Source organism: Glycine soja, chromosome 8 (assembly GCF_004193775.1).
Source record: "Glycine soja cultivar W05 chromosome 8, ASM419377v2, whole genome shotgun sequence".
Classification (NCBI taxonomy): domain Eukaryota; kingdom Viridiplantae; phylum Streptophyta; class Magnoliopsida; order Fabales; family Fabaceae; genus Glycine; species Glycine soja.
This window is the reverse complement of record NC_041009.1, coordinates 43,470,550-43,531,497: the sequence shown is the minus strand read 5'-3', so window position 1 is coordinate 43,531,497 and position 60,948 is coordinate 43,470,550. Positions and strand designations below refer to the sequence as shown.

General features: G+C 30.5%; 3 protein-coding genes, 2 long non-coding RNA genes and 2 other non-coding genes across 7 annotated transcripts; 3 read left to right on the top strand and 4 right to left on the bottom strand.

Moving 5' to 3' along the window:
• The first annotated feature begins 258 nt into the window (after window positions 1–258).
• Window positions 259–418, top strand: LOC114424782. Its single transcript, XR_003669083.1, has one exon. It is a non-coding gene; the product is annotated as a U1 spliceosomal RNA (small nuclear RNA).
• A 705-nt stretch (window positions 419–1,123) lies between these two features.
• On the top strand, window positions 1,124–1,319 carry LOC114424836. The gene has a single exon (XR_003669131.1). It is a non-coding gene; the product is annotated as a U2 spliceosomal RNA (small nuclear RNA).
• Window positions 1,320–19,694: 18,375 nt separating this feature from the next.
• LOC114423385 (glucose-6-phosphate/phosphate translocator 1, chloroplastic-like) lies at window positions 19,695–24,315 on the top strand. The gene is made up of 6 exons (XM_028390132.1): window positions 19,695–19,885; window positions 20,006–20,720; window positions 21,208–21,433; window positions 21,767–21,989; window positions 22,961–23,174; window positions 23,953–24,315. The coding sequence occupies exons 2-6, from the start codon at window positions 20,208–20,210 to the stop codon at window positions 23,962–23,964; spliced, it is 1,188 nt and encodes a 395-aa protein (XP_028245933.1). The 5' UTR covers window positions 19,695–19,885; window positions 20,006–20,207; the 3' UTR covers window positions 23,965–24,315.
• LOC114423386 lies at window positions 23,087–26,291 on the bottom strand. The gene is made up of 2 exons (XR_003668834.1): window positions 26,029–26,291; window positions 23,087–23,790 (listed from the first exon to the last, which is right to left on the bottom strand). It is a non-coding gene; the product is annotated as an uncharacterized LOC114423386 (long non-coding RNA).
• Window positions 26,292–27,255: 964 nt separating this feature from the next.
• LOC114423384 (tryptophan synthase beta chain 1) lies at window positions 27,256–31,775 on the bottom strand. Its single transcript, XM_028390131.1, has 5 exons — window positions 31,221–31,775; window positions 29,964–30,320; window positions 28,609–29,051; window positions 28,404–28,498; window positions 27,256–27,774 (listed from the first exon to the last, which is right to left on the bottom strand). The coding sequence occupies exons 1-5, from the start codon at window positions 31,587–31,589 to the stop codon at window positions 27,599–27,601; spliced, it is 1,440 nt and encodes a 479-aa protein (XP_028245932.1). The 5' UTR covers window positions 31,590–31,775; the 3' UTR covers window positions 27,256–27,598.
• A 4,422-nt stretch (window positions 31,776–36,197) lies between these two features.
• Window positions 36,198–40,443, bottom strand: LOC114424482. The gene is made up of 2 exons (XR_003668994.1): window positions 40,280–40,443; window positions 36,198–36,495 (listed from the first exon to the last, which is right to left on the bottom strand). It is a non-coding gene; the product is annotated as an uncharacterized LOC114424482 (long non-coding RNA).
• Window positions 40,444–46,210: 5,767 nt separating this feature from the next.
• LOC114422858 lies at window positions 46,211–50,707 on the bottom strand. The gene is made up of 5 exons (XM_028389405.1): window positions 50,632–50,707; window positions 49,484–49,625; window positions 49,081–49,212; window positions 47,151–47,297; window positions 46,211–46,322 (listed from the first exon to the last, which is right to left on the bottom strand). The coding sequence occupies exons 2-5, from the start codon at window positions 49,595–49,597 to the stop codon at window positions 46,215–46,217; spliced, it is 501 nt and encodes a 166-aa protein (XP_028245206.1). The 5' UTR covers window positions 49,598–49,625; window positions 50,632–50,707; the 3' UTR covers window positions 46,211–46,214.
• Window positions 50,708–60,948: the final 10,241 nt, after the last annotated feature.

Sequence of the window (60,948 nt, the reverse complement as noted above, 5' to 3'; positions counted from 1 at the left end):
AAAATCATAAAAAGAATTCACAAATAAAATGTCGGCAATGTATCACAATTGTTATTTATAAAACAATACTGATAGAGCACCTATCCTTGGAAGCAAAACCCCTCCAAGTTCTAGATTTAGTACTACTGGTTGCTTTTCCTTCATACAAAGCATGCTACAACTTGAGACAACTGACATAAATGAATCCCGCATCAAAAATCTCTAGCAAAGTAGTTTGGAGGACGAGCTATAATACTGAAGCCTATGCTGCTTATCAACATACTTACCTGGATGGGGTCAATGGATGATCAGGAGTGTCTATGGCCTGGGGAAGTGACCTCCATTGCACTTCGGCGGGGTGTTTTCCTAAGGTCTGTCCAAGTGGTAGAGCCTATGTCATAATTTGTGGTAGTTGGGGCTTGTGTTCGTGCAACTCCACTCAATTTTCAGTTATGAAAATTTTGTAGAAAGCATGGATTTTTGGGACCAAATACTTCCTCTACTTATTCTCTGATGAAACAGAAAACAAGTTGAGAGCATTTTTTCTGCTATTATGAGACCATTTCATTTTAGTTTAATCCTCAAAATAATCTGCTCAAATTGTATTGTCAGAGTAGCAGGGAGAGCTCAAGGCACAGCTTCTAACTGAAGATCTTATGCTGCTTAGACATGATATAGGAAGTTCCCTGCTGCGTTTATAAGCTTGATAGTGGCCTTTGATGAAGCAATGCATTATGTCATGTGAATGGGGAATTGAACATGCTATTAAATGAAAGGAATAGAAATACAATTTACAAACCTTTTTTATATTATTATTGTAACTGAGCTTTCACTGATACATTAATGAATCACCAAAGTCCATGCTGAGACATGATTGAAAATATTTTAGTAAAAAACAGGAAGGTATACGTGGTCAGCATGTTTCTCTCTTCAACACAGAACAAGAACATGCCGTCTCACAACCACTCAACATGATTTCTTTTTAATTCAATGCATTCATCAAAATCACCCTTGTTTGCACCAACAAGCATGAAATATATCAATGTCCAATGTTAAACTGTGATTGAAATCCTACATCGCTTAGAAAAGATAACAATGACTTGATGTTTCGGTATAAAGAGAGCCTCTCAAGACATTGCAACTCATGCCTTTCTCGGCCTTTTGGCTAAGATCAAGTGTAGTATCTGTTCTTATCAGATTAATATCTGATATGTGGGTCAATGATTCACATGATATTAAATTACTTTTTTGAAGGGAAGAGTCCAACACAATAGCTTGCTATTGGGATTCTCAAGTGTTGCCCAAGTGTTGCACTATAGCATGGGCCTGGCATGCCCTAAAATTTAGTTTAAGCTTCTCTTCTTTTTCTTTTCCATTTGCGATTTTGTCTTACAATTGTGAACTGAATCAAATGACCATTGGCTAGAATTTTCACTTATTCTAAATGTCATGCACTTAAGACTCTTAAAACCTAAGAGCAAGTTGAAACTTGAGACCATTTTACAGGTTTACACTATTTTCAACTGAATCCCACATGGGAAAGATTTGTCAGAGTAGCAGAAGTCTTAAATCCCTCCTAACCTACAAATACCAATACAACACAACCAAAACCCAAAGAGACATAAATACACATTACATACATGAAAACTCAAATGTAAATGCACATGTTTTCAGTTTTTGCACACACTTGGAAGAGTTGCAGCGTGTTAAAAGACAAGCTAATAATAAGCCAATGATTGGGCAAAGCAAAAAGCACTTTCGACTAAGGTACAAAAGTAAGCTTCATTAGCCTACAAATAACTTTTTTTCTTTCTTTCTGAATACAAGCAAAATCAACTTTACAGGCAACTGAACAGTAGAAAACATTTATATAACAATTGTGTCATACCAACTTAATTTGATGTCTATATTCTTTTAAAAAACATATAGGTTATTTTAATGATTGTGTATTAATAATAAAATCTTTTAAGTTGATAGATAATATTTTATAAAACGTAATATTATATTTATATTAACATTATTTGTTTTGAAATATATATCAAAGTATACCTTAATTTGATTAATTTTATATTTCTTTTATTTCAATAATAACCATATAATATTAAGATTAATAAATCAAGTTGACTAAATCTTATCCAATCAGATTTGAATTTAAATAAAAGTTAATTAAATTTTTAGTTCCTATTTTTTTTTAAAATTTAATTTTTAGTTTCTAAACAAAAAATTTAACCTATGAAAGTTTCTTATTTTTTTTAGAAATTATAGTTTTAAGTTCCTGAATAAAAGTTTGAATCAATTATTTTATTTATTTAATTGTATTTCAAGGATTAAAATTGAATTTTTCAAAAATTTAAAGACTAATAAAAACTTTAATGAAAAAAAGTTAAAAAAACTTTTTAAGTGATCAAACTTCTATTGAAAGACTAAAAATCAAATTTTGAAAAAATTGTAGGCACCATAAAAACTTAGTAAACTCTTTTCTTTTTTACTTGGTAAACCCTTTAAATAAATGACCTTGATAAAATTTCAGGTGAAGATCAAAGATAAATTTCTGCTTAGTCAAATACAACTGGACTTGCAAGACACCTGGGCAGAACATTCGACTAGGGGTGTTCACTACCTACACTGCTCTGTTTGCAAAATTACATGATTAATCGTTTTTTTTTTTTCCTCTTTTTCAAAACCGCACTCTCCAGTCTCCCCTCCCTCAATTTTCTTTGAATTCAAATACCATATTTTTTTCCCCTCAAATCATCAATTAACAACCAATCCAAGATTTTGTTGAAGAATCCCAGCATGCTTCCTCGTCATCCCAGGTTTTGATTCACATTCTCACTGAAACCATTCACTTTGTTATTCTATTTCGTGTAACTAGTGACTGATTTTCGTGTTTTTCCTTTCAGTTTTATTTAATTCTCAATATTCTTACACCGTTTGTAGTTCTATTCTAAAGTATTCTTCGCTTAAACAACAATAATACATGGACTTTGCATTGACATTTCTAGTTGAAAATAAAGGGCACCAACAAGTTATCGCGTGAAAAAAGGTTAAAAGTATTATTGTTATTCTATCTTGTAAAGTATTGAAAAAGGAAAGTTTTGAAAAACAAAAAAATAAATAAAAACAAGAGAGAAGCAAAGTAAAGCAAAAATAAAAATTAAGGACAAAGCAAAGTTTGCATAAAATTAAAAATATGAGGTACTAAGGATTGTTAGAAAGTGAATGAAATGAAATGAATACGCTAATGCTTTTCTTCCTCTAAGGTACTTTGAAATATCTAGAAACATAAATAAAGTCCTTAGTCATCTCTGCATTCCTTTGATGTATTGATTAACTTGAGAAGAAATTCAAAGTTGAATTGGGGGGTCTTAAGTTGTGAAATGAGTAAAACACTTACCCAAAGCTAAGTCAAAAGCTTAAGAGTGAAATACTTATTGTGAGGACAAGTTGTTATGCCATTAAATTTGATTGTCATTCTTGTTACATATTTCTAACCTTGCATTTGATTTGGTTGAGCTAAAAAGTTGAATGTGGGCATCATACTTAGTTGATTGAAGCACATGAAAAAAAATTGTTGAATAAAGTGGAATGCAAGAAAAGTGTGTATGCAACATGTCATTGTGTATCCTTAGTCTATAGTTTTAATTTGTCTTTTGTTTTTTAGTCTTAGTTTAATTTTGTTTTTGAGTCCTTACTTTTTTTAAAAGTAGTTTTTGTTGTTTTAGTAGTTTTAGTTAGTCTTGCTTTAGGACAAACAATATTCTAAGTTTGGAATGTTGATAAATGATAACTGCTAAATAATTGTACTTTTAAGAGGAAATTCAGCAAATTTGGCCTTAGAAATAATTATTTAGCAGTTATCTGCGCTTAATTGTTAAAGAATTGATATTTCATGAATTTTGACTGTAAATATAAAAACCGGAGGTGTTAAAAGCAAATAGAAGAAAATAATGAAGAAAAAAATCAGAAAGGCCCAGTCCATTCTCTCGCTTAGCGTGCAGCTCGCGCTAAGCAAGCTAGAGGAGACAGGCGCTAAGCACGAAGAGTCAAAATCCGTTACTCGTGTTCAGCGCGTAGCACAAGCTAAGCGGGCACAATTGAAACAGGAGGCGCTAAGCGTGCAGCACGCGTTAAGCGCACGATCCAATAGAAGCGGCACGCGCTAAGTGAGAAGAGCTCGCTAAGCGCACGATCTAAATGCATTAAGCGAGGGGCGCCGCGCTGAGCGAGCCTACAAAGGCCCAAAACCCACTCCAACGGCTATAAATAGAGAGCTCAACCAAGGGGAACGACACATCAAGTCTCAGAGCACTCCTATCACTACCTTAAGCCTGAGAATTCCTCCTCTCTTCTCTCTCTATCATTTGTATCCATTCTTTCTTCCATCCCCCTCATTGTAAAGCTCTTATTGGCCATGAGTGGCTAATCCCCTAGTTAAGGTCTGACAGGCCTAAAAAGCCAAATGATGTATGGTGTACTTTAGATTTATCAATGCAAGAGGATCTCTTTTCAGGTTTTTCTGTTCTACTTTCTTCTCTATTTTATCTTGCATTTTCATCTTTACTTTCTTTTGGGGGTTAGTTTCTTGGGAGAGGGTAACTTCTAATAAGAATCTAAAGAAAAGATGCATGCATTAGTTTTAGGGGTTAGTTGCTCGGGAGAGGGTAATCTCTAGTAGAACAATAAAGAGAAGAAATCATAAGGTAATCATTGCTAGGCATAGAATGATAACTTTATGCTCATGCATTTAGCAAACATCGAGAATCTATTCTTCATGCATTTTATTTATCGAGTCTTTTGAAAGACATTTGGAAGATAGGTAAATAAAATAGGTTTGTCATCGTGAGACATCAGGGGCAAGTAAATGGATAGATGTGGGTAGAACATATCCGATTAATTTGATAAAGAATAACCATAAATTCATACATCCAAGGCAGGCTAGACATGCTAAGTCTTAATATCTGCATCTCATTGAATTCTTTACATATTTTGCTTTTGATTCTTTTGTTCCTATTATTTCTTCTACTTCTCCTTTCAAATATTTCCCTTATAAATTAAAAGTTATCCAACACAAGCGAAACACAAAATCTCTATGGATTCGACACTCGGACTTTCGAGGTTTTACTACTTAGACATTTGATACACTTGCCAAACGCCTAACAATAAACGTCAAATTTATCGGATTTCCATATTCATTTTGATGTTTATTTGACATTTTAGTTAACTTTAGGCTTTGTTTTAAATCAAATTAGCTTTAAATTCAGTTTTTACTTTACCTTAGGTAGAATTTTATGTTTTAGTTATTTTTAATGAATTTTTGATAGTTTTTCAATAAAAACAGGTAATCCTGACAAAACCTCCAGAGGTCCAAAATCAATAGAAAATACTAGAAGGAGAAATTGAAAAAATTAAAGATAAAAACTAAGAAAATCAATAACAAGATATTTTTAAGGATAAATTAGCTGAAGAAGAAGATAATTACTTGAATTAATTTGAGATATTACTTGTTTATAATTTCTTGTGATTATCTCCTTAATTAAACCCAACTACAATTTTATAAATAGGAGGCTAGACATTCATTGTAATGTGTAGAAATCCTGAACAATTCTTAAAATTATATTTTAGACTTTCACCTACTAGACGCCTCCATTATTCCATTACACACTCTAGGTTTCATGATATTATTTTTATGAGTGCAATTTCTTCTACCTAGGAGAGGAAAGGATGGACCTTGTTGATCCCTTTAACTCCATCAATTCAATACTTCATCTTGATTTCTTGTGTCGGTATCTCCAAGGGATTGAATATCAGGCAAGTAGTTTAGAATATGCAACCATGTGGGAGCTGGGGTAGAATACATTAGTGAATTGAAGATAAGCAAGAGAGATGAGTAGAGAAGTATGAAATTACAGTGGATCGAGTAAATTTCAAGTTCAAACCTAGACACTCATTCACCAATATCGATGTCACCATCCAAGTCTAATATTTTTGTCTTTACATAATTATTTTATTGTCATTCAATTTTTATTGTAATTTATTTTATGTTATTTATTTTGTGACAATCACAAAACAAAAATACAAAAAAAATATAGTCATTAATTAAATAATTACATGAAATTCTTCTTTTATTCCTTCGAGAGACGACATAGACGATAATTTAGTTACTACATCATGATTGAGTTATACTTAACCTATAAGTTGAATCTAATGTAAAATAAAATCCTAGCAATTACTTAGTTATTTATATCACATTGTGATTTTGGTATAACCAGTGGAACCCTTCATTTGTATATATTTTATATTTTATATAATGTTCCGGTAGGATCTTAAATAAAAAAGGAATAAATTAATTAGCGTTGACTAAGTCGACTCAAAAAGAACGAATGTTACAACACTTTGATACCATTTAAAGTTGACTTGTATTTGGTAGAGTTGACTTTTGATTCATGCTAAAGACTTGAAGAGAAGGTAATCAAAGTGACATCTCCTCCAAAACAACAAATGGAGGAAAGGAGTTGTCACACAGGGTGACGCCTCTTGTAGCCTACCTGGAAAAAAAAACAATGCATGCAATGTAAATAGTTCCCATACCACTCTTTTTGATAAATATTTTTTTTAAAAAAAAATACTATTCTTGGGAGAAAATTGTATAATGTAGGCAACCACAAGCACATAATTAAATTGAAAATTTTAGGAACTTACTTAAAATTTCTTAATTTTCAAGGACAAATGTGATAGAACATTACTGTTTCAAGAACAAAATAGTGGTTCACTCTATCAATAAATGATTATAGAGACCATTTTTAACATTCACCAAATAAATAGAAACCATTTTTAAATGTTTTAAAATTTATAAGAATTAAAATTAAAATAGATTCTATAGGGATTAACAAATATATTAAACCAATTAAAAAACATATAAAAAATAATATATATATATATATATATATATATATATATATATATATATATATATCATATGTGAATGATCATAATCTTATGTGAGAATGAGAATGGTTAATCTCAATCGTTGGATTAAAATGAAAGACCAAAATGAAAATATTTTAAATTCAAATTAAAAATTATTTAACCATAAAATTTCTAAAAGATTTATATAAAAAAAATCAAATATCTTAAAGATTTAATTTATGTCATCCGAAAATATTTCAAACATATCACCAACATAATCATCCCCATCATCATGATTGTTTATAATGTTCCAACTCCTTGATCTCCCATTTTGAACTAAAAATAATCATTGATCCCAAACTTGCGTCAGGTTCTAATAGAACCCATTAATTCAATTTGAAAACAGTTTTACCTTGGATCAAAATCCCGAAAAACATGATTAGGAGAGGAGAATGTCACTAAAAATGATTAGTTAGATTTTTCGACGGAGATCAGTTAGAAAACTTTTTGACATGGTGGTTATGGTAACCACCATGTCAAAAAGTTTTCTAACTGATCTCCGTCGAAAAATCTAACTAATCATTTTTAATAAAATTCTCCTCTCCTAATTATGTTTTTCGGGATTTTGATCCAAGGTAAAGCTGTTTCCAATTTGAACTAACAAGTTTTATTAGAACCCGATACAAGTTTGGGATCAAGGATTATTTTTAGTTCAAAATGGAATCAAGGAGTTGGAGAATTATAATTTTATTAGAACTTACATGATTAAAGTCGGTGAATACTCAAACCAATAACATGATAACATAAAAAAAAACACTCCAAAAAATGGCTAATCAAAGAAAATACTAATCGAGACATGATAAGAAATAAACAAACAATACATAAATATTTAGATAATAATATTAATTAGTTTGATCGATAATATTATATATCACCATAATAATTTCTTAAAAGATAGAATACTTTAAAGAGAGTCCTTCAAATTCCATTGACCAATCAATTATTACTAGATCCTTGTGCAAGACACATACACACGCAGGGTAAATAAGTAAACACATAAATGTAATCAAACTTGAAATTAAATTAGGAAAGAGAACAAAGTTAAGTTGCGTGTGGAGGAAGCTACAGAAGAAAAGGAGCCACCCCTATAAAGGAATTGAGACACTGACACCACCATGGAGACCACACCACCATTTCCCTTGCTTAGCCACTGACATGAAAAAGAAATATTCCTTTAAATATAGATTTGGTCCATTAAATATCAAGAGAAAAAATTGAATTCCAATACTTACTATATAATTCTACTTTAATCTACAAATCGACACAATAATTTAAATATTCGGGTTAACAAAATCATTCACAGCCTGGAATTAAGTTTAATGAATAAATCTCACGCTTGATTCGTAATGTTTAAAATTCCTGTAACTATAATCATTGACTAGATGAATTAAAATTTGTCAACATAACAGAAATCACAGATACTGGCATCGGCCAATTAAATTGATGAATGCCATTTGAAACCAACACCAACACCAGAGAAAAAAAATGTTGTAGAGTAATAATTGCGACCTGTGTGGTGAGGCACACTAAGTGAACCACTAATACTTGGGGCAATCTTCTATGATCAAGTGACAATTTTGGGGTTCATACCAAGGAAAGGTCTCAGTGAGAGTCAACAACTTCTTTAGCCATAGCACACCTAGATTTGGAAACCATAAATGCTTATCATGATTATCATCCACTGCCATCCCTACACCTTCTTCACTTGTAGCTTTATGTTCAAATTTAAGAATCTGCTCTAGTTAACGGCAAGATTCTATGTCTAGTAAATTCAGTGAAGAACAATGACAAGCCACATAATAAGGGAAGATGCATTTCAATTTGTTGCATGTTTTGATGCTAATGCTGTGGATTTTTGGGAGACAAACTTGTTGAGAGGGAGCAGATAGCTCTTCAACTTCTCCTACTTCCTTTGAATCAAAGGAAAATATTTCTTCCAATTCATTGCAATCATATACACTCAGACTTCCCAACTCTGGCAATCTTCTAACAATGGTCAAGGAAAATATTGTTTTCAATTTGTTGCATCTTTGGATTAGGATTTCCTGTAGTTCGAGGAAATAGACTTGTTGAGAGGAAGCAGATATCTGTTCGACTTCTCCTGCTTCTGCTGAATCAAAAGAAAACATTAGTTCCAATGCATTGCAATCCTTTACACTCAGATTGCCCAACTCTGGAAAGCTTCTAACAATGGACAAGGAGATTATTTTCAATTTGTTGCATCTTTCGATATCAATTCTCCGTAGTGCGGGGAAATAGACTTGTAGGGAAGAAGTTGATAAGTTTCTAAGTGGTTTTGTTTCTGAAGAAATTATATCTTCCAGTTCATTGATGTTCAACACATACAGCCAGTTTAACTGTGGCAAGCATGCCAAAATGACTGAAAAAAAGGTTTTTCAATTTGCTGCATCTCACAATTCCAATACTTTTATAAGTTTGGGAAAAGTAACTTGATGAGGAGGAGCTGATAGGTTTCTATGTTGTTCTGCTTCCATTGAATTTGGAGAAATTATAGCCTCCAAATTGTTGCAGTCGGCAACAAACAAGGATTGCAAGTTTGGAAAGCTGAATACAATGGTCAAAAAGAAGATTGTTTTCAATTTGTTGCATCCCGTGACCGAAATACTTTCTAACTCAGGGTAACAAATGTTTTGGAAAGGAGCAAGAAAGCTTTTATGTTGTCCTTCTTCCCATTCATTGCAGTCCGTTAGATGTGGTCGTCCTAACTTGGGTAGATTTGTAACATTTGTCGCCTAAAAGACTATTTTCAGATTGTTGCAATTTTCAATAGAAATAGTTTCCAGTTTGGGGAAACAAACTTGTTGGAAAGGTTCATACAGGTTTCTTTGTTGTATTGCTTCCTGTGAATCTGAAGAAATTATTTCTTCCAATTCATTGCAATCCTTTAATACTACTTATACCAACTGTGGTAGGCTAGGAACAATGGTTGCTGGGAAGATTTTTTGCAATTTGTTGCATCTTTCAATCTGAATAATGGACAACATAGGGAAACAAATTTGTTTGGAAGTAGAAAATAGGTTTCTAAGTTGTCTTAGTTCCACTGAATCTAAAGAAATTATTTCCTCCTATTTATTGCAATCCTTCACAATCAAACGCACCAGATTTGGTAGTCTTGTAACAACAGTTGCAGAAAACAGTGCTTTCATTTTGTTGCTACTTTTTATGTCAATCGTCCTCAGGACAAGGAAACAAATTTGTTGGAAAGGTGCAGATAGGTTTCTTTGTTGTCTTTATTCCTTTGAATTTGAAGAAATTATTTCTTTGAATTCATTGCAATCCTTTAAAACTACATATTCCAATGCTGGTAGGCTAGTAATAGTGGTTGCAGGGAAGATTTTTTTCAATTTGTTGCATCTTTAAATCTCAATACTCCAAACCATAGGGAAACAAATTTGTTGGGAAGGAGCATATATCTCTCAGTTGTCTTGCTTCCTCTGAATCCAAGGAAATTATTTCCTCCAATTTATGGCAATCCTTTACGGCCAATTCCTCCAACTTTGGTGGGCTTGTGACAATGGTTTTCGAGAAGATTGCTTTCAATTTGTTACATTTTTTTATCTCAATCTTCTTCAATTTGGGGAAACAAACTTCTTGGGAAGCAACAGTAAGGTTTCTATGTTTTCTTGCTTCCTCTGAATCTAAATAAACTATGCCCTCCCAATCATTGCGGTTCTTTACAACTATTTTTTCCAACTCTGGAAGGCTTGTAGCAATGGTTGCAAACAAGATTGTTTTCAACTTTTTGCAACTTTCAATTTGAATCCTCTGCAGTTTGGGGAAACAAATTTGTTTGGAAGATGCAGACTGGTTTCCAACTTGTCTTGCTTCCACTAAATCTAAAGAAATTATTTCCATCCATTTGTCGCAGTCCTTTACAAGCAACTCTGGTAGGCTTGTAACAATTGTCGTGATAAAGATTGTTTTCAATGAGTTGCATCTTTCAATTTGAACGCTTCTCGGTTTGGCAAAACAGTCTGGATTGCTAAGAGGATATAGGTTTCTAAATTGTCCTGCTTGATCTGAATCTAGAAAAATTATTTCCTCCCATTTGTTGCAGTCCTTTACAACTAGTTGTTGCAACTTTGGTAGACTTGTAACAGTAGTCGCAGAGAAGAATGTTTTCAATTTGCTGCAATTCTCGATGTTAATGCTTCCTAGGTTGAGGGAAAATTGTGGAAAATGAGCTCTTACATTACTATGCTGTTGTGCTTCATCTACATCTGAAGATATTATATCCTCGAAGTTGTTATAGTCACATGCAGACAACTCATTCAACTCTGGTAGGCTTGAAACAATGGTTGCACAAAAGAATGTCTTAACTTGTTGTATCTTTTAATCTCAATCACCCCCAATTTTGGGAAAGAAACTTGTCGAAATGGAAAAGATAGGTTTGCGTATTGTCTAACTTCGTCTGAAGAAATAATTTTCACCAATTCATTGCAATCATGTACAGAAAGCTCTCTCAACTCTGGGAGGCTTGAAATCATGCTTGGGAAGAATATTTTTCTCAATTTGTTGCATCTTTCGATTAAGATCTTCCTTAGTTTGGGGAACATTGGCTGGGAAGGAGCATACATGTATCTGAGTTGCCTTGCTTGCTTTGAATCCAAGCAAACTATTTCCTCTTATTCGTTGCAATTATAGGTACTTGTCAAGCCCTCTTGAACATCAATTGATTCAGAAGTTTCTAGTCTTAAAAATGTCAATTCCCAACTGGTACAAGTCTTCTCCTTTAAAGTTCTTGCCACTGTCACAATGGCAACAAGCAGTCCTTTACATTTGTCAAAGACTCTCTTTGCCACCTCTCTCAAGTCTTCTAGAGAATCATCATCTATTTGTGCACGTTGCTTGAACAAAGTCCACCCTTCATCTTCATTTAGCATAGACAGTTCAATCATGCTTTGGCAGTTCATTGAAGTGCAAATTGCTTGGTTGCACGTAGTGAGGAGGATACAATATCTCTTGTCGTTCTCATTTAATGGAATCCCTATAGCTTCCAAGTCCAACTTCTCCCATACACCATCCAAGATGATGAGAATCTTCTCGATCTTTAACCTGTGAGATAACCATAGTGCCTTGCCAAGTTCAGTCTCTTCCGTCAACGAGAAAGTGAAGTGATCAGTAATTTGACCTTGAAGATCTCTCACTTTAACATCTTGAGACACAATTGTCAAAAACTTGACTCCTCTACTTGCATCCCCACTACTCTTGCTAAAGCGGCTTTACCTGATCTTGGATTGCCTTCAACTCTTCATAAACTGGTTTCTTAGAATCCAATGCCAAAAAGTCTTTGAGAAAGAAGTAATTCATGCTTGAGAGTTGAATGGGGTGTGAAAATGGCTTGAATTTGTTGTTGTTGTTGAGCACATTCATTTGTTGGGCTATGCATATCACATCTTTAGCTAGAGAATAGTTAAATGTCAAGTTCGAACAACACTGGCTTTCTTCAACCCTCTCTTCCTGTGACATCCTCTACCCCGTATATATATATATATATACTAATACTAAAAGGAATAAGAAATCAGAATTAATTAAAAGTTTTTAAAACACATTTAAATAAAATCATTTCAAAATGATAAAAGGCTCACATTCACTTCACTATTACCAAATAAAACTTGTCAAAAACATTTTTGGTTCAAAAAATCATGTAATTAAACAAAACTCATGTCCCAATGTCACATCTTATCAGACCATCGTGTCATGACGTCCTTTAACACAAAGTTCCTTAAAGCAATTCACCTAGTCATTTGTTTCCGCGAACACAAAGTTTGAGATCATCATAGGATCCAAACACAAACAACACACAGAGAGTGAGTTATCACATTCTTAACTAATAGAGAGAAATAAGATAACATGTAGATATACATATCATATAAACGAAATACAACTTACTTAAACATAGCTCACGTCATTCCACCACTTTGTCGTGTAACATCACATCACAACACAACACGTCTCATTCATTTTTACATTATTCACGTACTCAATGATCAAACACAATATCACTCAACCAATCAATATCAATCAATACACAAATGTTATGTAATAGATATACTAAGACTCAATCTTATATACAATGTGGTACCATGTCAGTGAAAAATCTTGTCGGGAGCCCATGAGTACATGACAAAACAAACTACACACTAGTAAGTCAGATCATTCTCACTAGGTAAAATCTTAGGAAGACCAGTCAGGGTCATTCTATTTTGCGAGAACACTCCAACCATATTGGATCAACATAAGCTTCAAGGAACATTCAAACTGAGTGTATTACCCCCAAGGCCTACACTCCGAAGAGTCCGTCAGGGCTCCTCCCTCTTGATTCACGTCCAACCCAGAAAACATTTTAGCACGCAGACTCTATCTATGAATTGTACAAAACACACGACTCCTTAATTGTTTTCAAAATAATTTTATCTCATTGCGCCTGTGATTAAATTCATTGGGTCCCCACAGTGATTCCCATCACAATACTTGTCGTGCATTAACTCGTCGCCCTTAAAGGATCTTATAATTGTGTGATTGCACAATTCATAACTCATAACTCAATACATACAACATCTCAATACACATGTATCTCACCATTCATCACAGGTTCAATTTGTCACTTACTCACAATTTGAATCATCATTTCATAATCTCAATATAACAATTTATACAAAATATTTCTCACAACATGGGAAGTAAAACTCCTCAAACAATTCCACACAATCATATTAAAATCAATGAATCAAAATCATAGGTCAAAAACACCAAAACACCAAGAGCACTTAAGTTTATCAACCAATTCGCATCAGATCGTAGTTTTATCGGGAAAAGTTTGAGTGTATGTGAGAAAAGAGAAAGCTCAGTGCGAGGGACATTTCTTCCACCATAGACATTATCTCAAACATCCCAACGGTGGGTGTGTGCGAAAATAAGTTCTGAGCCTCATGTTCACAATGATCCAACAGTTAACGAGTCCAGGTCATTGTTTTATTGAGACAGGCTTGAGTATATACGGGAAAAAGATAGGGTTTTTAAATGAAAAGAAGTAAAAACAAATTTGAGAGAAAGAGAAAGCGTACAAATTTATCGTCTATCTAAAAACTGACCTAATATGTCTCTATTTATAGTTAGGGTCTCTCAACCTATTATTTACTCTATTTATTTGTTTTATAAAAAAATTCTTATCAAATGAATAAATAAAATATTTTTATTTTCTTTCAAACCATTATTTTTATTAATAAAATTATTATTTTTTATTTATTTAACTCTAAAATGGGCAATGAGACACGTAGTTTTATTTTTTTATTTATTTAACTCTAAAAATCTCATTTTTTTAAATCCTATTTATTTTTAAATAAAAAATATTTTAAATTTATTGTACGAGAAAATAGGATGTTACATGACATTTTTTTGAACCCTTTCCACATCATTCGGCCACTCTTCAACTGGTTGCACAATCTTCTCTGCATTTGTAGAGGCTTCTTTAGCTAGTTCACGTTCTTTTATATGCTGCAATGTCTTCTCCAACTCTCTCTTTGATTTTCGAAAATCAATAACAGATTTGTGGAAACAGAATAAATATCGAGCATGACCTACATTTGAGTCGACCACGCGCTCTATAATTGTTGACGCCACAGCCGTACCTATTTCAGCCATTTTCCTGCAATCAAAAGGTTTCAAGATTTATTTATTTCAACATTCTGAAGGTTTCTAACATAAAAGTCTGAGTGAAAGCCAGAAATATCTACTTTTTCTTTATACTACAGGAATGAAGTTACAATAAAATAATAATTAAAATCAACTTATTGAGAACACATAAACTATTAAATGTGCATATTTTCTCACACTCAGCAACAGTTGTTCTTGACATATTAAAATATGGTCAACAAAGACAAAGATAGCACATCTCTTCAGCCAAATAGCAATCTTTCTTTTCTTAAGCTTAGTTAAATTTATGCTTGCAATTTTTTACTTCTAGATAATCTCTACCAAACCAAACAATGCCCAACAGATTGAAAAATAAAGAACAAATATCAGTTGGTTTACCAAAAAGAACTCAGCTAATGCAGGGCGCATTATTTAATGAATGTGTAGTGTAGTTGTTCTCACGTAATAGAATGATGAACAATAATTATATATACTAAAACTAATGACTGTATGACATACTGAAAATTATGCCAGAAAGGGAAAATTCAGAGCATTTATCTTAAACAACAGCATCAAACATATCAATTTGCCTGAATGTTCAAGAGGTCATCAAATTATAAATTTCAAGGAAAAAAATATTTATTAGCGTATATAAATTTCTGAATTCAAATTTTGTAGGACGAAAAACTTTCCAAGAAAAAAAAAAGCAACAGAGCCAACAGCCAAGTGATTTTGAGAAGACAATGCACGTCCCTTTCCTTTGATTTCCCACCACTAAATACATATTATTTAGCAAAACCAGAATCCAAGAGAGTAAAACAAAAACATTAAAAACATGTTTCTTTGATTCCAAAATGATGTTTTTGGTTCTATCTCATCAAAGTAAATCCAATCATACAGAAGTTAACTACTAAGTATTACAGATATGAAGCAGTGCAATGTGCAATGAATGAGGATGAAACAAACCTTGGATTAAGATTACCGATGAACCAAAGTTCCTTGGATTAAGATTGCATAATGAACAAGAGATTTTAAGAGAGGCTACTATTGACAAAGATTTATTCATCAATTTGGCAAAGACTTAGTATTAGTTGATAAAGACTTAGTGATGGCAATTATTGACGAAGAATTGACCTCTCTTAAAGTTAACTGAGTAATGGTAGGGGCAATCATGTCTAATGGTGGGTCCAAAAATATCCTTACCTTCTCCAATCAAAAGAATAAAAAATGTAATATACTAAAAACCATACTTTTACATTCTAAGTGTTTTAGTTTAGTTTAAAAAATAAAAATTAAAGCTTTCATTTTTTTAAAAAGAGTAAATAATTTATGTACCAATAAGTGTCAAGAAATTTTATACCGTTTCTCAATCACACAATGCTAACTTTACACCTTAAAAGTCATATTAAAAGTGATTTTTGATTGATTAACAGCTTAAAATTGTTTACATTTAGTGATATGGTGATTAAACACTTAAAAGAATATATTAAATTATTTCTTAAAATTTAACAACTACAAATAGTCTCATGTTTAGTTTCATTTGGCTCCTTTCCTAAACAAAAGTAACAAAGACTAAATTATGTTTTTTTATCTCTAATATATATTTGTTTTTTATTTTTGATTCCTAATAAAAAAAATCACTTTTGTTCCCTGATATTTAAAATCTTTTGTTTGTAATTCCAGCATATTTTAGCCATAAATTAACATAGCCATCAAACAGAGAAGGCATGAATCATCAACATCCTAATTTTTAGCCATCACTGCAATGTCGTTGCTGTTGCTGTAGATTCGGAGCTGCCGGAGATCGTCGTGGACGGTCACTTGTATTGAACACATCTTCCACGTACATATACTTTTTGTTGTTGTTGTTATAATTATTAATTGTTATCTTTATTAATTCACCGAATAATTAAAAAATATTAAAAGTATAATGTTAAGGGCATATTATTACGTTCCTAAAAATAGATGGCTCCATTTTGGGTGATGGTGGAAGAAGGTTGATGAAGATGAAGAGGACGAGGGATTAGGGTGGTGCAACAGCTGAGTGAAAAAGGTGAGGGAAGGTTATAATATTAGGTCTGAGCATTTACAGATAGTGAAGATTTTTAGCTTTTCACTGTGTCAAATTAATTAATTAATTAATTTAAAATACTAATGGTGTTAAAGTTAAATTGGCCTAATCATTCAAAAAATCACAATGACTTTTAAAATTTAAAGAAGCCAAATGAAAAATAATTAAAACATAAAGGATAAAAAATAATATTTACTTCATTTTTTTATTTATTCATCATAAACAGTTTATTGTTGTAATCATCAACATTGTTAATTCATTAAATAGTAAATTGGCATGAAATTATTTCAATTTAACTAATAATCTTAAGTTTGAATTCTGAGTATGTAGTTATTCAACTTGAATAAGATTATCTTCGATAAATAATACATGTGTGAGTTAGACCAAAAATAAAATATAAATCATCAAATAATAAAAACTTGAGCATATAGTGTTAAGAAGATAATGTGTTCTTGTGAAATTTGATTTTTTTATGTAAAAATAATAATAATATTGTGTGAATTAATTTTTTTATTATTTTTGTATTAATTTTAAAAACTAATTTGATCTTTTTAAATTTAAAACAAACAAACTCTCTCTTTCATAATCTTTTCTGCCCAATTATGAAACAAAAAAACTTTCTTTCATAATCATTTCTACCCGATATCTTTCTATTATTTTTTTTTCTTTCAAAAACCCATCCTTTAATTATCATCATTTTTGTCATCATCATCATTACTTAGAGTTGACCCAAGAGTAAAGTAACTAAAGCTTGCGCTCAAGCTTTAGGCCTACCATCAAAATAATATTTTCTATTAGCATTTATAAAGTAAAAAAGATATATCATATGTTGATAAAAAAAATGTCACATATATTAGTAAAAATGACCAAAATATTTAAAATAAAAAATGTCTTTTTGGTCTTGCTTATTGTTGGATTAGCCTTGTTATTATGATTGTCACCATCATCTCATCACTACATCCATTGTCACTCGTTATCTCCATCACCATCATTATCATTGTCATTAATACTATTGGTTGTCACCAGTGCTATTGTCGTCGTCACATAGTGACTTTTATCATCACTATTGACATTACTTTCATCACCATCATTATCAATAGCTCCATAATCACTACCATTACAGCGCTACAAATATTGTCCCTACAGCTACAATTACCTTTGTTGCCACTTTCACATGGCAAGGGACTAAAGTGTTGACAACAACATTAAAGTGTTACGCCACCATTAATTTGCAATGTCCCTAAACTTCTCGGCGGTTCTCACACTACGACACTTCACTCAACTTCCTTGTCGATCAAAACCCTCCATCGGTCATAACCCTTCGTAGGTAGCATTTTCTGAGACATCGACAATTTGTTTTGGCTGTTTTAGAATCAATGATTGTCCTCACAAATCAACACAAAACTTTTCAACAAGTTTTGTCCTCACTCACGCTTTCTAGAAAACTTTCTAGAAGGTCACCCATCTCATAACTATTTCAAGCTAAACATTCTTAATTGTGGAGTTCTTAAGTGGTGAACTATCAAAAAGTAGTTGTATTTTATTAGTATATGTAATACCAATTGATTTATTTAAGTCATCTTTAACTGTACAGTCTCATACCTGCACAACTTGGATCCATCTCTTTTTGGTGCTATCTATCTAGGTGTTACATGTCCACTAGCTTCTGCCTGATTCATCCTTGAACCACACCATACTGAAAGAGATGTTTGCTCTTATATCATTTCTCTTACGTTCTTGCATTAGAATGTAGAAAATGTCCATTCCACATCATTTCAATGATTTTGATCAAACACATGTTTGTATACAAAGTTATAAGAACTTTTGAGAGTGTTTTTACTAGAAAAGGTTCCATACTTTTCGTAAAAAAAAAAAAACTCTCAAAAGCTCTTTTAGCCTACTTAACAAGTCTTTAAGTTAATTTATTTTTCATGGAAATAGCTTTCTTTCAAGACAAAATCAAACAACGAATTTCTACACTTTTTTTAACGAAAATTGGAAGTGTGAGAAACAAGAAAATATGTAAGTTTTTATTTATATTCTTAAAAAAAATACAAAGTGATAATTCAAAGCCTAAATACCTATTAATATTTATATTCTTTAAAAAATATGTATATTGGGCCAACGGACCAACCTGACTCGTTGTTGATCTACCAGGTTGGCAGGTTAGGCACAGCAAGTTGAGTCACTTAGCCTATCCCGCCATTTTTGACGAACTGGCGGACCCTGTCGAACCAAGGCTCACAATGTCGCCCCTATAGCTCACACCATGGAGTTTGCATGTCAGAAATAAATGAAGTCACATGCCGAAACAATAATTTCAAAAATAATGTAAAATTTGGTTTATTTGATCCACTTGAGACCGATTTACACGGGTTAAACTCCGATTTAAGATTAGTTTAGTGATGTCAAATCGAGTTATTGACATACCCGATTGAATAATGAACTCGAATCAATTGGAATTTCTGATCGAATCAACAAGTATGAGTCCTTGTTAGTGTCTATACTTTTTAAAGGCAAAAATAGGAGTTTACTCATTTTATTTTTTTTTTAAAAAAAGACAAGAGAGATATATAACATTTGTTATTGTTTTGTGTTTTTCCATTGAAAAAATATACTTGATTGTGAGAAAGAAAACATAAGTAGAATACAAAATATGATGTAATAAAAAGAGTAACGGTAATAAAATAGAGAGAGAAAAAAGAGAGGTTTTAACAAGATGTTTAACACCATATTTGATTTTTAATTACAAAATTTTGTTTGAATCAAAGATAATTCTACCAACTAATCAAATTTTTTTCTTGTGTTTATTTTATTTTTATGGATTAAATTTTACATTTAAATGCTGTCATATCATTTTCAATTACAAATTCAACATGTAATAAATTTATAGGAACAAATATGATTATTCTCTTCCATTTTGGACTGAGTTTTCGAAGAAACTCACTTTGTATATAATGATAAAAAAAAAAAAAAAAAACTCACTTTGTATATTACGTATTTTGATTCAAAGCCATCATCAAACCCGAGAGAGAGAGAGTACCAACACTGACCCTCACCATCACGTATCTGCCACCAAACCCCACAAACACAGTATTCCCAACTTGTTTTTATTATTTATACGGTAAACAAAACACAACACACCAACATCATTTGATCATACTCATTGCTGTTCACCATTTTCAATTCATTCCTGTGTTAGATTCCAAGGCATCATTCCCTTCCCTTTATCTTTTTTTTTTTCTCCTTTGCTTTTAAGTTTTTTTCTTGAATTTTCTGTTGAAAAATCTCCTTTTTAATTATTTTTTAATTATTATTATTGTTTTGCAGTGGTTTGGTTTAGTTTGACATAAATAAACCTTTCAAGATCTCAGAGGGGCAGAAGATCAAAGCCAAGACAACACACTCTCATATATAAAAGAGTGTCTCTGATAATTTGATCTTTGTTTCTTCTCTTTCTCTCCTTTGAGATTTTTCAGCACCCCACCAAGGTTTTGTCCGAAAAGCTTGAATTTTTCGCCTACCCTTTACAATGATCTCTTCATTGAGACAACCTGTTGTAGGGATCAGTGGTTCTGATCTTCTTTTGAGGCAAAGACATGCAACCCTAATTAAGGCAAGGTCCTTTTTACCCTCTTTGTCAAGAGAAAAGGGTCAAAGATCTCTTGTTTCAGTTCAAAAGCCACTTCACATTGCTGCTTCTCTTGGTGTTGGAAATTTTGTGTCAGTGAAGAGTGATGATGACAAAAGGGGTGATTTGGTGAAGTGTGAGGCCTATGAAGCAGACAGATCAGAGGTTGAGGGTGCAAGCACACCATCAGAAGCTGCAAAGAAGGTGAAAATTGGGATATATTTTGCAACCTGGTGGGCTTTGAATGTGGTGTTCAATATTTATAACAAGAAGGTTTTGAATGCTTACCCTTACCCTTGGCTTACTTCAACTCTCTCACTTGCATGTGGGTCTCTTATGATGTTGATCTCTTGGGCCACTGGGATTGCTGAAGCCCCAAAGACTGATCCTGAGTTTTGGAAGTCTTTGTTCCCTGTAAGTTTTGAATTGATTTTTTGTTTGTTTGTTTGTTGAGGGAAAGAAAAATTGATGGGAGGAAGTGAAAGCCTTGTTTTTGTTTGATCTTGATTTATTTTTTGTTCTGGGAAAATAAGGTTTTTTCTTTTTAGCAATTTTTGGACACATATATGGATGTCTATGTTGGTTGATTCCAGATAAAAACAAAGTAGAGAAAATTGAGTATGTTCCATTCACACCTTTTGGCTGAATTAGACAGAATTAGTTTTAAGATTTTTGGTTTATCAATTTTGACAATTTCCATCCAAGTTTTCAAAGAGTGATTTCACTTTAGCTTGACAACTAACAAAGTTTCCTCCATCCTCCTTTCCAAAAAACAAACCCTTTAAACTGTTGGTATGAATAGTTGTTTCAAAAAAGTTATTGATCAATTTAGCCATTCTCCTTTTATTATCATATTTTTGAATGGATGATGACTTTAGTTTTCGTTTTATTTCTCCTTCAGGTTGCTGTTGCACATACAATTGGACATGTAGCGGCAACAGTTAGCATGTCAAAAGTTGCGGTATCATTCACACACATTATCAAGAGTGGTGAACCTGCTTTTAGTGTTCTGGTTTCAAGATTTCTTTTGGGTGAGAGCTTTCCTGTGCCAGTCTATCTGTCTTTAATTCCAATCATTGGTGGATGTGCACTTGCTGCTGTGACTGAGCTCAATTTCAATATGATCGGTAGGGAACTTGTCCTTTGAAGAATTTATTTATTTATTTATTTTTTAATCTTGTTAAGCACAGTAATAAGTTGGAGATAGGACGATAAACTGACGTGAATTTTGAATTTGATTAGAAAAAAGAATACTGAGTTTAATCAATTGGGTTATGTTATGGTAATATGACCTTTTCTTTGTGTTAGTGAACTAGACCTTACTGTATTTTGTTGTCTATTCTTGCGTTAAGTTTATCCCACCAAGCGCAAGTGTGATTTACTTGCATAATGGTATCATTTCTCATAATTATAGTCCTCTGCACTCTCCTGACTTTAATGTCATCGACTTTTTTTTCCAGGTTTTATGGGGGCCATGATATCGAATTTGGCATTTGTATTCCGTAATATCTTTTCGAAAAAGGGCATGAAGGGAAAGTCTGTTAGTGGAATGAATTACTACGCATGTTTATCTATTTTATCTCTTGCTATTCTCACACCCTTCGCAATTGCTGTGGAAGGACCGCAAATGTGGGCTGCTGGATGGCAAACAGCCATGTCTCAAATTGGACCCCAATTCATATGGTAATTTCAAGAAGATTACTTACTGTAATTTTATCATGGTTACACTCATCTCTATCTGTATGCATCTCTATTTTCCATGCTTTAAGGTGATATCAGGAAAATTTTGTAGTATTTGGTTAGGGTTTAAAGTTCAAACACAACAATTATCTAAATCTTTTGCTTATCTTTATGCAGGAATGTGAAAGTATTTTATATTTCCTAAATTGTGTGTTCATTTGTTTTTTAAAGATATATGTAACATCAGTGTGGGGAAAGATGGAATAGACCTGTAGAGCAAACTTAGTGTCCTGTTCTGTTTGAGACATTTCAGTGTTCCTGGTCACAAGTCCTGACCATCAATCTGAAGATGACTTAAATTGGTGGTATTTAGTGAGGATATCTGGCTTTTTTGGCCTCTTTATGTCTAAAGTCAAATGTTTTGTAGAGATGTTGGGGGTCAACTTGATAGATTTTTATTTTGAAGTGACTGGGATGTACACATCTCTCTGAGTGTTGGAGATCCTATATTAAAAGATTTATTCAGTTGGCTTGCATATTTATACCTTAGCCTATCCCTTATTTATTTATTTATTTATAAATTGGAGAAAATATGAACTAACTTCAGAGATTTGATGTATATAGAATGCATGCGAACATTTAATTCTGGCTAGAATATGCCAGTTGTCAACTTCTTCAGTCTTTTATGCCACAAAAAAGATTACCATGTCGCTATGCTAATTTGAGACTTGCAGGCTGATAGATTGTCTGAGCAGGGCAATGGCCTGATTCTCAAATACCTGATTTCTTCATGTTATAATTTGAATGAAAGGCTACACCTTTCGTGCAGTTTAGTTTGAATATTGTAACAGAACATATAACTTTCATTTCTTCATTCTGATTGTCTGTTGTTCTCATCCTCTATATTTTGATTCTGAGCTTCTGCTTTTCTCAATATTATGACTAAATGTATGGTTGGTAATTTTACACAACAGGTGGCTAGCTGCTCAAAGTGTATTCTATCATCTATACAATCAAGTGTCATACATGTCTCTGGATCAGATCTCTCCTTTGACGTTTAGCATTGGAAACACCATGAAACGTATATCTGTCATTGTGTCTTCCATTATTATCTTCCACACACCAGTTCAACCCATCAATGCTCTTGGTGCCGCCATTGCTATCCTTGGAACCTTCTTGTATTCACAGGTATTTTCTATTATTCATTATTTTTAATACACGGGCAGTTTTGTTATGTATATCATTGTTTACTGTATCCTTTGGCAGACCATATTATTTACTACAAAAAGAAAATTGCTATTTATACTTGAAATGTTTAACACACTGTTACATATTATTGGTTTGAGGATCCATTACAGAGAGAGAATGTGTTTAGGCCTCATGGTGATTGTTGATGCTCATTTATGTGAACTGGAATGTCAAATTGGTGAACCCTTTGCATAGTTATTTTGTCTGGACCGCAAACTGTCAAATTTTGAAAGGGATTTTGTGTAACCGTGGAAGATTTTTATTTAACAAGTTGGTTATCAATGTGCCTAATGGTTAGCAAGTGGGTTATCAATGCTATTCTGAAGTTAGGTGATTTGGTGTTTAATTTATTGGTAGCTTGACTTTGAATTGCCACCTACCTCCTTTTGGTTCCTACATTGAACCTACCTCATTCCTTTTCCAAGTCAATTTCAACATTAGTTGGCTTACCTTCAAGACCTTCCAAAGTTGACCACACCAAATACTTGAGAGCATATGCTTTGGTTCATACCTTTACAGTGAGGCTTCTAATAGGAGCATTTATGGTATATGGTACCTTGGAAAATGGACAAAAAGAAGGGTTAGAAACAAAGTAGAATATTGATTACTATTAGATTACACGCTTCTCTAAGATAATTATGTGCTTTTCTCTTGGAAATAATGATTTATTCTGGTAGGGTATACTTATGCTTATTTCTTGTTCTACTGATTTCTGCAGGCGAAACTATAGAGTTGGGGAACTAAGATTCCTCTAGGGACTTGTTTGTTACAGTTCTTCATGCTCAACCAGGGACAAGGAAGTTGATTTTGTAATGTGTCACTGCTGGATTTTTGTAATACTAGGATGATCTGGCTATCAGTCCATCTGTAGATATAATAATAAAAATAATGCTGCTGAGGAAACATTATCATAATACAGATGATTAGGTAGGTTTTATTTATTTTTTTGGAATTTCAGAAATGCCAATGATTTAAAATAAATGCGTTTTGTTTATAATTTAGTCTGAGAAGAATTTCTCAAAAACATTGTTTACTATAAGGAGCTTGCAATAATGTGATGCTGTGATAATTTTTATGCTCACTTGTCATGATTCACATAAATATATAAATGTTTGATGTTGTTAGTTAGATAAGAGATTCAACTTGGGGTTTAATATTTTGGGGGCATTGTTTCCTTTTTTTAAGTTATGCTTAGTGAGGTGCAGTGTGGTCCTTTCATTTGTATATGCCCTTTGACCCTTTCCATGTGATGTGTTAGGTTTGTGTAGTGAGAAAGCGACCCTTTACTTTTTTTTAAGGACGTGTTCCCATTGTACGTGTCTTCGTTCATTGTTGATATTTGCATTTAATTCATATAATAATTAATTTGAGAATATTCGGGTATTGATTCGATATGTGGGGCATATTTAGGTTTGTTTCAGGCCTGGCTAGTGATAGAGTGGTTCCATTATTACAACATCAATTATGTATGGCATGGTATATAATTATTTTTTGTTTCTTATTTGTTTGTCTTTTAGTATGATAGTATGATTGAAAGTTTAAAAAGATCGGTAACTTACTGTATTAGAATATTTAATAAAATTAGTTGATTTAATCAATAAAGTAAAAATGACAATATATTAAAATATTTTTCTATAATTTTATTTCGTAGATAAAAATATGTTTTAGGTAATTATAATTTAAAGATGATTAGTTAATTTTTAATTTTTTAATTTTTTTGAAATTCTTATAATTTTTTAAGATAAAATATTTTATTAATTAAAATGGTGTACAATTATAAATCATATTCAAGTATTGTAAACTATAAATTTTAAGAGGTAACGAAGAAAATTTATTTAAGTATTGAGGGTATTTTAAAAATAATAATAAATTGTAAGTTATAAATTAAAACATGAGAAATGCTTAGAACATTAAGTAACATCTGAAAAAAAATATAATTTAGACGGAATTATCTTCTACACTCAGCTTATTTTTTTATAATTTCAACATTGTCTTTATATATAATCTATACGGATTGACAATCCATATAAACTTATTCAAAATTAATTACATATAATCTATATGGATTATGGACTCATACATATTAATTCGTATGGGTCAATTTGTATAAACCATATCAATTGTTACAAAATTAATTATGGAAACTTATACGTGTTATAAATTTTAATGTTATATATAACAACATTAATTATTTTTGAACATAATTGGTCTATTAGTTCAATTGGTTAGAGCATTGTGTTAATAGCTCAAATATGATGGGTTCGAGACCTGCATGGGCCATAAGCCCCAATTTGTATGGGATTATATGGAAGGGTATTTTTGATTTTTTTCTCTCAATGTTGGGTGTATTGAAAAAAAAATCCTGGGTTCAGGAAGAAAATCCAAATTTAGATTACCACAGTCAATAAATCTTGTCAAGAGTAAGCTGTGAAGTGTTTTATATTTGGTAAAAAAAATAGAGTTGAAGTGTTTGATATGATACTATTTAAAGAGAGATTAGACAAAAGTTTTAAATGTTTCATAAGTTTTGGCATATATAATTCTACTTATTTAAGATGGTTTTTTTTTTTTTAACATATGATCTTGACCATTATATGACCGATCCGAAGAGCAATTCAAGTTAGTTAGACCATTGGTTTACAGTTGAACTAGTCTGTCCAAATTTTAAAACTATGCTAGTAACATAAGAGATGAACTTTAATTTGAATTAACGTGATTAATATGCAGTGCACTTCAATTAGAATTTTCTCAAAAATATGGTAAAAAAGTAGAGGAGAGAGAGAGAGAGATGAACCAGTTTCATGGAGACAATGTGTGTCTATACTTCAGTCACGAGGTTCCATGTTCATACTTCAGCTTCCATGCAATTGAACAAACGGTAAAAACAAGGGTATAGAACAAGTAACAAGAACCCTCTAATATTCTTGTGTAATCGGTTTTGATTTTTGAAGGCCATAGAAGCCATTCTAAGAAGTACAAGAAATGAACTAAACTACTGCTGATGCACTGGTTTGGCGGGGCTGTTGTGGATGATATTTTTGTGTGTTTGAAGTCCCAATTAAACGTTTTTATGGATAAGGTTCCCCTTAGTAAAAGCCGAAACTAAACTTGGTCAGAGTGAGTCACCGTATACATAACTCTTCAATGGGTGATGCTAGGCAATTGCTTTTCGCATCCAATGTTTTCTCTTATACACCCAACATTTTTCTTATTCCAAAATTACCCCTGACATTGGTAATCCATATGGACCCATCCATATGGGCGACAATTCGTATACGAATTTTATGAATTAATTTAAAATTAATGGTTCATGCATGATTCAAACCTATGACTTTGAGGTTATTAACATAAACGTTTTAACCAACTGAATTAATAGACCAATTATATTGTAAAATAATTAATGTCATTATATATAACACTAAAATTTTAATGTATATTTAATGCACATGTAAACTTACATAATAAATTTTGTGACAATTAATTTTGGTGCATTAAATATATTAGAACAAAATTAATTGTCACAATTTATTTCTGTAAATTTACATGTCCATTATTTATACATTGGAAATTTTAGTGTTATATATAGTGACATTAATTATTTTATAACATAATTTATCTATTAGCTCAATTGGTTAGAGTGTCATGTTACTAACCTGAAAACCACAAGTTTTCGCAAGTATAGATTACACATCCATAAGTTTGTCTGGAGTAATTTTCAAAAAATTTAAAAGTACTGGTGCACAAGCAATATGCTGATGCGCAAAGTAATTGCTGTAACGCTATTCTCACTGTAATTTTTGCTCTTGCCACCTAACTTGGAAACATGTTTCAAAAAAATACACTAACAAAAATATAAAACAACTAATTTTATAAGAAACTACACAAAATAACTTGATGGTAATGAAATTTTAAATGCTTTTCAACTTCTAATTATTTTAAAAAGTTGAAAACACGGGCATAGAAAACATTTTATAAATGATCATTTTACAAAAAAATGATTCTTTTTATGAAAAAAAAATTGTGACAAACGGGCCTTTAGTTTATTTCCATCGTCAACTTTCAAGGTCAAACCAGTCATTAGACATGCAAACTTGTTCACCTCTATAGCTCTCAACAAACACACCGAACTTGTTTACATCTACAAGCTTCTTGCAGATAAGATTTTACAGCATTTAGCCACAAATTTTATTATAACATAAAACTAAGTTGATTGAGGATTGAATAGCAACAGTTCTCTGATACAAATATACATGATTATTTAACTTGGTCTAATGATAAATTGTATTAATTATGTCTCATAAGTATGAAAATAAAGCTCAGTCAGCAGCCAATCCACAGCTCCACACAAGTTCATGACAACCCTTTCAAAGCTTCAAGCACTTGATAGCAGTTTGAACATCCTTATCACCCCGGCCACTGAAGTTAACCACAACCTTGGCTCCATTAGGAAGGGTTGGACACACTTTCTCTAGATATGCCAACGCATGAGATGTTTCCAGAGCTGGAATTATGCCTTCAAGTCGCGAAACTCTCTTAAAAGCTACACATACAAAAAATCCAAAAATAAGATACACAAATAATATCTGATACAAGAGAAGCATTTACATCTAACCACAAAAGAAGAGTAAAATATAACCATTTCCTTAAATGCTATATGATGGAAAATGGCAAGATGTTGTGGATACAATGGAATTATGTGTTAGCACTTTTTTACTACCCCCTTCATAATATTCCCACCAGTACCTATGCTTTATATGATAACAGAATTCATATCAGGAAGCACACACGCGTCTAGGAGTTAAGAGATAGCAAGCAGTGAGATTACATTAAAGTGGCAGTTGTAAGTTTGCAACATTGATTGGTACCAACTGATACCAACATAGAGCAACTCATTCTAGATATATGAAACTCCTAGAAATTAGGGTTATTTTTGCTTGCTGAAAATAGGTTTACAGTTTAGTCCCGGTAAAAGTTTTCAACAAGTGATTGAGATGAGAGTTATCATAGTGTACACCAATGCAAAGGAGAGAGAGAGAGAGAAACAAATCACAACTGAAATTCAAAACCTATGCAATTTCCATTTTCCACTTTATACTAAAACTACTTTTTATGTAACTGTGTATGTCTATTTGTGTGTTAAATAAAGCAACAAGCTCAAGGTAGTCCTACCTTCCAATGCTTCTTCATCTGTGATGCTATGATATTCAGCACGCCCTAAATCTTTCAAAAAGCTATGTTCCGGACCCACACCAGGGTAGTCCAAGCTGCACACAATTTGGTTGTTGTTGTTGAAAACATAATTACACAATCAGAACAAGCAGAATTGTAATGACCAAAACAAATGATATAACAAATTATCAGTCAGAAGAATTACCCTGCACTAATTGAGTGAGGCTCAACTATTTGTCCATCATCATCCTGCAGCAGGTAGCTCATAGCTCCATGTAAAACCCCAACTTCTCCCTTCGTTAACGTTGCCGCGTGCTTGCCACTGTCCAGGCCAAATCCAGCAGCCTCCACGCCAATTAGCCTAACATCTTTGTCATCAACAAATTCATTGAAAAGTCCCATGGCGTTTGAACCTCCACCAACACATGCAATCAGAATATCTGGTTTCCCTCCCCACTTTTCCAAAGCTTGCTTTCTGGTCTCCTTGCCAATCACAGCATGAAACTCTCTTACCATCATTGGATATGGATGCGGCCCAGCAACAGAACCCAAAATATAATGAGTTGTCTCCACATTAGTTACCCAGTCCCTTATAGCCTCTGATGTCGCATCCTTCAGTGTAGCAGTCCCAGAATGGACGGGTCTCACCTATATTACAAGATTATCCTATAGACCAACGTGTAGACCACTTTTTTCAAATGAAGACAGATATTTAAATTCAATGCATAACAAGATTTGGACACACATGGGGTCGCATCACAACACTTTGTCCAATGTAGAGAAAGAGCATACAATTCCTAGATTAACAATGTAATAAATAAATCCAAGTGTTTTTTTTTCATATAAATCAATCAACACTTAATCTTTGGATGCTACAATTAGTCACATACAGCTAATTGTATTAACACAATGTTGAATTTATCTTTTTTCATTTGCTTATGACATTCTCATGTCAGTGTCACTATCTTGTCCCAAATCTTACAGATCTCTATTTTTATCTTGTCTTTCAGCATGATGCATCCATACATATACAGTACAAAAAAATATCTCCAGAACATGACACACATCAAGTGTAAGCCACTGGATCAAAAAGTGTTTCAAAAAAGTTTTAAATATAGGTATTAGGTGTGTAGAAAAAAAAAACTTTGGAACTTTCATAACAAACCATGTAGTTTCAGAATATTCATAAACTATTCTGTGAATAAAGCTGATGATTGAAATATAGAACAAAGCAGCGTATTCAATTTATTTTATCCATTAGTCAAGCACCAAAAAAATTATGTGTGTGAAAGACGTGTAGTGTATGTCTAACAAAAGAGGAACAATGAATAGTTTATTCATGGAAGGATCCTATCTCCTATATGTAAATTAAAAGGGAAAAGAAACAAACAAACAGATTAAAAGACATTTATACGCAAAACACACTATGCAAACCCACAAGATAACATTTGCATTAATTATAATGTTTAATTTATAGAGATAATCTCGGGAGGCTCAGTAGATGCCATTAAAAGGATTAACAAATAATGACATCTATCACCACAATAACAAATGATATACCTCAGCACCAAGAAGACGCATTCTGAAAACATTGAGAGCCTGCCTTTCCATATCCTGTGCGCCCATATAAATAATGCATTCTAAACCAAATCGAGCACATACAGTAGCAGTGGCAACTCCATGCTGACCCGCTCCAGTTTCAGCAATAATGCGTTTTTTGCCCAACCTCTTAGCAAGCAAAGCTTGAGCAACAGCATTGTTAATTTTGTGAGCCCCGGTGTGATTGAGATCTTCCCTCTTCAGATAAATGTGAGGCCCTTCACCATTAGGCCTCTTGTAATGCTCCGTCAACCTTTCAGCAAAATAAAGAGGACTCTCCCGTCCAACATAATCTTTTAGAATCCCAGCTAGTTCTTTCTGCAATTGAAAACATCCATCTCAGAAAATTTCCATTGTTTTTCCTTCCAGGAAACTACATTTCATGGCTTCTGAATGTAGTTAACATACAATGAATGAGCGATGTGCAGGTATGTATGAGAGACAGAAAGTTATTCTTAATATAATTGAGTGAAGATTGACATGGAGTTCCAAATTGTTTACTTCTGTTCGAAACTCGAAAAGTAAAGACTAAGAAATGCTCCAAAGAATCAAATGGTACACATTCAAACAGTCACAAAAATGTATTCACAACCATCAGAAATTGAAGAAACAATATTTAGTAGTACTTCAAAATAACAAGGCTAATCGTATGTAATCCTTAGCTTCTCCTGCGGCAGAAACTCACGATTTTAAATTGCAATTGTGGTTTTGTTGTGAACCTTGTTATTGCGGAAAAGACAAATGTGGTTGGGTAGCCACAATTGCGGTCGCAATACAGTCACAAAGACCCCCAAACACTGGCTTCTGTACCCATTTTTTAAAACCTTGCACAGGTAAGTTTCTGGCGATGCCCTATTTCCATGGCCAGAGGCTTCAATTCAACAAACAAAACCATATTCCCAAGCATGCTAAACTTTCAAAAAATAAAAACAGCTACAGTCACCATCACTGCTACATTTCAACAATCAAGTTGTGTGCCACACCACCAAATATTATGCAGAATAAAAACCAAAACTTTCACCAAAAAATTAAATACAATGAAAACCAAAAACTCATAGCCTAAAACCCCACATTGCAAAGGATACCCATATCCACCTAAACCCAATGAAACCACTCCACACAACCCAAAATCCAATCCAACAAACAAACAAACCCCATTACCCCAACCAAATCACACAATACAAAAGCATCAAAGGTTTTAGTTTTCAGTGACAAAACCTGAAACTCTTCATCAGCAGAGAGGGAATAAAAAGCAGCCTCAAGCTCAGTGAGAGCATGCATCAGAGTCTCAGGGACATACTTCCCTCCAAACTTGCCAAACCTCCCAAACGAATCGGGTCTCTGAAGCAGAACCGACCCATTATCCATTTTGCTATGTTCCTCCAATGGCACAACAGAGTAAGGGTCTTTGGTGAGAGAGCAAGACACAGAAGAAGAAGAAGAAGAAGCAGAAGAAGAAGAAGGGGTTCTCAAAGATGCAAACTTTGACATGTTTGAGAGCAAATGGGAAAATGGGTGGTGTGGTTCTCTAGGAATGGGAAGCACCCTTGAGGAGTTGATACCTGTAAATGGGATTGAAGCAGCCATGTGTTGAGAGGTCTTTACTTTTTCTTTTTTCCTTTTTATTTTTGATTTCAATTGGATTTGATTTGAAGCTGAAATGAATGGGATTTTGTGATGTTGGTGTGGTTGGGGTTTAATTTATATGATGGAATATTGTAGAAATACAGGGGAATTCTGGTTTGCTTTCTTTTGTGTTTTTTGTCTGTATGTGGTGTGTATGCAGACACACAGAAGTATATTATTTTTTGAATGGTATTCAGAGTATATGATGACTACTACACTCTTAATGGATTTGGTTGGATATTGGATTGTTTTCTTCCGTTTTACCCAATTTTCCATGGATATGGTAGATTCAAAGTTTTCTATAAAATGTTGACATTTATTTTCTTCATTTTTCAAGGTTTTGGTTTTGTAAAGTGGTTTTGGTTCATGTTTTCTTTGGATCCACAATAAATAAATAATATTCCGTTTATGTCTTAATATGTTTTTGTTTTTTTTTTATGTAACCACTTACAATCTTACATCATATAAACAATTATATAAACAGTTCATATAAAAACTGATGTTTTGTAAACTATTCATTTCCTTCGAAATATGATAAATATTTATATTTATATTTTTTTATTCAGTATTTTCTCTTCTTTTTTTTGTTGTATGCTTCAATTGTAAAGTTACCAACTTGGGCTTCCTTTGGATCCAAATTCATTGAGCAAGAAGAACAATGGGAGTGATGGACGGGCTCTCTGTCATTTCCATGATTCTACACATTTTTTTAAGAATGTTTGAGAAACTTTCTAACATGATATGTGATATGTGAGCCTATATTCCTTCTCTATTGTGCTTAAATATGTTGTTGTTGTTGTTTCAATTAAAGGCATTCATCATCAATATGAATGATTGTATGTGTTGTGTAGGTAATTCCAATGCATATAGAAGAAGGGTACATTATTTAAGAAAGATTAGTTGGAAGAAGTTTCCTCTAATTTTGTTGTAGAAGGTTGTAATGGTGTCTTTCATATTGCTTTACTTATGCATTCCATTTTATTTTTATCATTTTGATAGCACATCCAATACATTCAATTTATTTTGCTTCAGCCATAAATCGTTCTTTTTTAATGTTTCTTCTTTTAATGCTTTCACTATCTATAATATTTCTTTTTTCAGTATCACGTACATCTAATTCCTTCACGAATATGCATATCAGTTGAAAGGTGTAAAACATATAGGATGCACAATTTCACACCTTCTATCAGACATGGATTATAATTTATCAAACGTATTTGTGCTATTTCCTTCTCTATCTCACTCTAACAATCTTCATCTTCTATTTACTGTCAGTTACTTCCAATTCTTATCTATGTTTTGGTTGAAAGCACTAGACATTTATTTGTTTGTGTAACATGTGCGACAATTAATTTTTAAATTATTATTTACTTTGGTTACTCATATATCCATACTAAGTTCATCGGAAAAGTAGCCTAGGATAAGGAGCTAAGTCCCAAACAGTAAAGTTTGTCAGAAGGTTTCTTTTAAAAAAAATATATTAGGAGTTAAAACTATGTGTTTAACATTTGCATAAGATTTACATGAAAATAAATGAGTTGAAACCGTCAATTTTTGCCTAAAACTTGTTGGTGGATGGTAAAACAAGTAATCTTTACATTTTTTCTTTTGACAATATATAATCATCTCTCTTTAGCAATAACACACATAACCATCTCTATTAAACCAAATTTAAAACTGTGTATTTTTTATTTTAAAATTCATTTTCATTTGTTATTTGTTAATTTTAAAACCCATTTTGATTTTAAAATTATTCATTTTTTAATGTGTTAATGTAACATTATGCTAACATAATTATTCATTTTAAAACTTCTCATACATCATATTTGCAAGTAACTAATTCTTTTTAATCTCTAACTTCATTTTAATTTTTTAAATCTACCAAATAATAATAAACAAATTTTTAAAACTTGCCATTTTTTAATTTTAAAGCTCATTTTATAGATATATTTGCGAATTTTAAAACTACCCATTTTTGTTTTTTTTACATAACTCTTTTTTGTTAAGATTCACTAATCATAGCTGCTCATTTAAAAAAGATAATTTTAGATATTTGTTAGTTTTAAAACTGGTCATGATTTTATACATGCCTACTTGAAAACTTCTCATATTAGTGTTTGATTAGTAACATTTATTAGGGATTGTTTTAATTTCTTTTTTTTTGTTGGTTTACTTAGTTTGTATTTTTTTAAAAAGGTTATTTGTAGTTTTTTTTAATACTTTGGTTTCCTTTTGTAGATCAAAGAAAAAGAAAACAAAGATCATGCATGTGTTATGTTAGTTAGAACAAAGACCCACTGTATTGTAGATGTGAAAACAATTGATGCAAAACTTTTGTAATTAAGGAAAGGAAAAAGAAGATAGAGGATAAATAGGATAAAAAAAATTGGTTACTAATTTGGATTACTTATCTTATTTGAAAAAATTGTAGTACACTTGCATATAATAATATTCACTTATTCAAGTTCACACCTGTTGTCACATGTAGACATGGCAATGGGGCGGGGCAGGTGGGTACAGGTATTGTCTCCTCAATCCCTTATTTCGACTCTCCAACATATCCCCATACCTACAACGGGTTAAAGTTTATTATCTCATCCCCGTATCCATCGAGTACCTGTTGGATATCGGGTATCCTCGACCCCGTTCCATACCCGATTCAAATTAGAAAAATAATTTTTTAAAAAAAATATTAAAAGTTTAATTTTAGAAAAAATAAATTGATTGTTAAACATTTATTTTTAACTACTTATATATCAATAAATTTATCATAGCGCATGTGTCTACAAAAATCGTTAAGAAAATAATATTAAATTATGTAAAAATTCTAAAATAAAATTAACTAGTAATAAAATTTTTATGTCTTTTGATTAAATTATGCAAAAATTTTAAAGATTTTAAGTGGCGGGGCGGGTTTGGGTTCGGGATCGGAACAGATCTAGTAATCCCATACTCGACTTTTAGTTATCGGGAAAAACCCGAACCCGAACCTGAACTCATACCCGGTCAACTCGGGTATTACCCGTCAAAGTCAAGACGGATTCGAACGGGTACCCACGGATTTTCTTGCCATGTCTAATCACATGTGACGTTGTAGTTAAATTTAAATTGCTATATAAATATATGTTATTTTATTACATTTGAATTTGAATTGTTATACTATCTTGCTAATTTTGAATAATACATTCAAGCATATAAGAAAAAACATGTTTCTAAATTAGAAACAATAATCCTGATCAAATGACTGATTTTTATTTTAGGTCTTTTATAAATGACTAATTTTTATTTTGAATCCATAGTAAATTTTTGATATTGGATCTCTCATAAATTAAATTTTTTATTTTGAGTATCCATGTTATTTAAGTAATAACGTAATACTATTTTAAGAATATATATATATTGGAAAATTTTGTTTTTTAAGATAAACTCAAAATAAAAATTTTAATATATCAGGAATATAATATAATAGAAAATTTTATTTGACATCCAAAACAAAAAATAATTATTTATCACATACCTAAAATATATTTAAGGCTATATCAAAATTAAAATCTCACATTCAAATGTGTATTTCTCGTAAAAAAATGAAGAAGACTTTGTGTGAACATGTAATTATATCAAACTCTCACATTCGTAGTTTGAGACCTATGAAGATAGGTTAGATATTTGAAAAAAAAATTCACCTATAATAATCCTACATTATAAAGTGGATAGCAGATTTGGATTATCAAAATTTAATTCTTGAGGTTAATTGTAAGACAGTTACAAGTGCTTAATTGTCAACTTTTTTTTTTTCAGAATTTCATCATATAATTTCACGTTGTAATTTTCTTCTTAATATTTATCCAAACTCTTAACTATAACATAAGTTTAGTAAGAACTAACCAGACAAGTCAACCAAGTGACCCACCACTTTCTAGCTAGGGCTTTTAAGTTTTATTCCAGCAGTCATGTCTTTAAGATTATACCAATTCTATCTTTGCTTCTATCGTGAATAAAATGCAACAAGTTTGTCATTCTAAAAAAAAAATCCTACATTCCTACCTAATTGTTTCAGAGCTGTCTCTAATTAATAATAAAACGTGTTTTAACTTTTAATAAAAGCAAACAGACATAGGATAGTAGGTAATTCCCTTCCTCACCCCTTTTCCTGAGTGTGTACGTGTCTCCTTCAACGCCACATACTATGGAGTATTGCATATATTTTGAAGGAGAGAGAGGTTTGTGGTGTTGAATTCGACATTTAAAAGACAAACGTTGCAGATTTAATTGTTATTAATGAGGTATGGCAATGGTATTGAATGTTATGGTTATGGTCAATGCGGTGCACTGAATGCAAAGTGTCGTTTTCAACTTTTATAGGGTTACCCAGTTTGCTTACGTTTTTCCTTCGATTTATCAATATTCCTTTCGAACTATTATAATTATCATTTTACATCGAGTAGACAAATAAATAAATAAATAAATAAATAAAATAATAATAATTTTATAAAATTAATCTTATTATCAGTAATATTAAAAAATATAAATAAAAAACAATTAATATTATATTAAAAATTAAAATAATTATTTTAAGATAAATATTTTTTAAGATAAATAGTCACTTTTGTCCATCAATGTGTAATTCGCTGACAAATGCGTCTATAAAAGATTAAAATACAAAATTTAGTCCATGAAAGCGTAAAAAGTATGACAAATATGTTCTGCCGTTAACTTTCGTGCGTTACCAATAATAAAATAGCCTACGTGGCACGGAGGGACAAATTTGTTACTGAAATGATTGTCAACGTGGATTGTCACCATAAGGAATTTTTATCATAATATTTTTTTGACTTTTCGTCTTCCCACTCGACTGACAAATACGTCTCTGAAAGATAAAAATGCAAAACTTAGTCCCCGAAAGTATAAAAAGTATAATAAATATATCTGAACCTTAATAATGAATTGTATAGGAGAGAAGTTATGGAAAAAGGAATTAAAAAAGAGTAAAATACAACTTAAGATTTGAACACTTCTACTTTGATTATCTATCTATTTATCCATCTATTCTTGAAATTTTTTGTTTTTTTTAATTAATTATTAATCTATATTATGTACTCTCTCACATTATATCAAATGAAATGTAAGGTCGCTGCCGCTCCTAAATCAGCAAGAGATACAATTCTACGTCCCAAAGGCAAATAATAAACCTTTGTATTAGTTTAAGCATTATTGTATTTTTTATTTAAATTTATTTGGATTCTTTATTTGTTATAAAGTCATCTCAGCTCAAACAAAGTCATCTAAGACTTCATACAATTAATATAGAAACCTATATCCAAATGTCACATCCTATCAGAGCATAATGTCCCAACGTCCTTCAGCACAAGGTTACTTAAAGCAATTCACCTTGTCATCTGCTTCCCCGAATACAAAGTTCAAGATCATCACATAATCCAAACACAAACAACACATAGGGAGTGAATTATCACATTCCTAACTAATGGAGAGAAACAAGATAACATGTAGGTATAAATATCATATAAACAAAATAAAACTTACTTAAACATAGCTCACACCACTTCACCATTTTGTTGCCCAACATCACATCACAACACAACACATCTCATTCATTTTCACAACATTCATGTCCTCAAGGATCAAAACACAATGTCACCAAGTCAATCAATATCGATCAATACACAAGTGTTATGCAACATATACACTAAGACTCAATACTATATGCAATGTGGTACCATGTCAATGAAAAAGCTCGTCGGACGCCTAAGAGTACATGATAAGACAAACCACACACTAGTAAGTCAGGTCACTCTCACTAGGTAAAATCATAGGGAGACCAGTCAGGGTCACGCTATTTTGCGAGAATGCTCCAATCATGTGGGATTGACATAGACTTAAAGGAGCACTCAAACCGGGTGTATTTACCCCCAAGGCCTACACTCCGAAGAGCCGTCAGGGTCTCTCCCTCCCGATTCAAGTCCAACCCAGAAAACATTTTAGCACACAGACTCTATCTATGAACTGTACAAAATACATGACTTCTCAATTGTTCTCCAAATAGTTTTATCTCATTGTTCTTGTGATTAAACTCATCGGGTCCCCATAGTGGTTCCCATCACAATACTCGTCGCGCATTAACTCGTCGCCCTTAAAGAATCTTAGCATTAACTCGTCACCCTTAAAGGGTCTTATTATTAACTCGTCGCCCTTGAAGGGTCTTATGGTCGAGTGATTGTACAATTCATAGCTCACAACTCAATGCACACAATATCTCAATGCACTAATATATTACAAGTCAATACATACTCAATTTATCACACATATTCGGTCTCAATCACAATGGTATAATGGTATCAATCACAATGGTATAATCCCAAAATAGCATATTATCACACCTCATGAATCATACACACTTTACCTATGAACTATGCAATACACATAACTACTCAATGGTTTTAAAAATCATTTTAACTCGTCGGGTTCCCACAGTGGATCCCATCATAATACTCGTCGCCCTTAAAGGGTCTTACAATTGTGTGATGACACAGTTCAACTCAATACACATGTCTTTTTACTTTTAATCACAAATTCAATTTATCACATACTCACGATTTGAATCACAATTTCATAATCTCAATATAACAATTCATACAAAGGGTTTATCACAACATGGGGAGTAAAACCCCTCAAATAATTTCACATAATTATATCAAAATCATGGATCAAAACACAAAAACATAAAAAACACTCAAGTTTATCAATTAATTCTCATCAGAACATCAATTGGTGCATAAAACACAACAATATTGTATTTATAATCGTAAAGGAAAAATTGTAATTCAATAAATATCCCAAAATAAACCCCAATTTAGTCCTCTAAGGATTCCTACACATATTCATTCTAACCTCAATTGCGATAAACTCATCCCTTATCTCTAAGCAGGCTCACGTGTGCATTGTGACAACAATAACAACATCTCTAGCAGTTTCCTGAGATTCCTCCAGTTTTTCCTCCGACTGCTCTGATAGGGTTCCCAAACGTCAGAGAGAATGAGAAGGGATTAAAGCCTCCATTTTGTATTGTCTTCGTGCGATTCAGTTTTCTCTCTCCACGAATATTATTTCGATGAGAAGGGATTAAAGCCTCCATTTTTCCGATGACGGTCATTAATATTTTTTGGCCAACATCAGCTGATACTATATTTTGGACGATGTTGGCTAGAGTTTTTTGTTGACACTGGTTAAAATTATTTTTTTGTTGGCATCAACTAAGTTTTGTTGGCCAACATCAACCATGACTGTTTCTTTTGGCTGGCCTCGGCTAGGGATATTTTTTGTTGACATCAACTAGGATTTTTTCAATTGACGTCAATTGGGGGACTATTTTGGCCGACATTAGCTAATTTTTGTTATCTATGTCTGTTGATGTTAGCCAAAAAAAAGGTCTTGTTTGATGTACATCAAAATAACTCTGAGTGATGTTGGAACCCACTTGACGTTGACCAAAAAATAATCTCGACAAGCATCACAAAAAAACTCTAATTGATGTTGACAAAAAATAATCTCGATTGATGTTGTCCAAAAAAACAACATCTTCCAAAAATAACCCGACCAATGTTGGTAAAAAAAAACTCTTATTGACGTTAACCAAAAAGTAGTCTCAATTGATGACGGTTTAAAACATCATCAGTTGACATTGTCCAAAATAACTCTAGACGAGATCGATTAAAAATAACTCACAGTGAAGTTGGTCAAAAAAATATAACCATCATCATCCCAAAAATATTATTGGATTTAAAAATCCACACAAATATTCAATCCATATCTAATTAATTGGATTGAATTTAAAATCAAAAAATTGGATTTGAATATGAAATCACATCCTTTAAAGTGGATTCAATATGGATTGGTTTTATATATTTAAATTTTTTTGCACAACCCTAGTAGGGAGAAACTATAGTTGGACGGAAGATGTTATGCTGCTGAGGTGAAGCTTTGTCATGGTGTCGCCCGAACATAGAATTTCTGGCCAAGAGCACGATGGCAACAAGGAGTTTCACAAAAAGAACATGAACAACAATGGAGGGAGAATGATTTCATGTGGGGGAGCACTATATAACGAGATAAGGACAATATTAATTCAATATTGTTAATTGTGGTCCACCATAAACCATATGAATGACTTTTCCATCATATAGTACTCAACCTAATCATATATTATATCCGAGAATCATGAAGAATGCTACCATGCCTAAGCCGCATAGGTCTTCCATCCATCATGCATAAGTGAATTCAAATCCTTATCTTTTGTATCAAGTCTTTTGAACACTATTTGATCCTAAGGATAGACTCCCAACTGGATTAACAATGAGTTTTTTTGCTTAATAGGGAAGACATGAGCTTTTGTTCAGGAGTAAGCTATTATTTTATTGTACAAGAACTGACTAATTTTATGTAAAATCATTTTATCTATTATATGGCCAACGGGTCTCTCTTATTAGATTGCAAAAGAACAGGATCCAAATGTAAAATTAATCCTACCTATAAAGCATGAGAAAAAAGTCTATATATAGCAAAAATACAAATGAAAATTCTTATTTATAAAAGGGTCTCAAATTAAATAAGTGACATATCTTCCCTTCTTCGTGTACCTGATCTTCTCGATGCAGCTCGGCTTTGCCATGCTCAGCGTCGTGATCAACTTCGCAAGGTCCGACATAGTCCACATGGTCAGTGTAGGTGCAGGAGTGTGAGGCACAAAGCTTAGTGGGAGGGACAACTATGATAGATAAAAGCTTTTTGAAAATGTGGTTGCCAACTGTCGTGTTTTAATTAATTGGGTCGTTGGATTTGTCCATTCATATGTGTGGCCCTCTTTAGCATTTCTCTTACTATAATAAAAAAGTTCATCTTATGATGTTGTCGAGGTAAAGATGAAGATAAAATATTATAATAAAAACTTAAGATGTAATTAGTTTGTTTGTAAAATTAGGATATTGTTGAATTTTCTGTATACTTTAGTTCTACATATAGAGGTTAACATAAATAAATTTAAGTGGTCTTTTGTGTAACACCTAATGAATATTATCATTTGTATTTTTATATTACTAAATTTTGAAAACTTAAAATATAATAATATCATAGTTAATTTTGTGAAAATTAAAACTTAAACATGCATCACAAGAATAAAACATATACAAAGCGTTTGATGCTTATGAGTCTTATAAAACATTATCAAGGTACATTAAATTAAAAAAAGAAATTCCTATACATCTAAAGATACAAACTATACTAATTTTCTTCTATGCAAACAACTCCATGTTCTAAGCTTCTCCCATGAGCATTTTCATCTTTTTAACCTGAAAAAACGTGAAACTTAAAGGAATTAGACAAAAATGTCTCACTCAGTGTTCTAAAAATTTTAGGTTGATTATCTATTATAGAAATCATTTTCTTAACTCTCAAGGTTTTTTTTTTCTTTTCTTAAGCACTTCATGTCACAACTATCATATCATGGCATTATCATTTCTAGTTATCTCCTTGGATCATACCTTAACCTTCACTTAGTACTTAGAATTAATGGCTTCTGATCGTCTCAAAGGTCACTAGTGTCCTTTGTCATCTAAACATTATTCTCTTATTTTTTTTACTATTCAAGTATGAAGATAAGTCTGTTTTAGTTCCCAAAGTCTTAGGGTTTTCCGTAGAGTATACTATATATCTGAATCGTACATAATTAATTTCTAAAAAACATATATTTTACCAAGAGAAATCACATAATAAACTTTTTTGAAGGTCAATTAGGTATAAACAAGAATAAATTCACCAAAAAAAAAGAATAATGTGAAACCCTAACCACAAGAACAAATGGATTTTTTTAAAACAAATCAAAACTAAGAGAATGACAAAAAGTTGTTGAAATTTCATAGGTGAAAAAATTATATATATTTATGTTTATCTAATTGACCTTTGTGTTAAACAAGATAAATTTTTTTGAGACAATAGTTGGAAAGAAGTTGTAAAGCTCCTTCGGGAAAGAGATAGGGCTTTAATTAGATTAAAACACCTGTCAGTTGAAAATTTAGGGGTGAAATCCAACTGTTACATCTATTCAATATCTTTTTACTGAGTCTTCTTGATTGCACAAATATTATACATTACCAGTTGAAAGAGAGACACTTTTTATTTATCAAGAAAGAAAATAAAAAGCAGTTGAGAAAGTAGTGAAAACAATTGCATTTTGAAGGTTTATGAAGAAAATAAAAATAATTATATATGATACAAGATAATTTAAAAATAAGAAGTGTGTATACCAAATGGGACAATTATTTTTATTAATAGAAAAATAAAATAGTTATATATATATATATATATATATATATATATATATATATATATATATATATATATATATATATATATATATATATATATATTAAAGGGTAATTTAAGAATAAGAAATATGTACCGAAAGGAGGTAATTATCTTTATTAACAGATTTATTACTTTTTTTAATGTCTATGGTTAATTTAATTATTTAAATGTAAATTACTAAATATATATAAGCCTCACAATGAGTGAAAAATTGTTGCCGAAAAAATTCATTTTACACGCATATGCTCACTGTGCAAGCAAACCATTGGTGACTAACATCCATTCCATTCCTACATGGTAGAACCCATGAATTGATGATTTTTTTTGTTAATGAAATTGTGTGCTCTCTTGCAAAACATTAATCTTAAATAAATAAAAAAGTCTTTGGAAAAAATGAAAACGGAAGTTCGTTATGCATAATAAGTCTCAAATTAAATATAATTACAGAATTAACTGTTACCCAATCAACAAAATAACTTTCGAATTATTTAAATATAATTAAAGAATTAACTTGTTGTCTCCAAATAAATCACAAACTTCTTTTATTATAATAAAACGGGTTTTCTACGTTATTCCATATTTATTATGATGATGTTGAGGTCAAAATAAATATATTGTTTTATAACCTATACTTATGTTATTAGTTTGTTTTTAAAATTAAGATGTTGAATTTTCTGGATACTTTAAGTTTCATATGCATATAAAAAAAGTTTTACATATAGAGGTCAACTGTTAACACAAAGTAACGACTCATTATCTTATACGAAATTATGAATTAACTCAAATGAAAGACTTTATTTAATTTAATTATAAAAATACTTATAAATTTTTTGCATTATACAAGGTCAAAAGCTAAAATGCACCATATTTAGGAAAGACATCATATGATATATAAACAACTAAATAAGTTATGTCTCATGACACTTATCATAACATGAACCAAAAAACTTAAAATCTCCTCTAACATGCACACATAAATAAAAACCACTCTATAAATATAAATTATCAAATCTCTAAACTGGTCAACACTATACATAAGACTAAAGAAGAAATAAAAATGAATAACATGTCTTCACATTCAAATTCATATATCCAAGGAGTCTTTGAACAACACGTGACCACCTGTTCCACACGTTGGACATGATGAGATCATCACAAGCACAAATCATACAAGCAATAACATAGCTTACTAAAAACAAACATACTAAAACAATATATAACTCAACAAGCAAAGCATATATAATGATTGACCATTATATATATTGAGTGTAATATTCAGATATCATACATATTACATAAATTTTAAATCATCAATTCTTTTAACCATCACATTAAAAAATAGATGCATCTTACAGTTTAGGCAATACTAATTTATTTATTTAAGTCACTTTTAATTGTACAATCCCACGCCTCTACAATTTTTATATATCTCTATTTCTTCTGATGTGTATTGAATTCATTTCATTCCACTAGAAGCTTGCCAATAACCATTCCTTTTACGTGATTTACCTCCTGCAAGCACTTCTTTCCCCTCGTCAGTGCTCGTGTTTTATTTGTATAAAATAGTATGCTTTAAGGGAAAACATATCCTTTCCATAGTAACAATAGACCTTAAGTCCGGGTATATATATATATATATATATATATATTATGACCCAAAGGACTAAAGGTAGTTCTAAAACAATTTAATTTCTCAAATAAACTAAGCAATTCGTTTTTAACAGCAGTTTCAAAAAGTTTGTGCTAAAAACTGATTTCAAGAACGAGAAAGAGAAATTTAAAGGATTGTCTGAAATGAGAACCTAGTGTTGTGATTTCTACAGAAAAAACTAACTACCCCAATATTTATTTTTACTAAATCCTAAAGTATATGTCAATTACTAATCATACCTCTTGAATCAATCAACAGATTTCCTGTCATGTTCTCCTTCAATCCACTTTCTCCTTATTACAACCTAGTTGATCATGTAGGGCCAGAATTACGGGAAAAAAGTAAGCACAAAGAGGTAATTACAAAGATAATTTAATCTAATTAGAAGTTTGTAATATGTAGTTGATCATTGATCATATTAAACTCAGAAACTCATTTGCTACACAAGTCCATCAATTATAAGCAATGGACACATTATATAATTGAATACAAATATGAAGTGATTGTTCTAAAGAAATACAAAATAGTGAAGCAAACTAAGGGAAACAATAGAATTCAATTAAAATCAAACATTGGGAAATAAAATTTCTGTTCGTATCAACACCCTAGAATGATAAACTGGCTATCCCTGGAAATAGGGGTTCAAAGAATCAAAATGGAATAAATGATAACTGAAAAGGAGCAGAAACATTACAAGTGAAATCCCCTATAATGATCTTACATCTCATGGTCACTTTTAATTACTTACTCTCAATGGTCTATATTGGAAACACAGAGTAAAAGATCCCTTCACTATAACTTGCCCTTTTCGATTTATAATAAACAACAAGTTTGAGTCGTGAAAGTCAGAATGATCATGCTATAGAAGCTGGCTAATTTGAAAATCATAAACTGTCTTGAGTCTTTGTAGTTCAGCACGACTGTCTTTAGCAAAATTTGCAGCATGACTGTGCTGTTTCTTGAGGGGTTTAGCTTTCACTTGCTACATCAAGACAACCTATGCTCAAAATCTGCACGATCCTGCTCTTCCACATGATATTTTTTGCTTACAGAAAACATCAACATTTTAGCTTCTTTTCATTCTAAGTCTCTTTAGCAACTGTTTGGTACAAACTTACATAAAAACATGAGTCCTGCCGGTTCGGTTATCTCTTGAAAACGAAAAATTTGTGTCTAGCTCGTCATCTTTAATGACATACTGTAGTTTGGTCTATGTGATTAATGTACAATGTCATGTTTCAAGGCATTCCTTTCACTTTAGTGCTATCATGAATTTTATCGATAAAGGTTAGTTTGTGGGATGGTTTAAGGCCAAGAGGAATAACATTCAATGCTCTTTCTCTTATTGGTGTATGGATCGTATAGCTTGCATTTATTATTCTTTTTAACCTATGGAAAAAGGTGCATTAGCTAGAAAGGATGTGTTGGGGAGTATGATGCTAGCACTCCTTATTTTGCAAATAATTATACTTAATTTTATTTCATTTTTAGTTCTATTATTGCTTTCTTATTTTTTTTACTCTACAACACTAAATATGAATTATGGGCTTCTTATATCTTTCCGTCTTAATAAAGATTGACATTGAAACCCTTTCTCTTCGTGATGATAAAATTGCAAAATAATTTTTAAAATAAAATTAACAATTTTATATAAAGAAAACAACTATAAAAAATACGTTAAAAAAGTTGATGTTGTAATTCATTCATAACATGTAAAATAGAAAAATACAAATTGAGAAATGAATGGGGGAAGTGGGCATGGCTATGGGATTATGAATGTAGTAGCTTATATAATTATTCGTCACACTCCATTTATGACATCAAGGCTCTTAGTAATTAAGGATTAAAGAAGGGTAATTAAAATAGGAATTAAATGGTAATATACAAAGGTCCATATCAAAGAGTTTGTTTATACAATGAACATTAAATAAACTTAAGTTTTGGTATTTTAAAATGAATTTAGGATTGAAATTACATTTAACTTTTCACATAAATATGATCGAAAATGTTATCAAATTGAATTTAATAATTTATAATTATTAATTGTTTTAAAAACTATTCAAGTATATTTTTCAACAAAAACAAAACTAGTCCAACTTAGTAGACGAGAAAATTGAAGTACTAGTCTAGTAACTAGTGTAAACAAACCACAAAACCAAAACCAGCAAACAAAGATGTACTCAATCCTACAAAACCAACATCAACATCAGAGGTGTAAGTCACTCATAATGTGCAAAAGATAAGTTGTGTGCATCAATAATTAGATCTATCACAGTAGAGAGATGAAACAAAAAAGTAATTTGAATAAAAAAAAATACCTGGCCTAACCCAATATCCACAACCATGAAAAGGAACCAATGGATTGAGATCTTTCTAGCAAATTATTAGACTAACCCAAAAAATAAAGCATAGCTGAAATTCATCTCATCCAACATAGAAAGTCAAAATAAAATTATATTAAAATCCTAAATCTCATGGAAGTTGTCAACATAGGTATTAAATAAATTGATGATAATGTTTTCATTGGATTTGAACATTATATAATAGTTAATTTTATTTGATTATGGGTTGAACATGTGAAGCTGATTGTGATGAGCTTCTGAAAGAAACTCTTCAACAAAGGTTCTCATAACTTCTGCTTTTGCTTTTCTCTGAGCAACAATCATTTCCTGAAAAAATCATGGTAAAGAATGAAACATTTAGTGATGAATATTGTGTTGATTTCAGTTTGTATTTTTTTCTCACCAACATTATTTACTAGAAACATTGGCAATAGAAATTAAATTTTTCGTGTTGAATAGTGATAAATTACACTAAACTCTAAAATAAATAAATAAAAAGTTCAATTTCCACTTCTTTGTTCTTTTCTTTAGCAAACATTTCTCAATATTCCAGGAATTTTTAATAGGAAAAACATATGGAAAAGTAAACAAAAATAAAAACATTATAATATAGGAGAATTCAAAACATTCAAAATATGCATACTCATCACTTTCATTAATTATTAGCCATCATTTGTTTGATTTTTTTTGCAATATTTAATAACAACATTTTGAATAGAAATGTAAAAGATTCCAAACTCCCAAAAGAAGCATACTCACTATAGTTATCATTTTCCAAAAAAGTCCTAGATAGTAAAACTAAAAAGAATATGAAAATCACTAATGATATTGTTTTTCTTGAATACATTGATAGAAAAAATTTAAAATATCACATTGAATTGTGATTTAAAATGTCAAACTTTACATGCACCCCAGAAATAAAAGAGAACTAAACTTTTCTAATTTTGAAAAGAAAAATCACCGTTATCTCTAATGCACTCTTTGTTACTTGTTCATGTTGATTGAAAATAACAAAAGGATGTACTACTACTATTTCTTTAATAACTCTCAGTCACACTCATGAGCTTGTAGTTGTCATTATACTTTAACCAATTATAAAGTGTGTTGGAAAATTCATTGTTAGCACTCCTTATTTGTGAAAATAAATATACTCACTTCTGTTTCATTTTTGGTTTTGTTATCGCTTTCTTCTTTGTCTTGTGTTTTAACTTTGTGACGTCGAGGAAGACTTCCATATTTCTCGTAATTCTTAATCTCCTTCAAAGACCGACACCGAAAGCGTGTCTCCTTATGAATATAAGTCTGCAAAAAAAAGATAATAAAATGAGTGATAATAACAAAAGGCAAACGAGAGAAAACTTGTTAAAAAAGTTGATGTTGCAACTCATTGATTCCTAGCATGTTAAATAGGAAAATATAAAAAAATCTGTAAGAAAAAAGATAATAAAATGAGCAATCATAAAAAAACAAAACAAGAAAAAACTTGTTAAAAAAGTTGATGTTGCAATTTATTCATTCCTTTCATGTTAAATAGGAAAATATAAAATAACAAATATATGGGAAAGGGGAAGGGGTACAGTTATGATCTTATAAATAGTGTAGCTTAGGATTTTTCATCACACTCCACTTTAAGACACAAAGGCCCTTAGCCCTTAGTATTTAAGGGTAAATTTGGATAGAAACTTGTGAAATCAAAATGACATTAACTTATAATGCACTAATTGAGGAATATGGAAGATAGAACAAATATGTTGTGGTTTGAAAACTATTTGATGACACAAAAACAAGACACGTTTAACCAAAGGATCTAAGTTACTCAGCATTTATTAAAATATACACTAAAGGTAGAATGAATGAATGTTGAGGCGGAAAATGTTTATAGAGATTTCAAGCAAAGAGTCATGGTTCTCTTGTTGATGCTTTATGCAAAAATGGTTTTTTTTTTATCAAATCTTCTTTAAGGCTCCTGGAGAAGATGATAGAGAAAGGATGTCGCATTAATGCCTTAGACATTACTTATATATGGAAGGAAAACAGTAGGATAAAACTTTAAACCCTATATAATCAACATTCCATTTTTTCCTCATTTGGAATAATGACAATTATAATTTGTGGGGATATCTTTGATCATATTAAGGTTACTACTTGGAATATGGTTTTTTCCAAAGTAAAGCATGGACATTGCTTATTGTCTTATTGGTTTATTAACCCTACTACAAGAATTGCTTGTTGGTATCTAACTATATAGGATGTTGTTTTCTCTATTGTTTCTATGTAATATCCTAGTTTTAGAACTGGTTTTCCTATATTTTCTTATGGTCCTATACTTAAAGTATGATGTATTTTATTAATATATAATTGATGTATTGATGACATATGTCAATCATATTTTTGTTTTAAAATCACAATGTTTGTACGAACATTTCAATTTTATTACACAGATTATTGTAATGAATTAAGGCTAATTGAATGTAAAATAGATAGTAAATGAAATTATTTTTATAGCAGTGTACATGTTGAGAGCTTTTTTTTATCAGGGAAAAAGGATTAAAGACAACAAAAAAACTAAATAGGTCTAACAAACGTAATACTTAAGGCATTAGCTAATGCCTGGGATGAAATCTCTGCAGGACACAACATTTAAGGTATGCTAAGAGTATTGAATAAAGTAGAAATATACTCTAAAGAGGTTAGTTTGTGCACAAATCTCAACAACTTATTTTTCATTTGTATTGAAGTGTTATGAATTGATTGAATATAGAGTTTATTTTCTATATTGAAGATTCTTGTATAAAGCTACTCATTGTAGTTTGAAAAGAACTACTTTGTAAATGTTTAACATATTGCTCAAACTAACTATTTACTTTAAGAAGTATATTTAAAAAATAAATCTCTATATCCACTATGTATAATATTTACCTATAATATTTAAGAAATAAACAAGTTTGTTAATTTTTCCTCTAAAATTTTTTACATAATAAAACAACTAAATTGATAAATTTACTTATAAACACCCATCTTATCTTAATTCAAAACGGAAGAAAATAAACAAACATCAAATTTTCATTTTAATTGGATTACGTACCGTATCGAACCTTTTACCGATCTTTCGTTCTTTGCGTATAACATACCAATTTTTAATCGATTCAGGTGGTGATTTGAAAGGTCTTCCTCTTTTTGACTTTGAATTTTGTGTCGTCGTAGGTGGGGTTTCATTCTAATAACAATAGAAAGGTATACAAGGTAAACATAATAGAAATATAAAGTGTGCAATGATATATATATATATATGTGTGTGTGTGTGTGTGTGTGTGTGTTGATACAAATAAGTGAAAAGTTAGATCATTTGACATATAAAATACACACAATTTTTGTTGTTAAAATGTGCAAATCAATGTATGATTAGATGATATATACATGAAAATTATAATAATGGAAAATTTGAATTCTTTTGAAAAAAAAATTTCAATTAAAAATTAAATATATACCTCATTTTTGGGGTTCTCAACACCATCGTCACGATCAATGTCATAGTTAGTAGGAATGCAAAAGGATATTGGTGTTGCATGTATAGGTTCACCAACATTTAAGGAATGAGTCATCCTTATTACGTACCTTTTGGAATTCCTCCTACATTAATGTAACATAGAAAATGAGATAGTTGAATTATCAAAACTTAATTAAATATATGTACTAAAAAAAATTAGAAAGAACAATTTGTCTTACGAATTAAAAGAGAGAGTCTAACATACAATTGATCTCAAACTAAGCGTACAATGAATTGTATTAAATATACACTTTTATCAACTTTATCAGATTTTATCCATGTAATTATCACACACACACACACACACACACACACATATATATGCAAAGAGAATAGATTAAAACAATTTAAAGGATATCCCAAACTTTACACCTATTTAGAATCAACTACAAGATTTTTCAGCATATCATATATATATGTTCCAAAAAACATTGTTTTAATCTAAGTATAAGTTTTAATTAATCAAATATCTATCTATGTAATGTATGCACTTTCACAAATAATCTATGTTATTATTATAAAACCATTCTCATTTGTCACTAAACATCACTCAGAATCTTTGTTCACTAAAATGATCATATCTTGAGCTATAAACTTTACTTTTTAGTGATTCCAAAGTCATTATTTAGCAAACATCTAATTCATTCATCACTCTCATGAAAAAGGTCTAGAGATCCCATGCTTAGTGCAGAAACCCCCATTCTTATCCCCGAGAGGTCAAAGAATGGCTTTCTTTCTTCTTGTTTGAAGTTTAGCATTAGAATATGTAAGGCTTGGCACCAATTTGATGCGTGATGCCAGGAGTTCAAATAGCTCTCATGCTCTATGCCTCTTCCAAGAATAATTAACCCCACAACAATTGGTGCTTAGCATCAATTTGCAATTCTATATAATTTAGGTTTGTAATTTGTTCATCTTGCAACTTTCTGGGGCTCTAAATAATTGATATCAAACACCCAAACATAATTAAAATTCTACAATTGATTTCTAGCATGTTCTTAGTCTTTTCAAAGAAACAAAAAAACCCTAACAACAAATCACCAATCAAATAATTATCCCTAAATCCCTATTTGATTCCCACCCCCTTACCTTGAAGGGTGAAAGTGTAGCAAGCTTGAAGCGGTACTCCTCTTATTTGCACTCACCTTCGTTTTGCACTCACAATTTTGATGAATCTTCGTACGAAGGTTCTTACTTTTATACTATCAATATCATCTTTTCTAATGAAGTCCTTGAAATAAATTTTAGAAAAAAATGTCAACTATCAATAAATGTAATAATTTATTGTAAGGTCATAAATGTCAGTTAAAAACAAATAATTTATTATAGGAGCTTATAATAATAAATAACATTAAATGTTTGAAAGCATTAATGTTTTTAAAATATTTAAATTGATTAAAAGGTACATTTATTGATTGTTGATATTTATTTCAAATATTATTAAAATTAAATCTTTATATGAAGGTTCTTATGTCTTTTCTAATAAATGTAATAATTTATTGTATGGTCATAAATGTTCATTCAAAACAAATAATTTATTATAGGAACTAGTAAAAATAAATAACATTAAATATTTTGTTTGAATAAAAATAAAATTAAATATTTAGAATTATTAATGTTTTTAAGATATTTAAATTAATTGATAAGTATCATGAATGTTATTGTTACAAAGGTAGTGAATTTAATAATCCATAGAATGATATAGTGGTGTAAGACGTTCATAGGTGGAAGAAAGATCAATTTAGTATAATAATTTAGTATAATAATCTCTGTTTAGTTGTTTTCATGTGTGAAAAATTTTCTTGAACCACCGACAATCACACCATGCGAGTGAGATTTGATCGTTCACTCAATAAGTTGAGAAATACCAATAGTGTCTAACCCAAGATCAATAAAAATGGTAATGAAATTAATAGTTCTAATCTATATATGAATGGAAAATTTGTTTGAGAAGTAAGTACTTAATATCATTATAGCATAATAATAAATGGAATTAAATATTTAGACAAATTAACTTTGAAGAAAATTTTCCTTTTCTAAAATTTCTGAAATATAACATCATAACAAACCAAAATAAAATAAGCTTTAAGTCTATTAAAAAGAACATATATATATATATATATATATATATATATATATATATATATAATATTTTAAATGTAAAATTGATTTGAACATATAAATTAGATAAATATAACTAAATGTTTTCACTGTGAACTTTATTGATAATTATTTTAATAAAACATTTGGAAAACAAAATATCAAATGTAAATAAATGTATTGACTTTCTAATATCATAAATAATACAGTAAAAGAGTAAAAGTATGTTTATAAAAAGAAAAGTCATATAATAAAGAAAATTAAATATTTAGAAAATTTTAAATTTTATAAATGAGCGGAGTAATATGGCTCACAATAAATTATTATAAATATTAAGAATAAGAGAAATAATCTATTATAATTCCATCCTTAATAAACAATTACTAAGCTTCCTAACATAAACTAATCTGAAAATCCTACAAAAATTTGAATGTATTTGTTACAACAATATAATTTAATATTACCCATTTTATTTTTTGTAATAAATACTACTAAGTATTTTAATATTATTTTTTGAAAAATAAAACATAAATACGAATAAATTTAATATTTTTTGTTTATAAGGTCATAAATTAATGATCATTAAATAAGAATAAATTATTGTGAAATATATAGGGATGAGAAAGTTTAGGATGGCATACATGCCATTCCTGCACTATATTACTTAATTGGATTATTTTTTTTTTTTTATGATTTTGCACCTTGCAAAACATTTGTTTTGAATATTTTTTTATATTTTCAAAAACGAGAAATAACTAAAATTATATTTATGAAAAGTTAAATATAATTAAAAGAAATAAAAATAAATTCTCTCCATCTCTATTATACTCAAGATACTAATTTGATTTGAGCATATATATTACAATAATATAATTTTATATTCTCGTCATGAATTTAGATTATAAGTTTATGTATTATTTTAAAAACAAAATGTTGACTAAGTATAATTGTATCAATTTTTTCAATATATCGTAAATTGTAAATGAGTAAATAGCTATGTAAAAGTAAAAAATTTGGGCTTAAACATTTTTTTAGTCCTTCAAATTTAATATTTTTTTCTTTTGATCTCGTATTTTTTTTTTGTTTTTAATTTTTATAAATTATGTTTTTTTTATTTTTTATTTTTAAAGTATTTTAGTTATATTTTTTTTATTGTTCATAATACTATCTAAATTAAAGCAATTTTAGGATAAATAACAAAAGAAACATACATCAAACCTAGGTAAGAGGCCTATGACCTAAAATACACCCAACCTTGGTCAGATAAGACCTTTTCAGCAAATAGATCAAGCTAAAGTTTTTAGTAAATCTTATTTTGTTGAATAGATAAGATCCTAATTCATTGAAAAAGTCTTTTAGCAAATAGACTGATTTATTTGAAATTTATAAATAATTATTTATTGTTAGTATTATTATTATATTAAAATTTTATAATTTATTTAATCTTTTTAAATGTTAATCATGTTGGTCTACATAGAAAGTAAAGTTAGAGTTTACAATTAAATTTATTGGAAAATAAATTTATGTCATTTTTAAATGTCTTGTTGCAAAAACATATTAAAATAAGATCATAAATATTATATTAAACCTTTAAAATATGTTTATATTAGATTTGATTCTTATAAGGTGTCATATACATATTTTTATTTTTATTTTAATGTTAAATTATCACAAATAAACTTGTAGGTTAAATCAGATTTTAGGTAAGTTAGACTTAGATCCTTAACAAAGTTTTTGATGGATAATGGTCATATACTTTTAGCCCAGTTCAAGTTTAACAAAGTTTAACTTGATTAAGCCTATTTTCATCACTAATTGTATTGTAGTAAAAATCTATTTAAAGCTAAATTTAATTAAGCATTTTATAACATTTAAGTTTTAAAGATATTTTAATTAAGTAATATGTTTCATAGTACATTATTATAATTCTGGTAAAAAAAAGTACACTTTTATATTTGTTAACATGCAGTAGAAGAGAACAAATATTACTCTCTAACTCCATCATGAAGAAATAATAATTATTATTTTCTTAAAAAATCATTATATATAAAATCGTTCGAACATTTCGATGTCTTAATTACAAATTTTCAATTGCACATCTTTATATTATAAATATTGTTTTTTTTCCTAATAATGTATTTCAAATGAATTTCAGAAAAAAATTATTAACTATCATTAAATGTAATAATTTATTGTAATGCATAAATGACAATTTAAAGCAAATAATTTATTATCAGATCAGAATTTATAATATTAAAATAATTAAGTATCTGGAAGCATTTTAATTTTTAAATTGATAAGTACCATTTTATATTATTGTTGTGCAGGCAAAAGTGTTGAAAAAAAAATGAAATATGCATATATAAAGGTAACGAATTTAACAGTACTATCTATCTATGATTTGAAAATTTGTTCAAGAAATCAAGTAATTAATCTCACTGTAGTATAAAATAGAATTAAATGTTTATAATGTTCAGACAAATTAGCGTTGAAGAAATTTTTCCTTAACTAAATTATCTGAAATATATTATTATATAAATAAAAATAAGAGAAACACTCCCCTTTGTGTCGATTAATAGGAAAAAAAAAACATATTAAGCTCGTGAACAAATAATATCTTTTAAATGCTAACTTGATTTGAAAATATTAATTACATAATTATAATTCGATGTTGTCACTATAAATTTTCTTGACAATTCTTTTAATAAAGCATTTGCAAAATAAAATATTAATTGTGAATAAATTTATTGACTTTATATATATATATATATATATATATATATATATATATATATATATATATATATATATATTATAAATAAGATGAGTTAAAGTATATTCTTATAGTAAAAGGCGAAGGTGCTAAAACATTAACATCATTCTATCAACAATGATCTAATTAGATTAACACCAAAGAACATAATGAATCATTTGCAAAAACAACCCCAAATTATAATTAAAAGAGAATAAAAAAGGTGAATAAGAACCACGGGAGAACAAACACCAAAGCCCATGACAAAATGATAACTTCATATCATATAAAGACAATTTTATCTCAACAAAATGACTTTATCTCACAATCTTTATCTCACAATCTCTCATTTCGGGTATTCTTTCTTCATATGTGTTGTTTCTCTATTAATTATCTTCTCTATTTATAGTAAAGATTGTCACACAACTATAATAAATAAGTTTTTTTGAAAGTTGAAACAAAATAACTTTCAATGTGTTCATTCAAATAAACTTTATCTAATAAAATGCAATCACCTAAACCTTAGTGACAAAATTTCAATTCTCACTATACATGCACCTTATCTTTTTTGGCTTGAAACTCTACAATTCTCCTCCTCAAGCCAAAAGAGAAATATCCTTTGATCAATTTGAAAGTGATTAAACTCTCCCTCTATCAGAAGTATCTTCCAACACTTTTACAGTATTAAAAAACTTCATTTTCTTCTTCACTTTGCTATCATGGTTCCTCTTTAAGGCTTCCAAATAGCAAATGTTACCTTTATTTTTCTGTCATTGCAACACCAAGTGTTCACCCTTGTACACCTGACATCCGTACTTTGAGCCAACATACTTGTACCTTGTGATGTTATCTCCCACATCAAAATCATATTAACAACACAAGATGGCACAAACCTCACATTTGAGAAAGTTTGAATAGTACCATCATGGAGCTTCATCTTCACGCTCCTTGTGCCTTCAACCTTTATTTTTCTACTATTCTCTAACTTGAAATGGTTGAATTCTCCATCAATTTTTAAAGTATCAAGCATCTCTTCATCTTTGCAAATGTGCTTTGAGGCAGCAAAATTCATCATCCATTTTGTTGTCAAAAATACATCATCTTCATCTTCAACACTTTTTACTAAATTAGCTCATGAGTTGATGTCATCTTTGTTTATATCTCTTAATTGCTTCAAGTCTTCATTCATTTTTTTACACCTTGCTTACACATGACCATTCTCACTGCAAAAGTAACATTGCATGTTACTCATATCTTGTTGTGGACGCGATTGCGATTTTAATCTTCCTCTTGGCCCATAATGTCTCCTTGAATTATTCCTCCATCGCCCAGACTCCACCACAACTATTGCATTATGTTCATCATCAATATTTTTAGTTCTCATCATTCTTTTATTTTCTCTAAGAGTGACGATCACATCATCCAAATTCAAAGTTGATCTTCCCACATAACGTTTGAACCAAAGCTTTGAAAAACCTTGGTAATGAGGCCAATAACAATAGCGCTTGCTCCTCATCAAAGAGTTTATCATCTGCATTTAACAATTGACTTACTAGCTAATTAAACTTTTTGATGTGTGGTCATGAAGATCTCCTCCCATCTCCATTTTGAGTTGATACAACTCCACCTTTAAACAAAGGCGATTGGTTAGAGACTTTGACACATAGATATTCTTGAGTTTCTCCCACAAGACTTTTGGTGTTGTCTCCATCAACACGTTATGTTTTATCTTGAGAGCAAGGGCTAACTAATCGAAATCGTGCTCACACACCTCCTTTGGATCTTAGTTCACTCAGTTTCACTTAAAGAAGCTGTCCTTTCATCTTCTAACACCTGATCAAGACCTTGTTGCACCAAAAGATCTTGAATAGTACTCTACCAAATCATAAAATTTATTTTTCTATCAAACAGCAGTATCTCGAACCTTTGTGTGCTCGTGGCCATAGTTCTGATACCATTGTTGAGTAATTAACACTCCCACAAACAAAATAACATACTGACACCCACAAAGGATCGTGAGAACACAATAAAGATTATACACCGTAAGAAAAATAATAACAAATACAAGAATTTAATGTGATTTAACACCTCTTGCTTACGTTTACAAAACAACCTCGAAAGTATTTCCTTATCACAAAAATGATTACAAGATTGTAACCCACCTCAAATAGTGTACCACTCTACGAACCCGAGTATCCCACTCAATGGTTACAAGAAATGATAATACTCTCATACAAAGACATTTTTCTCTCAACAAAATGACTTTATCTTGCAATCTCTCTTCTCACACATTCTCTCTTCAAGTGTGTCGTTTCTTCACTAATTCTTTTCTCTATTTATAGTGAAAATTGTCACCAACTATAATAAATAAGTTATCTTGAAAGTTGAAATATAAACAATTTCCAATGCCTCTATTCAAATAAACTTTATCTAGTAAAATGCAATTTTCCACTTTACATTTAAACCATCTAAACCTTAGTGATAAAATTTCAATTCTCACTATGCATGCATCTTATTTTTTGGCTTGGAACTCTACACCACTAGCAATGAATGAAATCTCATCCACAAAGAAAACCAACCCTATTCCAGCACTACCTCCGTAGCAAGAATTATTGCCATGATTAGTTCCGCATGGAAGGATAAAGAGATACTTAAATAAGAGGTAAAACATGACCCTATGGTTTTAAATAGAGATCCGCAACCACAATTTCGGTCGCAACATCAGGATATTTTAACTCTTTGCAACTGCACTATGACCACAATTGTGGTCGAATCTATTGTATTGTTTTTGCATTATAAGGGTTTTCTGACTTAATCCAACATAATCCCAATTGCAACCACGGCTACAATTTAAAACCATGGTTGGCCCCTAAAAAGCCACGTCTGTAGTTTCTAAAAATGGAACCACTTTCAGCATGACTTGGAATGTTAGGTTACAAGTGTGAGATGAAGTTTCACATCAGACAAAAATAAAAAAGTTAAACACTATATAAATGAAGAGAAGATCTATAAACCTGAGACATAAAGTTTCAGGTTAATCATAATGCATGAGTGCCATATCAACTTACTCCAACGAAGACAATTGCCCGAGGCGTTGAGATGCAAAAAAGCATCCTTGAAGGATAACCCGTGAATTATTGCGAATGAACTCGTTAACTGTGGCCTGAAGATTATGGCCTGAAGATTATGAAACTGATCTGAAATTTTACACAGATCAACAATTGCGTGCATAGTGAAGACTTTACAAATTTAAAAAGCGGACCCTCTACCTCAGACTAGTAGCTCGATCATATTTTTGCTAATATGTTTTACCTTACATTATTATAGATATTAAGAATAGAAGAAATAATCTTTTTAATTCCTTCCGTAAAAATTATTACTAAGTTTTCTAACACAAATTAGTCAAAAAAAATCCTACCAAGATATGAATGTATTTGTTGCTGCAATGTGAATTTTATATTATCCATGTGACATTTTGCAATAAATCCTACCAAGTCTTTTAATAATTTTTTTAAAAAGTAAAATATAAATCCGAATAAATTTAATATTTTTTATATATAAGGTCATAAATAATCAATCATAAACTTAATTTGTTACAAAATGTATAGGGGTAGCAAAAAAGGCATATTAAATATCCTTTTATATATAGTGAATTATATTTACCTAATAAACTAACAATAGAAAGAAAATAATCATTAAGTCATTAAATATATTCTAATATCCTCTTCAACAAATAAGAGTAGGAAAAAATATTCATCAGGACTACCACTTGGATAACACATGTAATTAAACTTCACCATATAATTTTTTCAATGAGCAATATAAGATATCAAAATCCGCAAACTTAATTTGGATGAATTGGGAGTCAAATTTGCTTCTTTGATTTAATTTACTTTTTAATATATAATTTAATATATAAATAAATATGTTAATATAGAATTTAAGACTGATATTATATTTATAGTTATGATTTGCCAGCGTAAGAAAATTTATATAAATAAATATATTAATATAGATACTAATATAATTAGGAATGATACAAATGTATAAATAAGTACATTTATAACATCTATCAATGCTGATATCTATAAAAGCACAATTTTTTTCCGTCAAAATCCATGCCATCAAAATTTTCATATAAATGATAATATCTGAATACTTATTCAAAATCCTGCAACACATATGACATTGATAGAATGAAGTACTTGATGGCATAAATAGCAAGAATTTCATCAGAAGTTTTTTCCACCTTATAAATACAAAGAAGTTACGATTTTCTTTAATTAATAAATAAGAAAATTGTATTGTTATTTAATTAAACATTTTAAAAATAAAAGTTCAAATGTTTATGAATATGATATTCAGAAATTGATAAAAATAATAATGTAGCATTTAATCCTATTAATGTAATATTTAGTCAAATATATAAATAAATATGTTTTTTTTATATATAATAAGTGTGACACAATAATTTTGTTAATCATTGTATATCCTCCGATGATCATTGAGCCAACCTCCCCCATTGTTCTTTACATTGGATGCTGACCGACTCTGTCCATGGCATGGGACGCTTATCGTGGCATCATAACAACCCAATCCATTATCTTGAAGGTCATGCGATATGATCTAATCATAGACTAATTCTAAGTTGTGCACCATTAACCATAATTTTTTTTTGTTAATAATCTCACTTTGTTTGTCATGCTAAGGAGAAACTATCGTTGGACCGAAGATGTTTTGCTGGTGAGGTGAAGCTCTGTCATGGTGTCGCCCGACCGTAGAATTTCTGGCCAAGAGCACGGTGGCGACAAGGAGTTTCACAAAAGAGCGCATGAACAACAATGGAGGGAGAATGATTTAATATTAGTTCAATGTTGTTAATTGTGGTCCACCATGCATAAACCATATGAATGACTTCTCCATCATATAGTACTCAACCTAATCATATCTTATCTCCCAGAATCATGGAGATATGATCAAATCATGAAGAATGCTACCGTGCCTAAGCCCTACAGGTCTTCCATCATATGTAAGTGAATGCAGATTGTCAGATATATGCCTTGTACGTAAACCAAGTGGACTCATTTCAGTGTTCCCTAGGGTTACGTTTCTATCTCATGGCTCTATATTTAATAATCAAAAACAAAATTTAGTGATCTAAACTATACTTTTTTAAAATTAAATTTTTAATAAAATTAAATTTTTAAAACATTTTTTTAAGAAAAGTAGTACACTTTAATTGAATAAATTTATACTGTTTAAAATTAAATTTTTAGTATTTAAATAATTTGTTAATAATATTGTTTTAAAAAAAAAATTTATTTTTTATTTTTATAACTCATATTATAAATAATAAATTTAATATTACATGTGTGGTTAATGTTCATTTAAGGTTAATAATATATACATATTTAGTTTTATTTTAATTTTTAGTATTTGTTTATTGTTACAATTAATACATTTTATTTGTAATTGGTAGCTAAAATCTATTAAGCTAGTTTATTGAATCATATGTGATTGTAAGATTATTTTTTGAAGTGGCTAAAAATTATAAAATGATAAAAAAATGGACATATCTATGTGATATTTTCATATAAATTCCAATTTTATTGATAAAATATTTTTAGGGTATTTATAATTTTAGTTTTACTTAATTTTAATTAAAAAATTATGTCACTAAATTAATCAAGTCAGCTCATTGGACTAAACCCAATTTGACACCTCTAGCCAAGCTACTAACTTGTTGTCTAAACCAAATTAATCTTGTTCTCACTAACTTAATCCAAATTTGATTTTATTTTATTTTTCCAATTTAAAAATCCTTTTCAACTATTTCATCACTTTCACTCGCGGATAACAATCAACTTGTCATTTGTGATTACTACTCTATTAGTTACAACTGTGTCATCCCTTAAAACACTATTTTACTTGCATTACACCATTAATTATTATAATTTACTTTTATTTTTAATTAAAATATTTGGTAAATAAACAAAACTTGATAAAAAAATGAAAATTATAAAGATTTTTTTAAAACATTACTATTAGAAATTTATTTAAATTCTAAAACTTTGATTTTAAACAATATAAGTTTATTTAATTAAATTTTAATTTTTTAAGTTTATTAAAAAATTGATTTTAAAAAGTATACATATATATCACTAAATTTTGTTTTGAAAGTTTTGATTTTGATATGGAATATACTCATGCATCCACTGATAAAAGTTACAAGTGTAATTTAGTAATAGTGAAATGAGCCCACGTGATTTTTTTTTTTTTTTTTATAAAAGCCTGGGCTTATATTCAGTACCTTGCATTCGGTTTAGTTATTGAAATTATAGCACGTGATTTCTAAAAAAATTCGACGGTCCATATTCACTTACGCACGGTGCAAGACTTGTGCGGCTTAGGTACGGTAACATCCGTCTCAAATCATATCTCACCCTAAATACTAGTATATCTAAAGCCTATGCTTGACCTAAAGATAGAGCAAATAATACACTTGAATACACACACATGCACATAGCATTTAAATAAATAATTCATTCAAAATA

Coding starts and splice junctions, on each gene's coding strand:
- LOC114423385 (XM_028390132.1), top strand. CDS start 20,208: ATGATCTCTTCATTGAGACAACCTGTTGTAGGGATCAGTGGTTCTGAT. Junction 20,721..21,207: donor TTTGGAAGTCTTTGTTCCCT/GTAAGTTTTGAA, acceptor TTTCTCCTTCAG/GTTGCTGTTGCACATACAAT. Junction 21,434..21,766: donor GCTCAATTTCAATATGATCG/GTAGGGAACTTG, acceptor TTTTTTTTCCAG/GTTTTATGGGGGCCATGATA.
- LOC114423384 (XM_028390131.1), bottom strand. CDS start 31,589: ATGGCTGCTTCAATCCCATTTACAGGTATCAACTCCTCAAGGGTGCTT. Junction 30,321..31,220: donor CTGCTGATGAAGAGTTTCAG/GTTTTGTCACTG, acceptor TTTCAATTGCAG/AAAGAACTAGCTGGGATTCT. Junction 29,052..29,963: donor TGCGTCTTCTTGGTGCTGAG/GTATATCATTTG, acceptor CTTGTAATATAG/GTGAGACCCGTCCATTCTGG.
- LOC114422858 (XM_028389405.1), bottom strand. CDS start 49,597: ATGACTCATTCCTTAAATGTTGGTGAACCTATACATGCAACACCAATA. Junction 49,213..49,483: donor TTGAGAACCCCAAAAATGAG/GTATATATTTAA, acceptor TATTGTTATTAG/AATGAAACCCCACCTACGAC. Junction 46,323..47,150: donor AAACCAAAAATGAAACAGAA/GTGAGTATATTT, acceptor TGATTTTTTCAG/GAAATGATTGTTGCTCAGAG.